The sequence below is a fragment of the Lolium perenne genome, chromosome 3 (assembly GCF_019359855.2).
Source record: "Lolium perenne isolate Kyuss_39 chromosome 3, Kyuss_2.0, whole genome shotgun sequence".
Classification (NCBI taxonomy): Eukaryota; Viridiplantae; Streptophyta; class Magnoliopsida; order Poales; family Poaceae; genus Lolium; species Lolium perenne.
Genome location: NC_067246.2, coordinates 318,002,382 through 318,073,945, shown reverse-complemented (window position 1 = coordinate 318,073,945; position 71,564 = coordinate 318,002,382). Strand labels below are relative to the sequence as shown.

General features: G+C 45.2%; 5 protein-coding genes, 1 long non-coding RNA gene and 1 pseudogene across 7 annotated transcripts; 2 read left to right on the top strand and 5 right to left on the bottom strand.

The window, feature by feature from the left end:
• Positions 1 to 24,141: 24,141 nt before the first annotated feature.
• LOC127340341 (uncharacterized) lies at positions 24,142 to 35,246 on the bottom strand (annotated as a pseudogene).
• An 811-nt stretch (positions 35,247 to 36,057) lies between these two features.
• LOC127345601 (uncharacterized) lies at positions 36,058 to 37,981 on the bottom strand. Its single transcript, XR_007878773.2, has 2 exons — positions 37,945 to 37,981; positions 36,058 to 36,338 (listed from the first exon to the last, which is right to left on the bottom strand). It is a non-coding gene; the product is annotated as an uncharacterized lncRNA (long non-coding RNA).
• Positions 37,982 to 37,986: 5 nt separating this feature from the next.
• LOC139838257 (uncharacterized) lies at positions 37,987 to 39,894 on the bottom strand. The gene has a single exon (XM_071827649.1). It carries the CDS (start codon positions 39,892 to 39,894, stop codon positions 38,686 to 38,688), a length of 1,209 nt encoding a protein of 402 aa, XP_071683750.1. The 3' UTR covers positions 37,987 to 38,685.
• An 8,680-nt stretch (positions 39,895 to 48,574) lies between these two features.
• Positions 48,575 to 50,399, bottom strand: LOC127340340 (uncharacterized). Of its 2 annotated transcripts, XM_071828664.1 has the most exons (3): positions 50,246 to 50,399; positions 49,281 to 50,107; positions 48,575 to 49,187 (listed from the first exon to the last, which is right to left on the bottom strand). In XM_071828664.1, exons 2-3 carry the CDS (start codon positions 50,043 to 50,045, stop codon positions 48,777 to 48,779), a joined length of 1,176 nt encoding a protein of 391 aa, XP_071684765.1. In that variant the 5' UTR covers positions 50,046 to 50,107; positions 50,246 to 50,399; the 3' UTR covers positions 48,575 to 48,776. The 2 variants fall into 2 exon arrangements, with proteins under 2 accessions (XP_071684765.1, XP_071684764.1); XM_071828663.1 differs by having other exon boundaries at positions 48,575 to 50,107.
• Positions 50,400 to 53,947: 3,548 nt separating this feature from the next.
• Positions 53,948 to 57,864, top strand: LOC127345600 (disease resistance protein RPM1-like). The gene is made up of 2 exons (XM_051372093.2): positions 53,948 to 54,174; positions 54,249 to 57,864. The coding sequence occupies exon 2, from the start codon at positions 55,079 to 55,081 to the stop codon at positions 57,851 to 57,853; it is 2,775 nt and encodes a 924-aa protein (XP_051228053.1). The 5' UTR covers positions 53,948 to 54,174; positions 54,249 to 55,078; the 3' UTR covers positions 57,854 to 57,864.
• A 4,400-nt stretch (positions 57,865 to 62,264) lies between these two features.
• On the top strand, positions 62,265 to 65,503 carry LOC127340339 (WAT1-related protein At5g64700). Its single transcript, XM_051366102.2, has 7 exons — positions 62,265 to 62,497; positions 63,159 to 63,221; positions 63,688 to 63,804; positions 63,903 to 64,149; positions 64,366 to 64,524; positions 64,615 to 64,766; positions 64,877 to 65,503. The coding sequence occupies exons 1-7, from the start codon at positions 62,265 to 62,267 to the stop codon at positions 65,055 to 65,057; spliced, it is 1,152 nt and encodes a 383-aa protein (XP_051222062.1). The 3' UTR covers positions 65,058 to 65,503.
• Positions 65,504 to 66,695: 1,192 nt separating this feature from the next.
• LOC127345598 (uncharacterized) lies at positions 66,696 to 68,391 on the bottom strand. Its single transcript, XM_051372092.1, has 2 exons — positions 68,263 to 68,391; positions 66,696 to 68,174 (listed from the first exon to the last, which is right to left on the bottom strand). The coding sequence occupies exon 2, from the start codon at positions 68,127 to 68,129 to the stop codon at positions 66,939 to 66,941; it is 1,191 nt and encodes a 396-aa protein (XP_051228052.1). The 5' UTR covers positions 68,130 to 68,174; positions 68,263 to 68,391; the 3' UTR covers positions 66,696 to 66,938.
• Between the last annotated feature and the right edge of the window lie 3,173 nt (positions 68,392 to 71,564).

The following is a 71,564-nucleotide window of genomic DNA, read 5'->3' as shown; positions in this document are numbered from 1 at the left end:
TACAGTTGGGCAATTGACAAATAAAGAGAGCATGACCATGCACATACATATTATGATGAGTATAGTGAGATTTAATTGGGCATTACGACAAAGTACATAGACCGTCATCCAACTGCATCTATGCCTAAAAAGTCCACCTTCAGGTTATCATCCGAACCCCTTCCAGTATTAAGTTGCAAACAACAGACAATTGCATTAAGTATGGTGCGTAATGTAACTAGTGACTACATCCTTGAACATAGCACTAATGTTTTATCCCTAGTGGCAACAGCACAACACAACCTTAGAACTTTCTGTCACTGTCCCTGGTGTCAATGCTGGCATGAACCCACTATCGAGCTTAAGTACTCCCTCTTGAAGTTAATCGCTAAATCTTGGCCAGAGTATCTACTAGTAACGGAGAGCATGCAAGATCATAAACAACACATAGATATAACTTTGATAATCAACATAACAAGTATTCTCTATTCATCGGATCCCAACAAACGCAACATATAGAATTACAGATAGATGATCTTGATCATGTTAGGCAGCTCACAAGATCCGACAATGATAGCACAATGGGGAGAAGACAACCATCTAGCTACTGCTATGGACCCATAGTCCAGGGGTAGACTACTCACACATCACACCGGAGGCGACCATGGCGGCGTAGAGTCCTCCGGGAGATGATTCCCCTCTCCGGCAGGGTGCCGGAGGCGATCTCCTGGATCCCCGAGATGGGATCGGCGGCGGCAGCGTCTCCGGAAGGTTTTCCGTATCGTGGCTCTCGGTGCTGGGGTTTCGTCACGGAGACTTTTTATAGGCGGAAGGGCAGGTCAAGAGGCGGCACGGGGCCCCACACCACGGGGCCGCGCGGCCAGGGGGGGCCGCGCCGCCTAGGGTGTGGCCCCTCCGTGGCCCCTCTTCGTCTCTCCTTCGGACTTATGGAAGCTTCGTGAGAAAATAGGCCCCTGGGCTTTGATTTCGTCCAATTCGAGAATATTTCCTTACTAGGATTTCTGAAACCAAAAAGCAGAAAACAGCAATCGGCACTTCGGCATCTTGTTAATAGGTTAGTTCCAGAAAATGCACGAATATGACATAAAGTGTGCATAAAACATGTAGATAACATCAATAATGTGGCATGGAACATAAGAAATTATCGATACGTCGGAGACGTATCAGCATCCCCAAGCTTAGTTCTGCTCGTCCCGAGCAGGTAAAACGATAACACAGATAATTTCTGGAGTGACATGCCATCATAATCTTGATCATACTATTTGTAAAGCATATGTAGTGAATGCAGCGATCAAAACAATGTATATGACATGAGTAAACAAGTGAATCATATAGCAAAGACTTTTCATGAATAGCACTTCAAGACAAGCATCAATAAGTCTTGCATAAGAGTTAACTCATAAAGCAATAATTCAAAGTAAAGGCATTGAAGCAACACAAAAGAAGATTAAGTTTCAGCGGTTGCTTTCAACTTGTAACATGTATATCTCATGGATATTGTCAACATAGAGTAATATAATAAGTGCAATAAGCAAGTATGTAGGAATCAATGCACAGTTCACACAAGTGTTTGCTTCTTGAGGTGGAGAGAAATAGGTGAACTGACTCAACATTGAAAGTAAAAGAATGGTCCTCCATAGAGGAAAAGCATCGATTGCTATATTTGTGCGAGAGCTTTGATTTTGAAAACATGAAATAATTTTGTCAACGGTAGTAATAAAGCATATGCATCATGTAAATTATATCTTATAAGTTGCAAGCCTCATGCATAGTGTACTAATAGTGCCCGCACCTTGTCCTAATTAGCTTGGACTACCGGATCATCACAATGCATTGTTTTTACCAAGTGTCACAAAGGGGTACCTCTATGCCTTTACAAAGGTCTAAGGAGAAAGCTCGCATTGGATTTCTCGCTATTGATTATTCTTCAACTTAGACATCCATACCGGGACAACATAGACAACAGATAATGGACTCCTCTTTTATGCATAAGCATATACCAACAATTAATAATTTTCTCATTTGAGATTTGAGGATTGTTGTCCAAAACTGAAACTTCCACCATGGAGCATGGCTTTAGTTAGCGGCCCAATGTTCTTCTCTAACATATGCATGCTTAACCATATGGTGGTAGATCTCTCTTACTTCAGACAAGACGGACATGCATAGCAACTCACATGAAATTCAACAATGAAAAGTTGATGGCGTCCCCAGTGAACATGGTTATCGCACAACAAGCAACTTAATAAGAGATAAAGTGCATAATTACATATTCAATACCACAATAGTTTTTAAGCTATTTGTCCCATGAGCTATATATTGCAAAAGTGAATGATGGAATTTTAAAGGTAGCACTCAAGCAATTTACTTTGGAATGGCGGAAAATACCATGTAGTAGGTAGGTATGGTGGACACAAATGGCATAGTGGTTGGCTCAAGTATTTTGGATGCATGAGAAGTATTCCCTCTCGATACAAGGTTTAGGCTAGCAAGGCTTATTTGAAACAAACACAAGGATGAACCGGTGCAGCAAAACTCACATAAAAGACATATTGAAAACATTATAAGACTCTACACCGTCTTCCTTGTTGTTCAAACTCAATACTAGAAATTATCTAGACCTTAGAGAAACCAAATATGCAAACCAAATTTTAGCATGCTCTATGTATTTCTTCATTAATGGGTGCAAAGCATATGATGCAAGAGCTTAAACATGAGCACAACAATTGCCAAGTGTCACATTACACAAGACATTTATAGCAATTACTACATGTATCATTTTCCAATTCCAACCATATAACAATTTAACGAAGGAGAAACTTCGCCATGAATACTATAAGTAGAAACCAAGGACATACTTGTCCATATGCTACAGCGGAGCGTGTTTCTCTCCCATAAAGTGAATGCTAGGATCCATTTTATTCAAACAAAACAAAAACAAAAACAAACCGACGCTCCAAGAAAAAGCACATAAGATGTGATGGAATAAAAATATAGTTTCAGGGGAGGAACCTGATAATGTTGTCGATGAAGAAGGGGATGCCTTGGGCATCCCCAAGCTTAGACGCTTGAGTCTTCTTGATATATGCAGGGGTGAACCACCGGGTGCATCCCCAAGCTTAGAGCTTTCACTCTCCTTGATCATGTTGCATCATACTCCTCTCTTGATCCTTGAAAACTTCCTCCACACCAAACTCGAAACAACTCATTAGAGGGTTAGTGCACAATATAAATTGACATATTCAGAGGTGACACAATCATTCTTAACACTTCTGGACATTGCATAATGCTACTGGACATTAATGGATCAAAGAAATTCATCCAACATAGCGAAAGAGGCAATGCGAAATAAAAGGCAGAATCTGTCAAAACAGAACAGTTCGTATTGACGAATTTTAAAATGGCACCAGACTTGCTCAAATGAAAATGCTCAAATTGAATGAAAGTTGCGTACATATCTGAGGATCATGCACGTAAATTGGCTTAATTTTCTGAGCTACCTACAGGGAGGTGGATTCAGATTCGTGACAGCAAAGAAATCTGGAACTGTGCAGTAATCCAAATCTAGTACTTACTTTTCTATCAACGGCTTAACTTGGCACAACAAAACACAAAACTAAGATAAGGAGAGGTTGCTACAGTAGTAAACAACTTCCAAGACACAAAATAAAAACAAAGTACTGTAGGTAAAAACATGGGTTGTCTCCCATAAGCGCTTTTCTTTAACGCCTTTCAGCTAGGCGCAGAAAGTGTGTATCAAGTATTATCAAGAGACGAAGTGTCAACATCATAATTTGTTCTCATAATGGAATCAAAAGGTACCTTCATTCTCTTTCTAGGGAAGTGTTCCATACCTTTCTTGAGAGGAAATTGATATTTTATATTACCTTCCTTCATATCAATAACAGCACCAACAGTTCGAAGAAAAGGTCTTCCCAATATAATGGGACAAGATGCATTGCATTCAATATCCAAGACAACAAAATCAACGGGAACAAGGTTATTGTTAACGGTAATGCGAACATCATCAACTTTCCCTAAAGGTTTCTTTGTAGAATGATCAGCAAGATTAACATCCAAATAACAATTTTTCAGCGGTGGCAAGTCAAGCATATTATAAATTTTCTTAGGCATAACAGAAATACTTGCACCAAGATCACATAAAGCATTACAATCAAAATCTTTAACCTTCATCTTAATGATGGGCTCCCAACCATCCTCTAGCTTTTTAGGAATAGAGGCTTCGCGCTCTAGTTTCTCTTCTCTAGCTTTTATAAGAGCATTTGTAATATGATGTGTAAAAGCCAAATTTATAGCACTAGCATTAGGACTTTTAGCAAGTTTTTGCAAGAACTTTATAACTTCAGAGATGTGGCAATCATAAAAATTCAAACCATTATAATCTAAAGCAATGGGATCATCATCCCCAATGTTGGAAAAAAATTCAGCAGCATTATCACAGGCAGTTTCAGCAGTTTTAGCAGTTTCAGGCAGTTTTTCGCGCTTTGCATTAGAAGTGGAAACATTGCTAACACCAATTCTTTTATTAGTATTAGTGGGAGGTGCAGCAACATGTGTAGCATTAGCATTACTAGTGGTGGTAATAGTCCAAACTTTAGCTATATTCTTTTCTTTAGCTAGTTTTTTATTTTCTTCTCTATCCCACCTAGCACGCAGTTCAGCCATTAATCTTATATTCTCAATAATTCTAACTTGAATGGCATTTGCTGTAGTAACAATTTTATTATGATGATTCTCATTAGGCAAAACTTTTGATTTCAAAAGATCAACATCAGCAGCAAGACTATCGACTTTAGAAGCAAGTATATCAATTTTCCCAAGCTTTTCTTCAACAGATTTGTTAAAAGCAGTTTGTGTACTAATAAATTCTTTAAGCATGGCTTCAAGTCCAGGGGGTGAATTCCTATTATTGTTGTGAGAATTCCCATAAGAATTACCATAGCCGTTGCCATTATTATAAGGATATGGTCTATAGTTGTTACTAGAATTGTTCCGGTAAGCATTGTTGTTGAAATTATTATTTTTAATGAAGTTTACATCAACATGTTTTTCTTGTGCAACCAATGAAGCTAACGGAACATTATTAGGATCAATATTAGTCCTATCATTCACAAGCATAGACATAATAGCATCAATCTTATCACTCAAGGAAGAGGTTTCTTCGACAGAATTTACCTTCTTACCTTGTGGAGCTCTTTCCGTGTGCCATTCAGAGTAGTTGATCATCATATTATCAAGAAGATTTGTTGCTTCACCAAGAGTGATGGACATAAAGGTACCTCCAGCAGCTGAATCCAATAAATTCCGTGAAGAAAAATTTAGTCCTGCATAGAAGGTTTGGATGATCATCCAAGTAGTCAGTCCATGGGTTGGGCAATTTTTAACCAAAGATTTCATTCTTTCCCAAGCTTGAGCAACATGTTCAGTATCTAATTGTTTAAAATTCATTATGCTACTCCTCAAAGATATAATTTTAGCAGGGGGATAATATCTACCAATAAAAGCATCCTTGCATTTAGTCCATGAATCAATACTATTCTTAGGCAGAGATAGCAACCAATCTTTAGCTCTTCCTCTTAATGAGAAAGGGAACAATTTTAGTTTAATAATATCACCATCTACATCTTTATATTTTTGCATTTCACATAATTCAACAAAATTATTAAGATGGGCAGCAGCATCATCAGAACTAACACCAGAAAATTGCTCTCGCATAACAAGATTCAGTAAAGCAGGTTTAATTTCAAAGAATTCTGCTGTAGTAGCAGGTGGAGCAATAGGTGTGCATAAGAAATCATTATTATTTGTGGTTGTGAAGTCACACAACTTAGTATTTTCAGGGTTGGCCATTTTAGCAACAGTAAATAAAACAAACTAGATAAAGTAAATGCAAGTAAACTAATTTTTTTGTGTTTTCGATATAGCAAACAAGATAGCAAATAAAGTAAAACTAGCAACTAATTTTTTTGTATTTTGATTTAGTGCAGCAAACAAAGTAGTAAATAAAACTAAGCAAGACAAAAACAAAGTAAAGAGATTGAGAAGTGGAGACTCCTTGCAGCGTGTCTTGATCTCCCCGGCAACGGCGCCAGAAATTTGCTTGATGCGTGTGGTTGGCACGTCCGTTGGGAACCCCAAGAGGAAGGTGTGATGCGCACAGCGGCAAGTTTCCCTCAGTAAGAAACCAAGGTTTAATCGGACCAGTAGGAGTCAAGAAGCACGTTGAAGGTTGATGGCGGCGAGATGTAGTGCGGCGCAACACCAGTGATTCCGGCGCCAACGTGGAACCTGCAAAACACAACCAAAGTACTTTGCCCCAACGAAACAGTGAGGTTGTCAATCTCACCGGCTTGCTGTAACAAAGAGTTAACCGTATTGTGTGGAAGATGATTGTTTGCAGAAAACAGTAGAACAAGTATTGCAGTAGATTGTATTTCAGTAAAGAGAATTGGACCGGGGTCCACAGTTCACTAGAGGTGTCTCTCCCATAAGACGAACAGCATGTTGGGTGAACAAATTACAGTTGGGCAATTGACAAATAAAGAGAGCATGACCATGCACATACATATCATGATAAGTATAGTGAGATTTAATTGGGCATTACGACAAAGTACATAGACCGTCATCCAACTGCATCTATGCCTAAAAAGTCCACCTTCAGGTTATCATCCGAACCCCTTCCAGTATTAAGTTGCAAACAACAGACAATTGCATTAAGTATGGTGCGTAATGTAACTAGTGACTACATCCTTGAACATAGCACTAATGTTTTATCCCTAGTGGCAACAGCACAACACAACCTTAGAACTTTTCATCCTTGTCCCGGTGTCAATGCGAGGCATGAACCCACTATCGAGCATAAGTACTCCCTCTTGGAGTTAATAGCAAAAACTTGGCCAGAGTATCTACTAGTAACGGAGAGCATGCAAGATCATAAACAACACATAGATATAACTTTGATAATCAACATAACAAGTATTCTCTATTCATCGGATCCCAACAAACGCAACATATAGAATTACAGATAGATGATCTTGATCATGTTAGGCAGCTCACAAGATCCGACAATGATAGCATAATGGGGAGAAGACAACCATCTAGCTACTGCTATGGACCCATAGTCCAGGGGTAGACTACTCACACATCACACCGGAGGCGACCATGGCGGCGTAGAGTCCTCCGGGAGATGATTCCCCTCTCCGGCAGGGTGCCGGAGGCGATCTCCTGGATCCCCCGAGATGGGATCGGCGGCGGCGGCGTCTCTGGAAGGTTTTCCGTATCGTGGCTCTCGGTACTGGGGGTTTCGTCACGGAGACTTTTTATAGGCGGAAGGGCAGGTCAAGAGGCGGCACGGGGGCCCCACACCACAGGGCCACGCGGCCAAGGGGGGGCCGCGCCGCCCTAGGGTGTGGCCCCTCCGTGGCCCCTCTTCGTCTCTCCTTCGGACTTCTGGAAGCTTCGTGAGAAAATAGGCCCCTGGGCTTTGATTTCGTCCAATTCCGAGAATATTTCCTTACTAGGATTTCTGAAACCAAAAACAGCAGAAAACAGCAACTGGCACTTCGGCATCTTGTTAATAGGTTAGTTCCAGAAAATGCACGAATATGACATAAAGTGTGCATAAAACATGTAGATAACATCAATAATGTGGCATGGAACATAAGAAATTATCGATACGTCGGAGACGTATCAGTAGCACTCAAGCAATTTACTTTGGAATGGCGGAAAATACCATGTAGTAGGTAGGTATGGTGGACACAAATGGCATAGTGGTTGGCTCAAGTGTTTTGGATGCATGAGAAGTATTCCCTCTCGATACAAGGTTTAGGCTAGCAAGGCTTATTTGAAACAAACACAAGGATGAACCGGTGCAGCAAAACTCACATAAAAGACATATTGTAAACATTATAAGACTCTACACCGTCTTCCTTGTTGTTCAAACTCAATACTAGAGATTATCTAGACCTTAGAGAAACCAAATATGCAAACCAAATTTTAGCATTCTCTATGTATTTCTTCATTAATGGGTGCAAAGCATATGATGCAAGAGCTTAAACATGAGCACAACAATTGCCAAGTATCACATTACCCAAGACATTTATAGCAATTACTACATGTATCATTTTCCAATTCCAACCATATAACAATTTAACGAAGAAGAAACTTCGCCATGAATACTATGAGTAGAAACTAAGGACATACTTGTCCATATGCTACAGCGGAGCGTGTCTCTCTCCCATAAAGTGAATGCTAGGATCCATTTTATTCAAACAAAACAAAAAACAAAAACAAACCGACGCTCCAAGCAAAGCACATAAGATGTGATGGAATAAAAATATAGTTTCAGGGGAGGAACCTGATAATGTTGTCGATGAAGAAGGGGATGCCTTGGGCATCCCCAAGCTTAGACGCTTGAGTCTTCTTGATATATGCAGGGGTGAACCACCGGGGCATCCCCAAGCTTAGAGCTTTCACTCTCCTTGATCATGTTGCATCATACTCCTCTCTTGATCCTTGAAAACTTCCTCCACACCAAACTTAGAACAACTCATTAGAGGGTTAGCGACAATAAAAATTAACATATTCAGAGGTGACACAATCATTCTTAACACTTCTGGACATTGCATAAAGCTACTGAATATTAGTGGATCAAAGAAATTCATCCAACATAGCAAAAGAGGCAATGCGAAATAAAAGGCAGAATCTGTCAAAACAGAACAGTTCGTATTGACAAATTTTATTAGGCCACCAGACTTGCTCAAATGAAAATGCTCAAATTGAATGAACGTTGCGTACATATCTGAGGATCATGCATGTAAATTGGCTTAATTTTCTGAGCTACCTACCGGGAGGTAGACCCAGATTCGTGACAGCAAAGAAATCTGTTTCTGCGCAGTAATCCAAATCTAGTACTTACTTTCTTATCAAAGACTTTACTTGGCACAATAAAACACTAAACTAAGATAAGGAGAGGTTGCTACAGTAGTAAACAACTTCCAAGACACAAAATAAAAACAAAGTACTGTAGGTAAAAACATGGGTTGTCTCCCACAAGCGCTTTTCTTTAACGCCTTTCAGCTAGGCGCAGAAAGTGTGTATCAAGTATTATCAAGAGGTGATGTGTCAACCTTACCTTGGGCTTTACCCTTACCTTTCTTATTGTTTTTCTTTCCCTTTGATTTAGAAAATATATGATTTCCCCCCGGTACAGAGGTGGATTTCAGAGTGCCTTCTCCCACATCAATGACTGCTCCCAATAGTTTCAGCAGGGATCTTCCGAGTGTGATTTTTCCTGTCCCTACACATTCAACAACAAGATAATCAATGGATATTGTTCTTCCAAGAATGGTTGTATGCACACCTGCAGCTATTCCCTTAGGAATTATAACAGAGTTATCAATGAAAGTTATTTCTTCTCCTCCTTCCTCGACTCCCCAAAGTTTCAAAGATTTATAAATGCTCTCAGGCATAAGGCAAAATTCAGACATAATATCACAGTTGGCATGAAGAGTTCGATCACCGATAACAATTTTAACAGTAGGATCCCACAATGAAAGTTTAGAGTTCACTAAAACTTGTTCAAGACGATTACGAACATGGCAATAGTTGTCATCCAAGCGAGATGTACTTATCTCGAGATTGTTTAATCTATTATAAATGCTAGTGAGGGCTGAATCAAAGTTATTAGCTGAATCATGTGATGCAACCAACTTCTTTATGGCATTAAAAGCTTGATCCCCATTGCAATGAAGGAAATCTCCTCCCACTAAAGTATCCAAAGCATATCTATAGCGAACCATAAGACCAAAATAAAAATTACTAAGGAGCAAACTTAGAGTCATTTGAGGTTCAGTTTTACGATAAGAAGTAAAAATTCTAGACCAAGCATCCTTAAAACTCTCCTCATCCCCTTGTTTAAAAGTAAAGACTAATTCTTCAGGCGAAGAAGTAACAGGTTCAGAGCTAGACATGGTAGCAAAAGTAACTAATTTTTTTGTATTCTTAATATAGAGTGCAAGACAGTAAATAAAACAAACTAGATAAAGTAAATGCAAGTAACTAATTTTTTTGTATTTTAATTTAGTGCAGCAAACAAAGTAGTAAATAAAACTAAGCAAGACAAAAACAAAGTAAAGAGATTGAGAAGTGGAGACTCCCCTTGCAGCATGTCTTGATCTCCCCGGCAACGGCGCCAGAAAAAGAGCTTGATGGCGTGTAACTCACACGTTCGTTGGGAACCCCAAGAGGAAGGTATGATGCGCACAGCAGCAAGTTTTCCCCCAGAAAGAAACCAAGGTTTATCGAACCAGGAGGAGCCAAGAAGCACGTTGAAGGTTGATGGCGGCGGGATGTAGTGCGGCGCAACACCAGAGATTCTGGCGCCAACGTGGAACCTGCACAACACAACCAAAGTACTTTGCCCCAACGAAACAGTGAGGTTGTCAATCTCACCGGCTTGCTGTAACAAAGGATTAACCGTATTGTGTGGAAGATGATTGTTTGCAGAAAATAGTAGAACAAGTATTGCAGTAGATTGTATTTCAGTAAAAGAATTGGACCGGGGTCCACAGTTCACTAGAGGTGTCTCTCCCATAAGATAAACAGCATGTTGGGTGAACAAATTACAGTTGGGCAATTGACAAATAAAGAGGGCATGACCATGCACATACATATCATGATGAGTATAGTGAGATTTAATTGGGCATTACGACAAAGTACATAGACCGCCATCCAACTGCATCTATGCCTAAAAAGTCCACCTTCAGGTTATCATCCGAACCCCCTCCAGTATTAAGTTGCTAACAACAGAAAATTGCATTAAGTATTGCGCGTAATGTAATCAGTGACTACATCCTTGAACATAGCACCAATGTTTTATCCCTAGTGGCAACAGCACATCCATAACCTTAGAGGTTCTTGTCACCCCTCCAGATTCACGAAGACATGAACCCACTATCGAGCATAAATACTCCCTCTTGGAGTTACTAGCATCACCTTGGCCAGAGCATCTACTAATAACGGAGAGCATGCAAGATCATAAACAACACATAGACATAACTTTGATAATCAACATAACAAGTATTCTCTATTCATCGGATCCCAACAAACGCAACATATAGAATTACAGATAGATGATCTTGATCATGTTAGGCAGCTCACAAGATCCGACAATGATAGCACAATGGGGAGAAGACAACCATCTAGCTACTGCTATGGACCCATAGTCCAGGGGTAGACTACTCACACATCACTCCGGAGGCGACCATGGCGGTGTAGAGTCCTCCGGGAGATGAATCCCCTCTCCGGCAGGGTGCCGGAGGCGATCTCCTGGATCCCCCGAGATGGGATCGGCGGCGGCGGCGTCTCAGTAAGGTTTTCCGTATCGTGGCTCTCGGTACTGGGGGTTTCGCAACGGAGGCTTTAAGTAGGCGGAAGGGTGAAAGATCGAGATGTCGCCTAGAGGGGGGGTGAATAGGCAATTACAAACTCTTGCGGATTTGTCTTGTAAGAATGCGGAATTAAACTATCATTTAGTTTACAAGCACAAACCCTAAATATGCTAAGCTCAACTAAGTGTAACAATAGAAACTAGAGCTAAGCAAGATAGGCACAAGATATATGTAGCACAAGTGATAGCAAGATATATGTACTTCAAGCACGATGGCTATCACAAAGAAAGAGAGCTCGGGTATAGAAATAACCGAGGCACGCGGAGACGAGGATGTATTCCCGTGTTCCCTTGCTTTGCAACAAGGTACGTCACGTTTGAAGGAGTGGAGGTCCCACGAAGGATTCCCCGCGCCACGAAGGCTCACCCTATTCTCCGAACCACACCCACGAAGGATAATGGCCCTTTCCTTATGGTTAGCTTTTCCTCCGCTCCGGAGATGGCAAGCTCCACAACCACTTCACAAGCTCCACGAAGGAGAAGCCCGGGCCCCTTCACAATCTTCCACGAAGAGATCACCGGGACACCAACCAAGCCAACTAGGAGGTCACCCTCCAAGAGTAACAAGCTCACGGTCTCTCACTCGAACAAATCGTGGTGGAGAGCTCAACACTATGCAATGATGCAAAGCAAGAACACTAGAGGTGTTCAAATCCTTCACTCTCAAATTCCACCCAAGCAACAAATGCTAAGATGAGATTGGAGAGGAAGAACAATGGGGAAAGTCAACAAAAGACTCCAAGATCTAGATCCCAAGAGTTCCCCTCACTTAGAGAAGAAATGGATTGGTGGAGGTTGTAGATCTAGATCTCCTCTCTTAGATCCCTCAAGAATGAGCAAGAATCATGGGAGGGAAGGGAGAGGAAGCAAGCTCAAGAGGTTCAACAATGGTGGTCAAAAACGTGCTCAAGAACCCTAGAAAACTGTTGGGGAAGAAGCCCTTTTTATAGCCAAACGAAATATGACCGTTTGGGGCAGATCTGGGAGTTTTTCGTGCAGCCTGGCGGAAAACCCGGTCAGACCGGGCCAGGGACCGGGCCGCCTGGCGGAAAACCCGGTCGACCGGGCCAGGGACCGGCGCCCCCTGAAAGCCCCTGGAAACCGTCCGGATGGCACCGGTCTGGGAGCCGGTCTGTGCCGGACGACCCGGTGAGACAGCCGGCGCGCCGGGCCAAACAGGAAAAACATGATTTACAAAAACCATGATAACTGTTGCGTCCGGACTCCGATTTCGATGATCTTGGGCTTGTTGGAATGAGAACAACAAGACCTACAACTTTATGCATAGAAACATCATTGTCCACCCACGGAGTAAAAACCATAAGATGAATGTTTGACCTATCTATAAAAGAGACACCGGTAAAACCTCCAAGATTGAAAACGCAATAGAAGATGCATATGGATTCCGTTTTAGATGAACTTGGGCTTGCTGTAAAGCTAGCAACAAGCTCAAGAACCTCACACAGAGAAACACCAAGAAGCAATAAGATTTATGGAATGCAAATCATGCAAAGGGTTGAGCTCCCTAAGACGATGTGATCAAGTTACCCAACCGAAAGCCCCTCGTGATAGTGCGGCTATGTATCCTATAACCCGGTCTCCCAACAACCACCTTGAGACCGGTAAAAGGAAATCCTAGCAAGGCCATACCTTTGCCTTGCGCATCCCGCTTGATCTTGATGATATCTCTTCAAGCTCCACTCAAGCCGGAATGCCTCACTTGATCATCGTTACTTCGTGAAGACTCACAAATGCTCCCCCATACACTATGATGGGAAAGCTCCATTGATATACATCTTCACATGTCCATTATCATCAAATGGATGTCAAGCTTCAAGCATATGATCCTCTCGAGATGCTCAACTTGAACTTGCCCAACTCAACCTTGATGACGATCACCACTTGACGTCATCCTCTCATGGGCTATATGAGATCTCACTTTTGATGCATGCCCATGGAAAGATACCTAACCCACATAGACAACACAAGGGAACATATATGATGGGTTAGTTCATAAAGCATAATTGAGACGGCTTACCATACCACATGACTTCTCGTGGCACATTCTTCATGCTTCATGTGTTGAACTTGAATCTATTCTTCACTCTTTGTATTGGTCAACCTAGTATCTTCTCATGCTCTATCATACTATCTTGAGGTGTATATAGAATTATTCACTTGGAATCAAGCACTCAAGATCTTGATCATTCATTGCTTATCACATAAGCTAGAGCATGGCTAATATTGAGTTCCACATAAGAACTCCATCTTCATTTCTTCTTCTTGATCATATCACATATATATCTTCAAATCGATGATCTTGATGCCAATGCACAAGGTATATATTTATCTTCATGGCATCAATACTTGAATCCAACTCATGGAATACAAGTAGAACCTATGGAATATTCCTTCATATAAACTCAATGAAAACATTAGTCCATAGGGGTTGTCATTAATTACCAAAACCACACATAGGGGCAATATACCCTTACAATCTCCCCCATTTTGGTAATTGATGACAAACACAATAAGAGGGTTTATATAATGAATATTAGAAACAAGTACGCAACTTATCCGAGAATAAGTTGTATACAAGAGGTTGTATTTGATATGGTCAAGTAACACAAAGCTACTAGCCCATATCAAAACCGTCTCTACTCACACAACTACAACAAATGCAAGGGATGTGAGTAGAACCAATATATATAGAGAAAACTCCCCCACAAGGTATGCACGTGTGATGAACATGAATTCATTGCATACATTGTCAAGATTAACCTTTGGGACAATTTCCACTATATATATACACCCATGCAAGACATACAAATATGGAATGCATGAGAGGCAAAACACTTAAGCACAAACCAAACTTAAGTATAAAACCATTCCCTTAAACCCTCTAAACTTCTCCCCCATTGGCATCGATTGTCAAAATGGGTGAAAAATTTAGAAGGCCAATATAATGTGAGTTCCTCCCCAAAGTGTGCACTTCTCATAATTTGAGTGGAATCAAGTGCACATATCCAATGATGAATACTTGAAGGAAGTCAAACTATATTGAGGATCAAAGATTGCATAAAGATAACATGGCGAAGTGAGCTTCAACAAATAAAGCAAGCAATCAAAGATCCAATTGGACAAACAAAGATATCATGATAAGAGAGATATAGTGCTTCTAAAAATAAGAAAGCTCCCCAAGGTTCGTGCACAATTTATAATGTTTGCATTTGAATACAATATGCACAAACATGGAATCCTCACTCCCTATATATCATTTAGAACACAACTAAGATAAAGAGAGTATGCTTATCAAGAACAACTTTAGTACAACAATTACGAGATATGAGTGCATGAAGAAAATAAATAAACCAAGCACTCAATTTTTTTTTACCAACCCACTAAAAACAACAGGGGTAAAAGATGGTCGGCAAAGAACAAGGATATCAAGATGATGGATTAACGCTCTTATGTATATGAGTTTCTAAAGTGGACAAAGTGATCCATAAAGAAACATGCACACACAAGAGGTTAACAAAATAGATAAGACGAGATATCCAAGATGAAGTCATAAAATATACCAAAAGATGTTTGCTTAAGAAGCATATATAGCCTATGGCTTCAATTTTCACTTATGGTATATGAATGAACTTCAACCAAGTTAAACCTCAAAAACAACACAACTAACAATAAGGGAAGTAGAGCTAGTTGGAGTGTTTTGAGAAAGGCAACAAGTATCACAAATACGGATTTATTTCACAAACTCATCAATATTGCACACAAGAGCTCTTTGAGGAATTGATATGCAATAAATTGCTAGAGGGCATATTTGTGATAGGTGAATCATAAAATATGATATATATATATAACCTATCATATGCATCTTCTCAAATTACTCAAATGTTCAATAAGAAGTTTTACTTTAAAAGGGTTTTTCAAGAACCGCAATATTTTCGAAATAAATAATTTCATGCCAAGATACAACCTACAAGAGGTTGGATGCTATATGAGAGTGCATGAATAAGATACTTGTTACCGAGATAGCAATGACTTGATGTAGTAGATAAGAGTTCATTGATCATCCTAGCTTGACTCCAATTCTCATATGGTGATAACACCTTCCTTATAGATGAGACAAGCCTCCATTGCATCTCCAATGTACCTAAAACATTATTCAAGTACATCTTGGTCCCCAAACTTATTGGGTCCAACATGGTTAGACTAACCACAATATATAGGACACACTCCATATAAACATGTGCATATTTAGATGAAGTTTGAATTTCATGCACATCTTAGCCATTTAGGATTTGATGGAGTATATCCTACATAATGGATCGAAAGAAAGCAAGCATGCTACAAGTATAAACAAATTACATATAAGCATGCACCAAAACTTTTAAAGATCCAAGAAAGATATACTTTGGACAAAACACCAAAGAAATTAAATAAGGCATAGAGGTGTCACAAAACAAATTTGTTGTCCAAATTATATCTAAGAAGCAAATCACAAAAGATTTGTTCAACAAAGTTCAACAAATGAACTAAGAAGAGACCATTGAGCATAAATGATGAAATAAAGCAAACACGCTCAAAGATCTTATCTCATTCAACATATAAAGCATAGAAGAAGGAATGAGATAGCAAAACTCCCAAAGGAGCAAGGTTCGAACAAATAAACCAAACCCACTACACTTTTCACAATGGCACAATGTACCGTAAGGAAAAGGTATGTATTCCAAAACAAACACTTGATATGAATCAAGGGGATTTATCAAAAGATTTTTCAAAGGGACAAGGAAGACATATGGGAGTTATAAAGATTTCTTGGAATAAAATAAGGAAGTAAGAAACAATCCAAGGTGAAGGTGATCCATAAATTCAACCACATATAAGGTTATCAATTGTCAAAGACAATGAGTATATTGGAAATAATTTCCGGTGGTGAATTGACAACGATAGTAAGGATCAACTTCACAATAAAAGACATAGGATAAGTATATAGAATTAAGCACTATGCACGGATGAAGATTCTTGATAGCTTCAACTAGTCAAACAATCACGCACGGCAATGATTAGAATAACTTGAAGCAAACGGTGTCCCAAATAAGATATAGAGATATGTATTTGAGGAAGAACCGTACCAAGAATTTCTTACTCAAACAAGAACCAAAAGATGAGCAAATAAAAGCTTTTTACTATAAGTGGAGCTTGTTTGAGCAAACATGCCACCTAGGATCAAGATAATTACGTGTATCAAAACTAAGTGGCATAACCTCATATGTTCACATTTTCTAGGCTTGTGATATGTACAAAACATATTACTCCCCCATAATGTGATAAAACATTTCTTCTAAACAAGAGGCAACTAAAATTCAACTAGAGATGATTAATGGACATTTAGAATCTGAATTTCTCATGAGTATGGCATACCACATAGTGACTAGATAATCTTGCAATATCAATACTAAGTGGTGATACCCATGTACACACATTTTTAGAGAAAGAGAGATGCATAATGCATATCACTCCCCCAAAATGGGATGTTCCATTAATCACTCAAAGAGAGCCAAATAAGATATCATCAAGATGCATTGGGCTCAAAACAATACACAAGTATATGATGAGTCAAACAAACATACTTGAATACACAAGATAGGCAAGTAAGACTCAACACATACAAACACATATTTGATACAAAACCAAACATGCAAAGGGGCAAGTAACTTACAATGAATATGAAGAGTTGAAGTATAAGTTACCGCAAGGAGGGACATTGGATATAAGATATAGATGATGATCCATACGACTTGGCTTGGTCAAAATATAATATATGAAGATCCCTTAATTCTTCATGAAGTAGCCAAGTCTCCAATGCCCTCCACTTGTACCTATTGATCAAGTTTGAGATTGTTGGTCCCCAACCAAGTTGGGTCCTAAGAGGTTAGTCACAATAGGCTTGGCAACCCAAATGGTTCTTTTCTTGAAACCACTTTGAGTTCCAACAAACTTGGCAAACACATTGCCATCCTTATCCTTCCCTAGAGAATAATCATTATCAACAATTATAGGGTTAGATAAGGTACCACCTAAGCAAGAAGAAGCAAAGTGCCCCTTCTCACGACATAAGAAGCAAGTGTTCCCCTTTCTCTTCTTTATTGATTTCTTCTCTTGGGGAACAATATCTTGATTCTTCTTGGGAAGTGTCATATCTTCAACTTGAGGTCGAGCATGAGCTTGACCTTGACCTTGTGGTCGTTTCCCTTGTTGTTTCTCACTCAAGTGCTTCTTCTTCTTCAATGGGCATGATCTAACATGATGCCCTTCAACCTTACACTTGAAGCAAACCAACTTGGCCGGATCCTTGACTTTGTCTTGGCCCTTCTTCTTGTTGCTCTTGCTCTTGGACTTGTTCTTGTTATTGGAGTTGAATCCAAGTCCACTCTTGTCATTGGGGGATTGTTGCACACTTAGCATCTTGTCAAGTGCGGATTTCCCTTCATGACGCTTTTCCAAGTCTTTCTTCAAAGAAAGGACTTGGGCCTTGAGCTCTTCGATTTCCTCTACATGGTTAGTAGAAATACAAGTACTAGAGGAAGTAGAAGCTTCATTGTTAGAGCAACAAGACAAAGTGAGTAATCCAACACAAGGTGTATCACTAGTTTGACAAGATGGATTACAAGGACTAGCACATGGCAATATAGCATTTGTAGTAGAGATTGTGCTAATGTACACATGAGGCTCACAAGATGTTACCTTAGTGATACTAGCCTCATGAGCTAACTTAATCCCATCATAGGAAATTAGAAGGTCATCATGAGAGCCCGAGAGCTTTTTATGACTTTCTTCCAATTCCCTATAATTGCTAGTTAGCAACTCAAGTTGAGCCCTTAACTCAACATTCTCCTTTAAGATAGATGCTTCACAAGAAGTAGAATTAGTAGCACAAGCATCAACAATAGTTTTCTCATTTTCATGCATATAGGATTCAATTTTTTGTGTAAGCATAAAATTAGTATGCTTCTCATCTTTTAGCTCATGCTTGAGGAGAGTGAATCTCATTTCCCCATTTTCAACATGGGACTCCAACTCTACTATGGTTTCCCTATATTTATACAAGGTATCCATAGAGTGTTCGAGATTAGCACGAGCTTCTTTATTACCACGAAGAGAAGCATAAACCATTGACATATCATGCACCAAGGTATTATATTCTTCATCATTATCATCATCATCATTCTCATCATTAGAGGACGTGTTAGGAGTCAAAGTAGGAGATACCTTTGATCCATTTTCCATAAGGCACATGTGCATACCGGAGGATGAAGATGAAGATATTCTTGAATCCTCATTTGAAGTCATGTCTTGATCCATAGAGTGTTCGGTTTCCTCTACATTGTTAGTCAACAAGCAACTAGAGGAAATAGAAGCATTTTGATTATGGGAGCAAGACAAGGCAAGCATATCATCATGAGATCTATGTAAACAATTTACACATGATATGCAAGGACTATCAACACAAGCATGTAGATTATTTTCAATGCTCGATGTGTTTAGGTCCAAAGAGGAAACATTGCAATGAGATAGAGATGAAGAGTCATCACTATTGAGCACAATATCAACATTGCAATTTCCCTCACCACTCACCATATCATTACCTTGTGTCTTGCAACACGTTGGTGAAGTGGAAGTAGATGATATATCATCACGGCCGGAGGTGGAAGCAACTTGGAGCTCTTCATGATGTGAAGAGGAAGAGAGCTCCTCAGAGTCACCACCAACCAATTGAGAAGTGGATCCACCAAACATTTCCTTAAGCTTGATCCACATCTCATGAGACGATTTTCGCTTTATATATATCAAGAACCTACGAAAATCGGGTCTCAAGGAGAATAAAAGCTCATTAGATACTAGAGCTTCAAGATGTAAGTTTTTCTCATCCTCTAAAGATAGATTTTGAGGATCCATCGGAGGAGAAAAACCTACATCTAGAAATTGCTCAATGTTTGGACACAAGGTCCGAAGATTGCAAAGCAAGCAATTTCGCCACAAAAGATAATTTGTGCCAACAAAAATAATTGTGTCATTGTGCACTATACTAGCCGACATCTTTACTCTCAAGGCGGTGAAGCCTTAATCAAGGAGAGACCTTGCTCTGATACCAATTGAAAGATCGAGATGTCGCCTAGAGGGGGGGTGAATAGGCAATTACAAACTCTTGCGGATTTGTCTTGTAAGAATGCGGAATTAAACTATCATTTAGTTTACAAGCACAAACCCTAAATATGCTAAGCTCAACTAAGTGTAACAATAGAAACTAGAGCTAAGCAAGATAGGCACAAGATATATGTAGCACAAGTGATAGCAAGATATATGTACTTCAAGCACGATGGCTATCACAAAGAAAGAGAGCTCGGGTATAGAAATAACCGAGGCACGCGGAGACGAGGATGTATTCCCGTGTTCCCTTGCTTTGCAACAAGGTACGTCACGTTTGAAGGAGTGGAGGTCCCACGAAGGATTCCCCGCGCCACGAAGGCTCACCCTATTCTCCGAACCACACCCACGAAGGATAATGGCCCTTTCCTTATGGTTAGCTTTTCCTCCGCTCCGGAGATGGCAAGCTCCACAACCACTTCACAAGCTCCACGAAGGAGAAGCCCGGGCCCCTTCACAATCTTCCACGAAGAGATCACCGGGACACCAACCAAGCCAACTAGGAGGTCACCCTCCAAGAGTAACAAGCTCACGGTCTCTCACTCGAACAAATCGTGGTGGAGAGCTCAACACTATGCAATGATGCAAAGCAAGAACACTAGAGGTGTTCAAATCCTTCACTCTCAAATTCCACCCAAGCAACAAATGCTAAGATGAGATTGGAGAGGAAGAACAATGGGGAAAGTCAACAAAAGACTCCAAGATCTAGATCCCAAGAGTTCCCCTCACTTAGAGAAGAAATGGATTGGTGGAGGTTGTAGATCTAGATCTCCTCTCTTAGATCCCTCAAGAATGAGCAAGAATCATGGGAGGGAAGGGAGAGGAAGCAAGCTCAAGAGGTTCAACAATGGTGGTCAAAAACGTGCTCAAGAACCCTAGAAAACTGTTGGGGAAGAAGCCCCTTTTATAGCCAAACGAAATATGACCGTTTGGGGCAGATCTGGGAGTTTTTCGTGCAGCCTGGCGGAAAACCCGGTCAGACCGGGCCAGGGACCGGGCCGCCTGGCGGAAAACCCGGTCGACCGGGCCAGGGACCGGGCGCCCCTGAAAGCCCCCTGGAAACCGTCCGGATGGCACCGGTCTGGGAGCCGGTCTGTGCCGGACGACCCGGTGAGACAGCCGGCGCGCCGGGCCAAACATGAAAAACATGATTTACAAAAACCATGATAACTTTTGCGTCCGGACTCCGATTTCGATGATCTTGGGCTTGTTGGAATGAGAACAACAAGACCTACAACTTTATGCATAGAAACATCATTGTCCACCCACGGAGTAAAAACCATAAGATGAATGTTTGACCTATCTATAAAAGAGACACCGGTAAAACCTCCAAGATTGAAAACGCAATAGAAGATGCATATGGATTCCGTTTTAGATGAACTTGGGCTTGCTGTAAAGCTAGCAACAAGCTCAAGAACCTCACACAGAGAAACACCAAGAAGCAATAAGATTTATGGAATGCAAATCATGCAAAGGGTTGAGCTCCCTAAGACGATGTGATCAAGTTACCCAACCGAAAGCCCCTCTTGATAGTGCGGCTATGTATCCTATAACCCGGTCTCCCAACAACCACCTTGAGACCGGTAAAAGGAAATCCTAGCAAGGCCATACCTTTGCCTTGCGCATCCCGCTTGATCTTGATGATATCTCTTCAAGCTCCACTCAAGCCGGAATGCCTCACTTGATCATCGTTACTTCGTGAAGACTCACAAATGCTCCCCCATACACTATGATGGGAAAGCTCCATTGATATACATCTTCACATGTCCATTATCATCAAATGGATGTCAAGCTTCAAGCATATGATCCTCTCGAGATGCTCAACTTGAACTTGCCCAACTCAACCTTGATGACGATCACCACTTGACGTCATCCTCTCATGGGCTATATGAGATCTCACTTTTGATGCATGCCCATGGAAAGATACCTAACCCACATAGACAACACAAGGGAACATATATGATGGGTTAGTTCATAAAGCATAATTGAGACGGCTTACCATACCACATGACTTCTCGTGGCACATTCTTCATGCTTCATGTGTTGAACTTGAATCTATTCTTCACTCTTTGTATTGGTCAACCTAGTATCTTCTCATGCTCTATCATACTATCTTGAGGTGTATATAGAATTCTTCACTTGGAATCAAGCACTCAAGATCTTGATCATTCATTGCTTATCACATAAGCTAGAGCATGGCTAATATTGAGTTCCACATAAGAACTCCATCTTCATTTCTTCTTCTTGATCATATCACATATATATCTTCAAATCGATGATCTTGATGCCAATGCACAAGGTATATATTTATCTTCATGGCATCAATACTTGAATCCAACTCATGGAATACAAGTAGAACCTATGGAATATTCCTTCATATAAACTCAATGAAAACATTAGTCCATAGGGGTTGTCATTAATTACCAAAACCACACATAGGGGCAATATACCCTTACAAAGGGCAGGTCAGGAGGCGGCACGAGGGCCCCACACCACAGGGTCGCGCGGCCAAGGGGGGGGCCGCGCCGCCCTAGGGTGTGGCCCCCTCGTGGCCCCTCTTCGTCTCCTCTTCGGACTTCTGGAAGCTTCGTGGCAAAATAGGACCCTGGGCGTTGATTTCGTCCAATTCCGAGAATATTTCGTTACTAGGATTTCTGAAACCAAAAACAGCAGAAAACAAGAATCGGCACTTCGGCATCTTGTTAATAGGTTAGTTCCAGAAAATGCACGAATATGACATAAAGTGTGCATAAAACATGTAGATAACATCAATAATGTGGCATGGAACATAAGAAATTATCGATACGTCAGAGACGTATCAGTGGTGGCCGACCGTAGACCACCTCGAATGGCGTAGCACGCAGGGCGGAGTGGTAGGAGGTGTTGTAGCAGTACTCCGCCCATGCAAGCCAATCCACCCAAGCGCGAGGACGATCACCTGTAACACAGCGCAAATACATGGCGATCACCTTATTGACGACCTCGGACTGGCCGTCCATCTGAGGATGGAATGTCGTGCTGAACCGGAGTTGGACCCCAGCCATGCGGAAGAGGTCCCGCCACACGTGCCCCGTGAACACCTGATCTCGATCACAGACGATGGACGAGGGAAACCCGTGTAGGCGGACGATACCGTCGAAGAAGGCGCGGGCCACAGACGCCGCCGTGTAGGGATGGCCAAGCGCGATGAAGTGGGCGTACTTGGAGAAGCGGTCAACCACCGTGAGGATGACAGACTTGCCACCCACCCTCGGAAGGCCCTCGATGAAGTCCATGGAGATGTCGGCCCACACCTGCGAAGGAACGTCAAGCGGCTGCAAGACACCAGCTGGGCGCAAAGTCTCCGTCTTGTTGCGCTGGCACGTCTCACACGAACGCACCCAATCCTGGACCATGGCCCGATCGCCAGGGATGTAGAAGTCCGCGCGAAGACGGTGGAGGGTCTTCTGGACACCCTCATGACCGGCGGAGTGCGCCAAGAGCAGCACCTGATGGCGGAGGTCATCATGGTCGGGGACGAACACGCGGCGCCCATGGAGGAGAAGGCCGTCGGTGACGCGCCAAGGGTCATCCAGCTCACCCGCGTCGAGCTGCTGCCGCAGAAGCTGGGCATCCGGCGCGGACACCGTCGCCTGGCGGATGCGGTCGAAGAGGACGAAGGAGGGCCCCGAGCGGATGCAGAGCAGGCGTCCGTCCGAGTCTCCCTCAGTGGCGTCGGGATCGGCGTCGCGGCGGGACAAGGCGTCGGCCACCGTGTTGAGGCGCCCCGGACGATACTCCACCGTGAAGTCGAAGCCAAACAGCTTGCTGATCCACTGGTGCTGGGGCACCGTCGATAGCCGCTGGTCCAAGAGGAACTTAAGGCTGTAGTAGTCCGTACGTACGTGGAACGAGCGCCCCCATAGGTAGGGACGCCAGTGGCGGACGGCCTGGACCAAGCCAATGAGTTCCTGCTCGTACGCCGCAAGCTTGAGGTGGCGTGCAGCAAATGGCCGGCTGAAGTAGGCGAGCGGCCCGTCACCCTGGTGAAGGACGGCAACGAACCCCGCCCCGGAGGTGTCGCAGTCGACGATGAACGGCTTGTCGAAGTCCGGCATTTGGAGAACGGGGCCTGTCGTGAGGGCCCCCTTGAGGGCCTCGAAGGCAGCGGTAGCCTCGTCGTCCCAAGCGAAGGCCTCGTGCCGCAGCAGGCGCGTGAGCGGCGAGGCGATGAGGCCAAAATCGCGGATGAACTTCCGGTAGTAGCCGGCGAGGCCCAGGAACCCGCGGAGGGCGCGTGGTGAACGCGGCGTCGGCCAGGCGGCGACCGTCGCCACCTTGTCCGCATCCATTGCCACCCCGTCGGCGGAGATGACGTGACCGAGATAGGCCACCGAGGTCGTCGCAAACGAGCACTTCGAGCGCTTGAGGTGAAGTCGATGCGCTCGAAGCTCGTTGAAGACGATGGCGACATGCTACAGGTGCTCCGCCCATGATGCGCTGTAGATCAAGATATCATCGAAAAAAAGCAGCACAAAACGACGTAAGTATGGGCGAAGAACATCATTCATCAGGGCCTGGAAGGTCGCGGGCGCGTTGGTGAGGCCGAAAGGCATCACCACGAACTCGAAGTGGCCATGGTGTGTCCGGAACACCGTCTTGGCGATGTCCTCCGGGTGCATGCGCACCTGATGATAGCCTGAGTGGAGGTCGAGCTTGGTGAAGAACCTCGCGCCGTGGAGCTCGTCAAACAGCTCGTCAACCACCGGGATTGGGAACTTGTCCTTGAGCGTGAGGGCGTTGAGGGCGCGGTAGTCGATGCAGAAGCGCCACGTGCCATCCGACTTGCGCACCAAGAGCACCGGCGCAGAGAACGGGGACGTGGAGATCCTGATGATGCCCGCCGCCAACATGAGCGCGCACTGGCGCTCCAGCTCGTCCTTCTGCAGCTGGGGGTAGCGGTATGGGCGCACCGCCACTGGCGCCGACCCCGGGAGCAAGTGTATGCGATGGTCACATGCTCGTGGGGGCGGCAGGCCCTGCGGCTCCTCGAAGATGTCGCCGTGCTGCTGCAGGAGGTGCGTCAGGAGGGGGTGGTCGGCGTCGTCGGCCCCAGAGACTAGCTGGAGCTGCGGCGCGGGAGATGTGCCCCCGAGACCCTCCCAGCGAATGTGGCGTCCCTTGCTGAAGGAGATATGCCCTAGAGGCAATAATAAAGTGGTTATTATTTATATCTTTATGTTTATGATAAATGTTTATATATCATGCTATAATTGTATTAACCGAAACATTAGTACATGTGTGATATGTAGACAACAAAGAAGTCCCTAGTATGCCTCTTAACTAGCTTGTTGATTAATAGATGATTAGTTTCATAATCATGAACATTGGATGTTATTAATAACAAGGTTATATCATTATATGAATGATGTAATGGACACACCCAATTAAGCATAGCATAAGATCTCGTCATTAAGTTATTTGCTATAAGCTTTCGATACATAGTTACCTAGTCCTTATGACCATGAGATCATGTAAATCACTTATACCGGAAAGGTACTTTGATTACACCAAACGCCACTGCGTAAATGGGTGGTTATAAAGGTGGGATTAAGTATCCGGAAAGTATGAGTTGAGGCATATGGATCAACAGTGGGATTTGTCCATCCCAATGACGGATAGATATACTCTGGGCCCTCTCGGTGGAATGTCGTCTAATGTCTTGCAAGCATATGAATAAGTTCATAAGAGACCACATACCACGGTACGAGTAAAGAGTACTTGTCAGGAGACGAGGTTGAACAAGGTATAGAGTGATACCGAAGATCAAACCTCGGACAAGTAAAATATCGCGAGACAAAGGGAATTGGTATCGTATGTGAATGGTTCATTCGATCACTAAAGTCATCGTTGAATATGTGGGAGCCATTATGGATCTCCAGATCCCGCTATTGGTTATTGGTCAGAGTGAGTACTCAACCATGTCCGCATAGTTCTCGAACCGTAGGGTGACACACTTAACGTTGGATGTTGAAATGGTAGCACTTGAAATATGGAATGGAGTTCGAATATTTGTTCGGAGTCCCGGATGAGATCCGGACATCACGAGGAGTTCCGGAATGGTCCTGGAGAATAAGATTCATATATAGGATGTCATTTTATGTGAAATAAAATGTCGCGGAAGGTTCTATGGAAGGTTCTAGAAGGTTCTAGAAAAGTCCGGAAGAAACCACCAAGGAAGGTGGAGTCCACAAGGGACTCCACCTCCATGGCCGGCCAGCCCTAGATGGGGTGGAGTCCCAAGTGGACTCCACCATAGGGGGCCGGCCACCCCCCACATGGGAGGTGGGAATCCCACCTTTGGGTGGGAGTCCTAGTTGGGCTAGGTTTCCCCCCTCCTATGGAAGGTTTTGGTTTCGGGTCTTATTCGAAGACTTGGACACCAACACTTGGGATCCACCTATATAATGAGGGGCCAAGGGAGGGGGCCGGCCACCCGAAGACCACAAGCTGGCCGCCCCCCATAGAGTGGCCGGCCACCCCTCCCAAACCCTAGCCAAGCTCCTCCACTCCATATTGCCCGCGTAGCTTAGCGAAGCTCCGCCGGACTTCTACACCGCCACCGACACCACGCCATCGTGCTGTCGGATTCAAGAGGAGCTACTACTTCCGCTGCCCGCTGGAACGGGGAGGTGGACGTCGTCTTCATCAACAACCGAACGTGTGACCGAGTACGGAGGTGCTGCCCGTTCGTGGCGCCGGAACCGATCGTGATCAAGATCTTCTACGCGCTTTTGCAAGCGGCAAGTGATCGTCTACCGCAGCAACAAGAGCCTCATCTTGTAGGCTTTGGAATCTCTTCAAGGGTGAGACTCGATACCCCCTCGTTGCTACCGTCTTCTAGATTGCATCTTGGCTTGGATTGCGTGTTCGCCGTAGGAAATTTTTTGTTTTCTATGCAACGTTATCCTACAGTGGTATCAGAGCCGTGTCTATGCATAGATGGTTGCACGAGTAGAACACAATGGTTTTGTGGGCGTTGATGCTCTTGTTGTCTTTAGTTTGAGTACTTTGCATCTTTGTGGCATAGTGGGATGAAGCGGCTCGGACTAACTTTACATGACCGCGTTCATGAGACTTGTTCCTCGTTCGACATGCAACTTGTATTGCATAAGAGGCTTTGCGGGTGTCTGTCTCTCCTACTATAGTGAAGATTCAACTTACTCTTCTATTGACAACACTAGTATCACCGTTGTGGTTCATGTTCGTAGGTAGATTAGATCTTACACGAAAACCCTAAACCACGTAAAATATGCAAACCAAATTAGAGACGTCTAACTTGTTTTTGCAGGGTTTGGTGATGTGATATGGCCATGATATGATGATGAATATGTATGAGATGATCATTATTGTATTGTGGCAACCGGCAGGAGCCTTATGGTTGTCTTTAATTTTCATGTTGAGTAGTATTTCAAAGTAGTTGTAATAGTTGCTACATGAGGTGAACAACCATGAAGACGGCGCCATGAACCTTGACGCTACGCCGACAATGATGGAGATCATGCCCGTTGATGATGGAGATCATGTCCGTGCTTTGGAGATGAAGATCAAAGGCGCAAAGACAAAAGGGCCATATCATATCACATATGAACTGCATGTGATGTTAATCCTTTTATGCATCTTATTTTGCTTAGATCGCGACGGTAGCATTATAAGATGATCCCTCACATTAATATCAAGATAATAAAGTGTTCTTCCCTCGTATGCACCGTTGCATTGTTCGACGTTTTGAAGCATCTCGTGATGATCGGGTGTGATAAACTCGACATACAACGGGTGTAAGCCATGTTGCACACGCGGAATACTTGGGTTTGCTTGACGAGCCTAGCATGTACAGACATGGCCTCGGGACAACGGAAACCGAAAGGTTGAACACGAGTCATATGGATGATATGATCAACATGTTGATGTTCACCATTGAAGCTACATCATCTCACGTGATGATCGGTTTTGGTGTAGTGGATGTGGATCGTGTACCACTTAACAACTATGAGGGATGTTGTATTAAGTGGGAGTTCATTAGTAATTAGATTAAAACATGAACTATTTATCATAAACATAGTCTGAGTAGTATTTTGAATTAATTTTGTAGTATTGGCATCTGTTTTTCTACCATGCGTTAGTCTTGTAATTGAGATAGAAATACTGTTAAAATCTGATAAGAAACTTTACGGATTGGAACCGTATTGTTAAAGAATCAAGAATTGATTAAGTCCTATTGCAAACTTTTAGTAAACCTCACATTGTTGATTCAAAGAGCTATGGTTTCAATTAGTACCTAAAGTTATCTTGTCTCCGTGAAACTTGAAATTCAAATCTGTTTGAAAAGTAAGGAGCTGAAAATTTAGTTTTCAGAAATAATCAAGGTATGATATATATGTGATATCTAAGACCTTATTACAAGATAATAGAATATAATTTGGTGAGACTACATAAACTCATAAGTTTTATGGGAATGTATGAAGGTTGAAGACGCCAGGCGTCACAATCCTCCAACTATTGGGGCACTAACAATATTCGCATATCCATGAAGTGACCATCCTTAATATGCACCGTTATTAAGACTCGTCGTTTCGAAGCATCACGTGATGATCGGGTGTGATAGATTCTACGAGTGCATACAACGGGTGCAAGCTAGATTTGCACATGCAAATACCAAGGTTAAAACTTTACGAGCCTAGCATGTACAGACATGGTCTCGGAAAGTCGTCATGATATGATGGATAAAATTATGAGTGAAATTGTTCATCATATTACAAAGTTACTAATAGTGAAATCTGGAACACTTGTCATATGATGATCAACTTCAAAGTAAAGAACCTCAAGGTTATTGGTATTTGACCAACAAACCGAGAAGTTATTGAAGTTTATATGTTTCTCTGAATAATGAGAAAAGCTAAAAGAGAAACTGCAAAAGATATTTTGGCAGAGAGAAAGAAAAGACTAGAAAGTCTAGCTCAGGTGTATATAAATGATATACATGTTATGGTTGTATTCCTAGTTAGGTCACAATATGAAATTCTTGGGTATTAGTACTATATTGGTTGGTATGAAGTGTCATACAAAACAACGCAATACAAGAATACAATGGCCTAAGTGATCGACAAGGAATATGATAGGAATGCACGACTGGAACAAAATAAAGTGTAATTATGTTCGTCGTTAGCATTCTATCTAGCCTTTAGAATTTATAATAAAGAACTTAATAATTGTTATTTTGCTCTGGTCAAATGAAAACAATGAGTTGTTCAAATTATGACATTACTCCATATACGATGGATAAGTTATTATAAATCTTAATGGTGAAACACACATACATAACATCGACGCTAAAATGCCATAAGGCAAATGATTTGAATTCCACTTATTTGTGGAACCGCCATTTAGGTCATGTTAGAAAGGAACACATGAAGGAACTCCATGCAAATGGATTTTTGGAGTCATTTGATTTTTGAATCATTTGGCGCTTGTAAATCTTTTCTAAAGAGAATGATTAAAATACCGTTCATAGGCCAAAAGTTGAACGGGCAACTAACTTAGTGGAAAAATACATGATGATGTATGTGGTTCGCTAGGCATAGTTGTGTGCGGGAGATTCTTCTACTTCATGAAAACTTTCAAACAATGAATTGAGTATATATGTGGATATATTCAATAAGGAAAAGTTTGAAATATTTGAATGGATTCAAATAAATTTCAGCATGAAGTGGAAATCATCGTAATAGAAAAGTCAAATATCTATGATTGGATCATGGTGGAAATATTTGAATTACGAGTTTTAGCGAACATCTAAGAGAGTTATGAAATTGTTCTACAACTCACGTTTCTTGGAGTATCATAGTGATGATGAAGTATCCGAGAGATGTATCCAAACCTTGTTGGATTAATGATGAGATAAAATATTATGACGCCATTATATTTTTGTGGATTATGCTTTAGTGACTACCGCTTTTACACTTAATAGAGCATCATCATGATCCGTTGAAATGACACCATACGAGTTATGGTATGGGTATGAATCCTAATAGTCTTTTCTTAAAATTTTGGTATGCATAGCATAAGTAAATAAGTTTACAACCAAAATCGGATGAATGTCTTTGTTGGTTATCCCAGAGATTTAATTGGGAATTCTTCCCACGAGACAAAGACAAAAGTGTTTGTCAATGTTTCTTATTTCCGAGAAATTGTTTCTAGTGAAGTATTTGAGTGGGAGGACAATATAATTTGATAAGGTTTATGAACCTGAGCATAATGATCAAAGTAGCGCAGCATCGGAATTTGTTTGAGCGGCCACGACGATCATGGCTCCCATGACTACAAAGTGTTTTAGCCATGGAGATCGAAGTACATATTGAACCTTGTAGGTATGGTTTACTTTGTGATCAAATAAATGATTTGTGAACAAAGGATTGATTTTGAACAATGATAAACCAACTACAAACAAAGAAGTTATGATGGGCCCACGACTCGTTAAAATGGCTATACGCCATGAAATCCAAGATAGATGAATACTTTATGAAAGTAAATAGATCTATGAAATTGATAGACTTGGAAGAAATATCCTTGAAGAAAGCTTGACTTGTCGAAAAATTGTTTACGACAAAATTCAAAGTGTTGAATACGATAAGATTAGATCTTCCGTAGCAATGCTTATAGTCTATGTGGATTATTCTAGTAATCACTACATATTTCTTTTATGAGATATGCTAGTAGGATGGCAAAATACACTACTTAACAGAAGTATGTATACAAGATACAACCAAGAGTTTTGCTGGTCCGTGGAATACTAGATAGCTATACAAGCTTCAATTGGATGAAGTAAGTATCACGGAGTTGGAATCTTCACCAGATGAAATAGTCAAAGAGTTTTTGATTTCATCAGAGACGATGAAGAGGCTTGCATTTGCAAGAAATTAAGTGGGAGCGCTAAGACACATTTATAATACTTTATGTAGGTGACATATAGTTGGTTATAAATGATGTAATTATATACTTGATTAAAAGGTTTCATTGAGAATTAACTTCAATGAAAGGATATGGACTGAAACAAATTTAGTGTCAAGATCTATGAAGATAGATTGAAACACATAAATAAGTTTAAGTCAAAGTACATATGATGGATATTGAAGTAGTTCAATATAGAAATATTAAGAAGATGTTCTTGTCATGTGAAGTTTTAACAAGACTTGAGTGTATCTGACACTCAATGAGTAAAAACACATGAGTGATTATAGATCACGAATAATATGTACACAATCAGATATCCTATGCTCTAAGAGTGTTATGAGCATGATTCATGTGATGATCACTGAAAAACAGTAAGAATATTCTTGAGTACTTAAGAAGAACCAAGTATATATATATATAGTTTTATATGGAGAAATGACAAAACAAATCGCTGTAAGGTGTTGCACCGATACTAATTTTGTCACATATGAAAATAAAATTTCAAATCTCAAATTAGACTAAGTGTTGTTTAAAAGGTAGCACAATGAGCTAGAAGTTGTCTATGCTAGATTTAGAAGAGTTCTAAATATTGTGACGGATTCTACAAAAGAAGGCAGAGTATGTCATTGTTTTGACAATGACAAAGGATGTTAAGTCAAGAAGTTCTTTGAGAACTTGGTGTAGTTCCGATAGTGTCAGAACTTTGAAGCTATATTGTGTGTGACAATATTAGTGACATATTTCAGACCGCGGAATTAAGGTTCCACCAGAAGACCAAACATATTTAATGCCGACTCATTTGGAAATGAGTGATGCGTTGAGACGGAAATGAATTACAAAATACATACGTTTCTGAACGTGTCAGATCCGTTGACTAAAACCTCTCCCGTAAGCAAAATATGATAAAGCACCGGAAGGCCAAGGTGTTATATCTTTACAAATGTAAACTAGATTATTGACTCTAGTGCAAGTGGGAGACTGAAGGAGATATGCCCTAGAGGCAATAATAAAGTGGTTATTATTTATATCTTTATGTTTATGATAAATGTTTATATATCATGCTATAATTGTATTAACCGAAACATTAGTACATGTGTGATATGTAGACAACAAAGAAGTCCCTAGTATGCCTCTTAACTAGCTTGTTGATTAATAGATGATTAGTTTCATAATCATGAACATTGGATGTTATTAATAACAAGGTTATATCATTATATGAATGATGTAATGGACACACCCAATTAAGCATAGCATAAGATCTCGTCATTAAGTTATTTGCTATAAGCTTTCGATACATAGTTACCTAGTCCTTATGACCATGAGATCATGTAAATCACTTATACCGGAAAGGTACTTTGATTACACCAAACGCCACTGCGTAAATGGGTGGTTATAAAGGTGGGATTAAGTATCCGGAAAGTATGAGTTGAGGCATATGGATCAACAGTGGGATTTGTCCATCCCAATGACGGATAGATATACTCTGGGCCCTCTCGGTGGAATGTCGTCTAATGTCTTGCAAGCATATGAATAAGTTCATAAGAGACCACATACCACGGTACGAGTAAAGAGTACTTGTCAGGAGACGAGGTTGAACAAGGTATAGAGTGATACCGAAGATCAAACCTCGGACAAGTAAAATATCGCGAGACAAAGGGAATTGGTATCGTATGTGAATGGTTCATTCGATCACTAAAGTCATCGTTGAATATGTGGGAGCCATTATGGATCTCCAGATCCCGCTATTGGTTATTGGTCAGAGTGAGTACTCAACCATGTCCGCATAGTTCTCGAACCGTAGGGTGACACACTTAAAGTTGGATGTTGAAATGGTAGCACTTGAAATATGGAATGGAGTTCGAATATTTGTTCGGAGTCCCGGATGAGATCCCGGACATCACGAGGAGTTCCGGAATGGTCCGGAGAATAAGATTCATATATAGGATGTCATTTTATGTGAAATAAAATGTCGCGGAAGGTTCTATGGAAGGTTCTAGAAGGTTCTAGAAAAGTCCGGAAGAAACCACCAAGGAAGGTGGAGTCCACAAGGGACTCCACCTCCATGGCCGGCCAGCCCTAGATGGGGTGGAGTCCCAAGTGGACTCCACCATAGGGGGCCGGCCACCCCCCACATGGGAGGTGGGAATCCCACCTTTGGGTGGGAGTCCTAGTTGGGCTAGGTTTCCCCCTCCTATGGAAGGTTTTGGTTTCGGGTCTTATTCGAAGACTTGGACACCAACACTTGGGATCCACCTATATAATGAGGGGCCAAGGGAGGGGGCCGGCCACCCGAAGACCACAAGCTGGCCGCCCCCCATAGAGTGGCCGGCCACCCCTCCCAAACCCTAGCCAAGCTCCTCCACTCCATATTGCCCGCGTAGCTTAGCGAAGCTCCGCCGGACTTCTACACCGCCACCGACACCACGCCATCGTGCTGTCGGATTCAAGAGGAGCTACTACTTCCGCTGCCCGCTGGAACGGGGAGGTGGACGTCGTCTTCATCAACAACCGAACGTGTGACCGAGTACGGAGGTGCTGCCCGTTCGTGGCGCCGGAACCGATCGTGATCAAGATCTTCTACGCGCTTTTGCAAGCGGCAAGTGATCGTCTACCGCAGCAACAAGAGCCTCATCTTGTAGGCTTTGGAATCTCTTCAAGGGTGAGACTCGATACCCCCTCGTTGCTACCGTCTTCTAGATTGCATCTTGGCTTGGATTGCGTGTTCGCCGTAGGAAATTTTTTGTTTTCTATGCAACGTTATCCTACACTGGCGCCAGAAGGTCATCGTCAGGGCGTCGAAGTCCCAGAGGATGGGTCCGAGCGTCCGCAGAAAGTCGACGCCAAGGATGAAGTCGAAGCAGCCCAAGTCGATGCCGGCGCAGGTGATGACGAAGTGCTCGTCGCCGATGGTAAGGGGGACGTGCTGGACCACCCCATGGCAGTGGAGGCGGTCACCGTTGGCCACGGTCACGCGGAGGGTATCCCCACCTGTCGGCTGTAGCGCGAGGCGGCGCATAGTGGCGGCGGGGAGGAAATTATGCGTAGACCCCGTGTCCAGTAGCGCCACCAGAGGCTCGCCCTGGATAGTGACCGGAAGCAGCATCGTCCGCTCGTGGCGGATGCCGGCGAGCGCGTGAAGGGACACGACGAAGGCCGTGGCAGCTGCGTCGGTCGGCCCGGCCATCTCGGATGCCGCGGCAACCGGCCCGGTCATCGGGTCGCCCTATTCTACGTCGACGGTCTCCAGGTAGAAGAGGCGAGGGTACACGTGACCGGGCGTGTATGGGTCGTCGCAGTTGAAGCAGAGTCCCAGGCGGCGGCGCTCGAGCTGCTCCGCCGGGGTGAGGCGGCGGAACGTGCGTGTCGCTGCGGGGGCAGGGCCAGTCGGTCCAGGTGGGGCGGGGCGGGTGGCGGCCGCAGCCGGAGGAGGAGGTCGGGCGGCGCCGGTGCCGCGGGCTAGGGGCGTCTGCTGAACCGCCTGGGCGCGACGCTCATAAGCGCGCGTGTAGTGCATCGCCGTCTGGAGGTCCCGCGGGGCCTGTAGCTCGACATCCACGCGGATATGGTCCGGGAGGCCGCCAATGAAGAGCTCGGCGCGCTGTTGGCCCGTCACACCGGGCGCATGGCATGCGAGGGCCTGGAAGCGGTCGGCGAAGTCCTGCACCGTGGTGATGAACGCCAAACGCCCAAGTTCCGCCAAGCGGCTGCCGCGGACTGGAGGGCCGAAGCGGAGGAGGCAGAGCTCACGGAACCGGTCCCATGGAGGCATGCCACCCTCGTCCTGCTCCAGGGAGTAGTACCACGTCTGGGCGGCGCCGCGGAGGTGGTACGAGGCGAGCCACGTCCGGTCCGAAGCCAGGGTACGCTGTCCCCGGAAGAACTGCTCGCACTGGTTGAGCCAGTTGAGGGGGTCCTCGACGCCGTCGTATGTGGCGAATTCCAGCTTGGCGTAGCGTGGGGGAGCGAGGCCGGTGGCGCCCTGGGCGGGGTACTCCGTGCGACCAGCGGACGGCTCGGCGAAGCGGGCGGGCGGCGGGTCTGGGAAGGACGGGCGCGGGGGGTCCTCGGCGGTGGTGTAGACGGGGGGTGGCGCCAGTGCGGCCGAGTGGATCGGCGGGGGCTCCGTCGCGGTCACCCACGCCGGGAGTCGGGAGGGCGATGGCGGGAACTGGACCCGCTGGATGGGCACCCCCGGGGCAGCGAGGCGGGGCCCGGCTGGGGGTCGGCGGCCGTGGACGCCCACGGTGGCGGCGGCGGTGAGGCCGGGGGCGGAGCGGGCGCTCCCGGCCGGGAAGGGCTGTCGGCGCGGCCGGGTATGCGGCGAGGGTGGCGACAGACCGGCGTAGTCATCCCTCGCGCATCGATGAGGTACAGGTGCGGATGCCACGGACGGCGGTGGCGAGGTCGCGGATGGCCGTCGGCGTCTTGCCGCGAGAGGGGGCGGCGCCGGCGACATCTCTGCCAGCGCCGCGGCGCCCGTGGAGGGCGGCGCGATTGCGCGCGGCGACGGAGAGGAGGCCGGCAGCGTCCCGGAGGCGGCGGCGGTGGTGGCGGTGGGCTGGCTCGAAGACATGATCGTAGAGGTCGCTGATACCAAATTGGTAGAAACTAGGGTTCTACCGGGGCGAGGGCGTAGATTGTAGGGGTGGAAGTGCTGAGAGCGAGAGGGAGGAAGGCGGCGCCGGCGGCAGGGCGCCGTCGCGAGCACGCGGAAGGCGGCGGCTAGGGTTTGGGCGGCCCGGACGGGAGAAGGCCGACTCCTCTGGGAGTCGGCAATAAAGATATCTGATTATTGCTTGATTGATTTAGTCTATTACAACTTGTATATATAAGAGAACTTGCGAAACCCTAATCTGCTAACTGGGCTAAGCCCCTAACTAAGCTTGGCCGGTTGGGCCAATGGGCCCCCTCCGGCGGTAGACCAGGCCGGTCATAACAGTTTCATACTAGGACTCAATAAACACATTGATTCTCTGAACAGGATAAAATCTATGCAGAGGTACAACACCTGCCCACCAAAAATATGTAAAGAATATTTATGCAGAGAATATGTCAAGTTCATTGCAGGAATGATGACCTGCGAAGCTCATCCTCAATTCTTTACAGAAATCGTGCTAAACTTTTGTTCATCAGTAATGCCCAGAAATGCAACTAGTAAAAGGAATTGAAGCTTAACAAAAATATATTAGAGCTTGTTTGGCTCCCAGGTATTCATTTCATTTGGTACAAATGAAATGATTTCAGGAATTCATTTCATTTGTATTGAGATTCCAAAAACGCATACATGTTTGGCTGTCACACGGATTTGCAAATGATTTGGGAATTCAATGTGGAATTTCTACATTATCACATACATGTGAGCATTAGATGAACTAAAACACATATTTTCGCAACTTTTTGAACTATGAACACACATTTAACATAGTAAAACATAGATTATCATCCAAAGTATGATCCAAAATATTAAGCAATGTCCAAAACATAGGTTGCTACTTCATCATACAGTACATCACAAAGGAAGACCAGAATCATGTCCTCATCTTCTTCTGCATTCTCCTCTGCCATTTCAGCTCCGCTTTCAGCACGAGTCCTTGCGCACCTGCTCCAGTAGCAAGATCCCTTGAGTAGAGTGATAATCATATCTCAGTATTGGATAACCTTGTACCTATATAAAGCAGCATCTTTGTTGGCATGCAAGTTATCAATAATACAAACAGCAGATCATATACTGAACAGAAAAAGATGCCAATTCATGGATTACTGCACGGTCTGGGGTTACAGCAGTGTAGAAATATTCAGAAGACAATCAACTAAAACTACAGTATATGATTCTGTAATTGAGAATGAAAAGTGCACCACCAACATATGCAAAGTAGAAAGTAGTACTAAGCACATGGACAGAAAGGGAGACGTACTATTGGCAGCTGGAGTACAATTAAAAAAAACAGAAACAAAAGAGAGGTCAGTATGCAATTAAGATGCCGAATTAGTATGCAATTGATCATTCATATAACTGGAATATTGTGGTTCAGATACTGATGGCCCAGAAACATGCACTAGTACTCTATGGCCTGACGTAACATCAGTTGATAAGAAGCTAGTATATTAGAACAAAGGAACAATGTATTTATACTGCATGTCTGCCTTGGTCCAACGATCTACTTTTACTGCTACCGAGCAAAATCCAAGCTAATTAACAACATCATAAGTTTATATAGGCATCACACAAACTGGAAATATAGAGTTGCATGAAGTTGCATGGATACAAACAAACCAAGAATAAACCATGAATTGGATAGAAATAAACCATGAATTTAGACTGTCGTGACACAATTTATTGAAGTAGAACACTCGTTTTCTTTAGAAAATCGAATAAACCAAGAATTAAGACAATGTCAAAACGAGCAACAACAAACCCCGCGTTTCGACTAAAACAACAGATTATCCAGTAACCAGTCTTGCTAGTGACCTATGGAACACTTCTTATTCACTACTACAGGCCCAAGTTTCATGGTTGTGTGGTTGGAACAGAGGACAACTGGATACTACTCATGTCCTGAACAACTCAGAACATCAAGTTAACTGCAAGGTAAACTATAGATCAAGATAGCAAATTAAAATGATGTTTCATCCAGGTTGTAATGAAGAATGGCGTTTACTAGTTTATTAAAAATCTTATAGTAGTGATGTAGCATGAACAATTTGTGCAACAAGGGAACATGAGTAGTATCATCAAGACACAATAATCAATCAAAAATATAACAGTGTTAGGAAACTCTGTATAAGTGTCAAGAAACTCAGTGTGACAACGATATAACAGTACCATCAAGGCAAACCATGGCAACTCAGGCATGTCAATGTGCATAGGAATTGAGCTCATCAAGACACAATACTGTCAAGAAACCATGGCAGGTACACAACAGTGTCAAGAAACTCACAACAACCTCTCAGTACACCACCTAAACAATAATCACTCAACAATATAACAGAGAGAAAGAATGGGATGGGAGAGATGTGGATATGACCATACCATGGATGCTAAGGGGTATAGATCTTGAGTTCAGGGACGAGGTGGAAGGTCAAATCGTGTTCAGTTTTTTGCGAGGGGTCTGGATCTTGAGGTTGATGTGTTGTGGAACCAAACTGGAACGGCTAGGATTAGGGTTCACTCTAACTTGGAAACGACATGCGAGAGAGAGGGAAAAAAGGGAGAGGCGGAGGGGAACTTGCATGTGGTGGAGAAGAGGTGGTTGAGGTCGCTGGCCGCTTACCAGAGGCGGTTCATCATTGGGCGGATAGAAATCCGTGACTCGGGGAAGAAAGGAACGAGTCGAGGAAGAACATCTTGCTTCACCGGTGGCGGTGGGCAGCGTCATTGGCGGCGGCGGGCACAAGGGGATGAGGTGTGTGTCTGCCTGTCTGGAGGGTTTGAGGACGCTCGCAGGTTCGTTTCCAGACAAATGACGGGTCGGGGACGAGAATTGTGATTAGGCACCGCGTCATGCAGTCAGAATTTCCAAATGAAATGACACCACAATTCCAAATGAAATGACACCACAGACTGCCAGTAATTAAGCAAATTCAAAAACTATTTCAGTATTTCTTGCCCAGTGCGTGACTTGCAAAATGATAAACTTAAGCTTAAGGAGAACAACGTGACATGGAAATATTTTCAATGATCCAAATGCAGCAGCTAAATTAAGAAGTTGGCAAAAACTGGTCCAACATTTACTACTGCCAGAAATTGACCACCAGATTGGCTTACTATGAAGTAGGACAAGACTAGAATAGAAGAGCACGTGGACAGACATACATCAAAAAGCATCAACTACCATGTCCTAATTAAGTCAGCAAACAGCCATTCCACCTAGAATCAACATATTTCTTGCCTGTAACACATAAGGAACATGAATGAAAAAAAAACTAAGCAAAAGTCTAGAGAGAAAACTGGAACTGTTACGAACATCACTGTCGTTTATCTAGATCAAGTTGGAACGAGATTCTTTTGCGCCTTATGACATCTGTTGTAAAGCAAGCTGAGAATCCGGGATGTTGATGGTGTAGCTGCAGAGAAGATGGATGATCGTGAAAGGACGGTCAGTGACGAGGACAAACTGCTGGTCCTGCTTCACGAATTCGGGGGCTTCAGAGATCCTCTCTACTTTCTTTTCCTTGATGTTGTACTTGCAGATGTGAGCCGACGAACCCAGATGTTCAGTGTAGTACACGCAGTTTGTCTCAATGCCTGGGAACTTAGTAGCATCAACGCGCAGGCACCTGTGGTGACCGATGAAGATGGCAAAATTGCTGATGCTCTGCAGAGGCTCGAGTTTACCTAATTCGATGTCCATCTTAAACACAAAAAGGGTTCCTTGTGTTTTAATGACGACCACTATATGTGTAGCCGAACCCACTAGAAAAATCCGGACGTCATTTGCATCTTGAGGAAGATCAGTGGAGAAAACCTTGACAACATCGCCATGAAGATACCTCAGCAAATTGAATAACTTGGAAAACGCATGGAGAAACTCCTGCCCGGCGGTGTGTGGGTAGGCACCACCGACGACTGCCTTCCGGAAAATATTATAACCGTATTGACAGTCATTAGAGACTAAACCTTCACTGCCCGGACAGGCCGTGTAAATCTTGCAACACAGGTCGCCAAGCAAAACGAGGCCAAACGGAGATGCCTTCCTCCAGGAACCGACGAAGGCGATCCTCACGTCGGGGGGCATAGGCACTGTGAAACGGACCGTATGGCCAGTAAGAGGGTTAAACACACGAGCGGCGTGAGGAGGGCTCCTGTCCGCCAGGACGAAGAAGCCGTTGGTTGTGGCGGCGACGTAATAGTCCAGCAGCAGCGGGATCTTCTTGCGGAGGAAACGGCCGGTGTCAGTGTTCAATAGGATGCGCCTATCGTCGCTTTGGAAGACCTCGTCGAGGACGATCCATGTTCGCGGACAGAAGCGAGGATCGGAGGCGTTGGCCTTGGGGTCGTCGGTGGCGGCGCGCCAGCTGCGGCAGACAGCGCGGAGGTCGACGTAGCAATCGACGTCGTTGGTGGTGAGGAAGGAGTCAGCGATGCCGCGGACGAGGTCGTCCGGGAGCGAGGACCAGCTTGCAGTCGCCATGGTCGGAAACACCATCGGGGTTTCCAGACAACTCGTATCCTGCTTCGTCCTTTTCCCTGGCGGAAGAACTTCAGCGGGCGCGGCCGCCATTGCTCCACGCTCGAGTTGGTTCTGGATCTCAATTCTCAAGGACGGATTCGATTACACACAAATCCAGTCCTTGAAGGGAGGGGTACCTGTACGGGAGGATTTTATCCCTCATTTTATTATTTATCTAACTGACAAGTTGTCCTAGAAAAAAGTTGGTTCCACTTGGTAGGATCACATCGCAGCTTCAGCGCGCATTTGTTTGGGCATAACAAACTACCATGTCAAATTTCATTGAGTTTTGCTGAACTACTCTCCTACTATGCAATTGTGTGGACGCACTTCTCATGCTCCACATCGTGTATGACCCCAACAAGAAGGTTCCATTTATTTGTTTATCATCTTGACATATGGGCTCGATTTATCAGGTTAGGAAATAACTATTTGGGTGAAAATCATTACATAAAGCCATAAAGGTCACAATCAAGAAGTAAAATGCAGGCAAAACGTGAAAGCAGATAAAAGATGTACAATGAAAAAATGTTGTTCTCACGATTAATTATTGCTGAGTTGTTTTTGGTCCCTAAGATCTTATAGTACTTTCATATGATATTCGTTCCTAAGATATTTCCTGTCATCTTGGTAGTTTTGAGCGGTTCTGAAGAGAGATTTCACCGTCAAGAAAGGCATGTTTGTCAAACTTATGTAGTAAATTTCATGAACCAATTTTGAACTAGGAAAATAACAAGAAGGGAATTTTAAAAAAGATATTGCATATGCAAATGGTTTTTTAAAAGGGAAATTAAGCATGAGAGATTTAAATGAAGGGAAAATGGAAACACAACATAGGTAAAAGGCCCAATTTCATTTTTTTGATAGTATTGTATTATATTCTTTTCGTCACTTTTGGAGTTTGTCTTTTTTTTTATCCATTTTCCTTATAAATCCCCTTGTCATTAGCTTTTCCCGTGAATATTTATGATATTTCTAGAAGAAAGTTGATCATGTAGTGGTGATGTTGCTTACACTTGGGTCCATGTCAGTCAAGTCCACTTTCTAATAGATCAAAAGTACTTCATGCGACCTAAAGTTGAAGGGGATTTAGTTTAAGAGTCAAAAGCCAAATTATCTATATGCTCTAGTTGAATAGTATACTTTTTTCTTCCTTTGACCATATTTCTAATACTTTTTTTAAGTTTGTTTTCTTGAGTCACATTTTCAGTTGTAAATCAAATACCAAGCATAGGTGGACATGGCACCATGAACATGTCTATAATATGGGTTTATTTCAATCGAACAATTTGTTTAAACAGTTTGCCTGAGAGTTGTATCCCGAAACTTAAATCGATGTCGAGACCCGTGTAGGATTTAATTGATATCTTTATGAAGAAATTAATACCTCAAAGACCTTATCTTATACACATGATATAAAACATTTTTAGTTGACTAGGACAATACTAATTTTTTTTGCACTAGATGCACAAATTCAACATTATCTTGATGAAAAAAATTGTAACTCCATGGATTAAGACATATACACACCAATTTAGTCGATTCAGTATCAAGATCCGTGCTAGATTTCAAAAATATATAAACTCTAAGAACAAATACTTATATTTCTCGATTTGATGAACACATTATTACAGCATGATAGGTATTTTTGTAGACCTTATTAACAAATTTATAAGAAACGAGGCAATACTTCATATTTTGTGACACTAGATTATCAAATTATTGCCGCGTGGTGAATACATTCTAATTTATGAACAAATTTAGTTGACGAGGCATACACAAATCCTTTTAAAAATAACACCTATAGTAAAACACTACAATAATATCTAGAAGGGTTGCTTCTATGCACTTGGCTTTTTTGGTAGAAGCGTTACGGCAGTCGGCAGACACTGCCTGCATCGGCGCGGGGGACCTGGCGCTCGGCATGGAGATGCACCGGCCGTCGCGCATCGTGGACAAGAAGGTGATGTTCGACGTCATAGCGTTGATCCGGGAGATTGCAAACTTCTAAGAGCATCTCCACCGGCGGCCCTGATAGTGATTTGGAGGTTGGCGTCGTTTTTGGGCTCGTACCGGCGCGCCCCAAACGGCGTCGGCCATTTTTCGAGTTCAATAGAATCGCCGGCGCTCGCGGAACGACGGTTTTCGCGGGGTGGGGGCGCCTTGTCAGCGAGAGGACGCGACGGTTCGCATCGGCCGCGACGCGGGAAGGTTGGTCGTCGGCGTTTAATGGTCTCCCGCGCGGCAACCGGGGCGGCCACGATGGCAGCGACTGGCCACCAGCGTCCAGTCGCCTACGCCACCGTAAATGTGGGTAGTTGCCACCGCTATATAGTACGTACGCCGTCCACTAACACCGCTCCATTCTCTCCTCTCATCTCCACCACCGCCGCCACTCCATTCTCTCCTCTCCACATCAAAATGCCGCGCCGTCTGAAGACCACCTACTCGATGCTTAGCCTTAACGGCCGCGCACTGCCTCCACCACCACCGCAGCCGCAGCCGGAGCCGGAGCCGCAGGCCGACGCAGAGTACAGCTCCGACGAGGACGAGGACCCACGGTTCGCGGCGTGGCACGAGGTCTACGTCGCAGACGCGGAAGCAGAGGCGGCGGAGGAGGCAACGCAGTCGGGAAAGCCGTCGTAGGCCCCCGCCCACCCGGAGCAGGTGGCGATCCTCGCGTCGCTGAACGCGCAACACTACCAGCGGTTGAAGGAGGAGGAGCGCGAGTTCATCAACGACGCGAACCTCTAGCACGTCCTCGAGATCTCGCGCCAGCGAGCGGCCACGAAGGAGGCGAGACGCCGCCTCATGGAGGCGGAGCGACAGAAGCTCGCAGAGCTCAATGCTCATCGCCCCACTACGAGGCGTTCGCCCGCGAGTAGGCGAGGCGCGCCGAGATCGAAAATTCTCGGGAAAGGCCGGAAGCGCGGGGACAGCGCCGCCGGCAAGCTCCTGCGACGCCGGCCACCATGCTCCACCGCCAGATGCGCGAAGCAAGGGACGAGAAGCGGGCATGGCCGCATGCGGCAATGGCGAAGAACGATGACGAGGCAGGGCCGTCGAGCGCCCCAAACGACGGCCAGCAGATCAGGATTAAGTTTAAGTTTTAGTTATGTTTAAATTTGAGTTACTTTTGTATAAATTTGGTATGAATTTCATATGAATTTCGGTTTTTAAATATTATTTTAAATTTCAAAATCTATCGGGGCTGACGTATGGGGGGCGCCGGTGTGGGAGCAGCATCCCCAAATAGAGAATGCTATGGCGGCGCCACCCATACGGCCCACTGCAGGTTGCAGTGGTGGCGGCGGCTGCACCCGTCTCTTGCCGTCATTCCGTCATGCTCTTGGCGGGGCGCTGTGTGTTGTTGCGGACATCGAAGGTTATTCCACCGGATTTGGCGGCAGGGGCTTGCTATGATTTGGTCTGGACTGGGGCGGCAAACACAGGCCAAGGCTCGATCTAGAGGCGGTGGCTCTCTCGATCCTTGTGGTTGGTGTCGGTGATGAGCTTGACACATGTGTCTCAGGGTTTGGCCACCTCGTCTCCTTGGGCCGCAACCCTCGTTGATGTGTTGTCGGCGGGCTGGCGTTGTTTCCTTCTCTGCGATCTCATGGCGGTGGCTGGCTTCTGAGAGAGGATGGGACGCCGGCGAAAGCCGTGCAAGGCATTGCCCATTGCTGGTGACGATGTCGTCCTCGACGCCATTTTCCTTCTTGGAGGCGACACCAAAATGTCCCTCCTTTCTCGTAGCTGGATCCTACCACCGTGCACGTCTTGCGCGCTTCTCCGATGGGGGCTAGGCTGTCTCCTTTGTCTTTAGGCACACTCATTCACCTTCCTTGAGCTCATCGCCGGCGTCTTCGCCTCATCTGCATATACACGGTGGATTGCCCGGTTCGGTCGGCTACCTAGAAACCCAGGGGTGGTTGTCTTAGGTGGTGTCATGCTACGGGTGATGCCGGTGGTTTCTCTTAATGCTCTGGATGCGATGTATCGTTGGATGAGTGTCAAGGTAGTGTTTTTAGGGGTGGTGGCTGGGCTAGGGCGACAGCTCGGCAAGGCTTCGGCCGTTGCGGGTGACGACGACACCCTCGGGCGCCGTTCTCCTCCTTGGAGGCGTCTCCTTTTAGCCCTCCTCCTTCGGTTTCTCGAGGCAGGAAGACTACTTCGTCTCTTCGGTCATAGGCGTGCTCTGATGCTGCAAGGGAGATTTGTTGGTTTTGGTCTGTTCCAACTCCACACCCTCCCAACAGATGTCTGGGCCTTCTCGACAAGTTCAAGCCTTCTAGCTAGTGTTTAGTCCTAGTTAGTGGAGCTTGTCTCTTTCTCATCTGTTGTTTTGTTGTGCTGTTGTTGTAAGCTGGTATCCCAGCAGGTGTTGTAAGTGTCAGTGTAACGGTCGCCGTTCGGAGCTTTATTGATTTAAAGTTGGGCTATCTGAGCCTTCTCTTTAAAAGTAATACATGTACCTTGATGCTAAAGGATGCAGAGCCTGAGTGGGAACTAGTCCTGGCAAAGAAGAGAGAGATCAAGGAATCCGGGGTAGAATGAACAAATTCCATGTATGAATCCAGGGTGAATTTTCTTGCTCACCATTGTGGAATAAATGAAACCAAATTGCTACTACTACATTGGAAGCTCAACAAGTAGCTATAACCCTCAAAGATGACAAGAACTAGAGCCGATTTGTTTCCTCAAAAACAATGAAAAGCTCCGGCAATTTACAAAGCATGTCCCAACAAGCAATCGATGTCTCCCAGACGACACAAAGCAAGCTCGCGAGCACCCAGAGGCTCTCCATACGGTATTTGATACAGTAAGTTATACTGGGCAACAGCTGACCAAGCATAACATATTAGATACTTCCACTCTGGTGGTTCAACAGTTCAAAATTATTTCCCAAAAAGGAGCAAACACCTGAACCTTCATGATAGTGCCTTCCATTCAAATAGCTTCAAAACCTAAAGGTGAACATGATAGTGCGCCTTGCATGTGTTCAGAGAACTCAGGCGAGGAAATCTTATGTATGTAGTCAATGAAAACGTGAGCTATTCAGCGATGTGGACCGGTCAATTCTCATAGCAAGTTTCAAGGTAATCAGTTACCAAAAGACAATCGCAGAAAGACTGTTGGGTGTAACTAGCAAATTGGATTGGTTCATTGGTAAAACTCAGCACGGGAATTTCTTATTTTGTGGATTTGTGGCTCTGTTTCTATACATCTTAACTGTTGGGTGTAACTAGGCAAGACTGGCTCCCGTCGCCCCCCCCCCCCCCCCCCCCCTTTCCCTTCCTCCGCCCCGCCCCGCCCCTTCCTCCTCCCCGCCGCCGCCGCCGGCCGGAGCCGCCGGGCAAAGCCCGGGCGGTGCCGGCGGCGGCGGTCTCTCCCTTCCCTGCGCGCATGGAGGGCCCGACGGGCAGGTCCCGTCCTTGGCGGGGGGAGGCTCGCCGGCTCGTCCTTCGTGATGGCGCAGCTCCGGCCATGGGGGCCGTGCGGGCGGCGGCTGCGGCGTGGCGAGGGCACCGCGCGTGCTCGCCGCCTCGACCGCCGACGACCGCGTTGTTGGGCCACCTCGGGCTCGGCCGGTTCCGGGCCTGGCGCGGCTACCGGCGTGGTCGCGGCGAGGTGGGTTGTCCTGTCGAGGTCGCCTGGGTGGCGACTGACCGCCGGTGCGGCGTGGACTGGGGATGGCGGCGGCGGCCAGATCTGGGCTCGCGGGCCTAGATCTGGGCCGGGTGGGCCCGGCCAGATCCGCTCTCCCTGTTTGGGTCCTGTCCGCTCCGGGCGGTCCACCGTCTGCGGGACCCGGCTGTGGGCAGTGTGCGGCAATTCCGCCACCTCGCCCTGTCCGCCAGCGGCCATGCTCATTCTGGGTTGGCTGCTCGGTGCCGGTGACTTGCCCGCTCTCGCTGGCTTTCAGGGTTTGGGTCCCTGGGTCAGTGCATGCTCGCCGGGGTGGCGACGTGCTCAGCTCTGCATCCGCTCTTTTGGGTGCAGTCTGTTCTCCCTCCGATCAGTCTGATCGCGCTAGTGCAGGGCCTTCGCGCTGGGAATGGTGTGGTCGCCGTGGTGCCACCGAACTAGCATGATGGCTAGTTCCGGGTCTGGCCGGGTCTTGCCAGCTCTTGCGTTCCCTGTGGATGTTTCTAGTTGGGGCTAGACCATAGTGCTGTTTTTGGTCGGTGGTGCGGTAGTGATTTCTGCTATGTCCGCTCTGCGTCCTCGCGATGGCGACCGGATTTTGGATCAGTTTTGGACCTCGGCGAAAGCCGCGCACGGCGTTGGCTTGTGCCGGTGACGGTGTCACCTGAGGGTGTCGTTCCCTTGTTGAAGGCGTCCTGATGTTGGCCCTACTGTTCTAGATGATGGACTCCGTCCCTCCGCCTCAACCTGCTCCCCTTGGGGGTCTCGATTCGTGCTAACCTCTCTGGTAGCGTCTTGTGGATCACCCTGCGACCTCTCGATGGTGTCGCAGCCCTCTCGCAACACCGGCCTGGCTACTTCTACACGGCTCAGTTGCGGTAGTTGACGCCCTCGCTAGCGCCTTGGGGGGCTTTGCTAGGTTGGCGTCTGGTCGTAGCTCGTGTCGGTGTGCCTATCCCAACGCCAGGGGAAGATGTTGCGTTTTTGGTCTGGACCTAGCCCGAGCTCCGGGGGTGGTGGTTCTCGGGTCTGGGTGAAAACTTTGCAGGACCTGTGTCTCTGCCGACGACGATGACGCGTTCTTGCGCCATTCACCTTCTTGGAGGCGTCGCCGCAAGACCCCCCCCCCCCCCCCCCCTCCTTTGGTTCCTCAAGCCCTGCTAGGTGGTCGGCCCGTCGTTGAGTTCTCCTTGGGTTGCAGTCTTGATGCGGTGGAGGTTTGTTGGTGTGGACACGGTCGTGATTGCTCCGGTTCAACAGAAGACAAGGCTCCCTCGACATGGATCAAGCTTGCGCTCCGGCTTGGCTTTTTATGTGTTGTCTTTTGTTGTGGGTTCCGTGTGCGCTTGGCGCTTGTGCGTGTGTTGTAACTCTTGATGTAACTCCTGGCCGGTTGATGGCTTTATTAATTCAAAGTCGGGCTCATTTCGAGCCTTGCGTTTTACTAGGCAAAACTGCATACATCGATCTCTTAGAGGTAGTAAGACCAGTGAATATTTATTCGAGAAATTTGTTCAGAGTTCTGTCTAAAACAAACGACAGTTTCAGAGGTACAAAGCTAAACAACGCTGGTCTATCTTTTAACTATCATTATCTGCTTACAGCAGCATTACAAGGACAATTTGAGATCTACAGATTGAGTACAATTCTCAAAAACTTTGTTCATAGTATGATCTAATCAACACACTATTATAAGAATACAGCCACGCCCAACACCTACCTGGCAAAACTACGTAGACATCTGAATCTACCAAACCCATCTAGAAACAACTACAGATTGTGCCCCCATATTTTATATGCAAAACATAACTTAAGGACTTGATAGCAGTCGTGCTACAAAATGTGTTCATCCGGTGGCGCTCAGAAATTTATGAAGGGATAAATTACAAGAGAAGTTACTACAAAGGGTAAAGCATAGAAGCCAGGGAGCATTAGAAAAATAGATGAAACATTCATACCCTGTTCCAAGCCCAGCGACAACATATAACAGATCCACAGACATACACTAAGCTCGCGAGCACCAATAAGCTCTCTACAGAGTACCTGATGAAGTTACTACTGGGCAACGTCTGACCGCGCGCTCTAATATAGTCCTAAGGCTCATCAGAAGAAACATTAGGTGGATCCACACTTTGCTGGTATGTAAATTCAAGGTGAAATACTTGAAAGGTAACATGGGAGTCATTCGACCGATCAATGCGGCCGCCCATGAGAAGCATTCCAATATATAAGTTAAAAAATAAAGATGAACATGATAGTGCATTTGCATTCAGATAACTCAGGCAATGAAAGCTTATGCAACCAATGTGAGTTTGGTTGACTACCTTCAATTCTCACAAGTTTTAAGATTATCATTTACCAAAGTACAATCAGCGGAAAGACCTAGCAAAGTGGATTGCTTCATAATCATTGGTCAAACTCAGCATGAGCATCTCGTAGTTGTTAAAAAGCGTAGACTGAACCAACTAGTTTCATAGTTTCAGACGTATCTCTCTAAAACAAAAGATAGTTTCAGAGGTACAAAATCTAAACCAACTAGTTTCTCTGAACAGGATACAAAATCTATTTAAACATGGAACACCTGCTGACAAAAACATGTACAGAAACTGTCCAAAAAAAACATGTACAGAATCAAACATATAACTCCTTGGAAACAGGAAACTTTGTCACACATATTTAAATGCAGAGTTCATAACAGACATAATGCTACAAATTTTGTTCCTTCAGTAAAGCCCAGAAATACAACTATACAAGGAACAAATTAAAAGTGCAGCTAATACAACGGGTAGAAACACAGATGCCAAGGAGAGCATTAGAAAAAATAGATGAAGCACCACTTTCATACACTTCAAAGCCCTGACACCAGTAAGCAAATCTAATTCTAGTTCCTTGCCAAGTACATGACATTGCAAAATTAACAAAGCTTACAGTATCAACATGGCAGTGTAGTATGCTCAATGATCAATGTGCAGGAGCTAAACTCAGAAGTTGCCGAAAATTGGGGCAACATTTACTACTGCCAGAAATTAAGCACCCGATGACATTACTAAGAAGTATACAAGACTACAATAGAAGACCAAGATAAGGTAGCATTAGGCACGACAGATTAAAATTAGATTGATACCATGTTCTAATTAAGACAACAAAGAGTAGTTCTACAACAGGTGATCTAACCTAGAATCAACATGTTTCTTGCCCGAAACATGTCAATGCATATCCAACATAACAAAACGAAAGACTAAGAGAGAAAACAAAAACAGTTACTTAGCAAAAGCATAGCATTCTCAGTCATCGAGATCACTATCCCCAGAGTTGGAACGAGATGCTTCGACGCCTTCTGACATCTGTTGCAAGGCCAGCTGAGAATCCGGGGTGTTGATGGTGTAGCTGCAGAGAAGCTGGATGATCGTGAAAGGACGGTGGGCGACGAGGACAAACTGCTTGTCCTGCTTCACGAATTCGCGGGCTTCGGAGATCCTCTCTACTTTCTTGTCCTTGATGTTGTACTTGCAGATGTGAGCCGACAAACCCAAATGTTTGGTGTAGTACACGCAGTTTGCCTCTATGCCTGGGAACTTAGTAGCATCGACAGGCAGGCACCTCCGGTGACCGATGAAGATGGCAAAATTGCTGATGCTCTGCAGAGGCTCGACCTTGCCTAATTCGGTGTTCATCTTGAACACAAAGAGGGTTCCCTGTATTTTAATGACGAGCACCATATGTAAAGCCAAACCCACTAGAAAAAGCCGGATGTCGTTTGCATCTTCAGGAAGATCATTGAAGAAAACCTTGACAAAATCGGCATGAAGAGACCTCAGCAAATCCAATAACTCAGCAAATGCAGGGGCAAACCCCAGCCCAGCGATGTGTGGGTAGGCACCACCGACGATCGCCTTCTGGAAAAAATTATAAACTTCTTGCTGACAGTCATAAGACACTACGGCTTCACTGTCCGGAACGGTCGTGTAAAGCTTGCAAGACAAGTCGCCAAGCAAAACAAGGCAAAGCGGAGATGATGCCTTCCCCCTGCCCCAGGAACCGACGAAGGCGACCCTCACGTCGGGGGCCATAGGCACCGTGAAACGGAGCGTATAGCCAGTAAGAGGGTTGAACACACGAGCGGCGTGAGGAGGGCTCCTGTCCGCCAGGACGAAGAAGCCGCTACTGGTGGCCACGACGTAGTAGTCCAGCAGCAGCGGGATCTTCTTGCGGAGGAAGCGGCCGGTGTCAGTGTTCAAAAGGATCCGCATATCGTCGCTTTGCGAGACCTCGTCGAGGACGATCCATGTTCGCGGACAGAAGCGAGGATCGGATGTGTTAGTCTTGGGGTCGTCGGTGGCGGCGCGCCAGCTGGGGCAGACGGCGCGTAAGTCCATGTAGCAGTCGACGTCGTTGGTGGCGAGGAAGGAGTCGGCGATACGGCGGACGAGGTCATCCGGGAGCGAGGACCAGCCAGCAGTCGCCGTGGCCGGAAACACCGGCGAGATTTCCAGACAAGTTGGGTCCTTCTTCTTCCTCTTGGCCGGTGGAATATCAGGGATGGTCAACGGCATTGGAACTTCAGCAGGCACGGCCGCTATTGCCTCACGCTCGACGGCTCGAGTTGATTCCGGATCTAAAAAACAGAGTGTCGATTAAAAATCCAATCCAGACCCTAATCCTCCCTGCCACGGCGTTGCGATTGAGAAAAGACAGGACGGAACATTGCAACAATCGCTCAAGAAAGAAGAAGAAGAATAGAGAAATCGGTTACCAGATCAGCAGGCCAACACGACCAGAGCGGGAGCGGAAGCACGGATCAAGATAGAGGAACCAACAGAGTGACGGACCAAAGGCATGGGGAATGGAGTAGCTTTTCCCCTTTAGAGCGGCAGTCTCACAAAATGTCACCCAAACAGCACCGGATCGAGTGTTTGGGGACGTTGGGGGACGTATTTCGTTCGTGCTGCGTTTAGCGTTCGTGCTGCGTTTAGAGAAGTCACTCCCCAGCCGCGTCCCCTAAACGCGTTCCCAAACATTAAAATAATGTATTTTTATTTTAATAGATTGAAGAAAAACTCTATACTTATATTTAAATCGGTGCAACATAAACAAATTACATATAAAAACTTCGAAAAAACATGATCAAATTACATATAAAAATTTAAAACTACTTCTTCTTTGATGGCCCCGCCTTGTCGTTCTCACGATGGCGCTTCCTGCTTTGCTTGTCACCTCTTCCGAAGAGGCGGTGTCGGTCGACGCGTCGGAGGAACTTGTGTCCTCCTCCTCGTCGACGATGCTCACCGTTTGCGCCTTCACCTTGGCCTTCGCTTTCGCGTCCGCCTCCGCCTTCGCCCGGCCCGCCGCAGCCATCGCCTCCTCAGACCCTTCCTCCTCCGCCTCCTCCTCCACGGCCTCCCATTCCTCCGCGTTGTCCAGTGGCGGTGGGGAATCATCGCCGCTGCTGGGCGTCGCGACTCTGTCCCACCAATGGCGCCATCCTGGAGACTTGCCCTCGCTGTCGGTGTCTGATGGAAGCTGAGAGAGGTCGCTCATCGTGAGAAGTTTGGATGAATGGCGGCCGGTTGAAGATCCGAAAGCCCTACGTACGGGTCTTATTGAGCGCGGATGAACGGCGACGCAGAAGTCGAAGAGAGCGGCGGTTACTCTTTCGAGGAGTTCGCGCTCCATTCTGGCGGTTCGCGTGTCGGTCGACGCGGTTGCCAATGCGACGGTTCCCCTTCCCGACAACTGCACCGTCGCTATGTAGGCGGCGGTTGAGCCGAGCGCTGACGCGTCGGGCCCGCGCCTCCTCGCCTCTCATTTCGTTGTGTCCGGCGTGCCCGGAGCGTCCCCTGTAGGGCGGGAACGGGCTCGGGTCGTCGGACACAGTATCGGGCCGCCCAGGACAAAAAGAAGTTTTGTGACACGCGGCTGGAAACGTTTTTCGTCCGACGCGCCCCAAATTCCTTTGGGGATGCTTTGGAGGACGCGGCTTGAGATGCTCTTACGACCCAAAAAAAAAAATGGAGTAGCTAAGCTACAGTAGCACTGAAATGGGTGTGATGACAATTTGATCTAGAAACCCCTTTTGTTTTAGTTTCTTCTGTGTGAAATTTGTGCATACTACCCCTTTGAATTCGTATAGGTATTTGTTTGGGACGTAAATGAAGTATTATGTCAATTGCTCTCGAATTTCAACAAATTCTATTAAATTTTACAAAAAAAAACTATTAAAATTGTGCCGAAGAATGCACTTCTCCTGCACCACGTCGGATACGCACACCATGGCTACGGATACGATAGCCTTCCAATCGGCTATCATGCCATCCTGGCATATTGGCATGATCTATTAATTCACTCAAATGATATAATTAGGTAAACGACTACGTACAAAACGGTCACATCTAAACGGTAAAATTAGTTGATACTTCCTCACAACTCCCTCCGGTTCAAATTAGTTTACATACATCCAAATTATAAATCCAAGACATCTATTTATGGAATGGGGACGTAGTACTTCCTCCATTCGAAAATAAGTGACTTGGATTTATCTAGATTCTCGTGTATTTCCGGACAAAGAGAATATTATAAAACAAACAAATCTACTTTAACCCCTCCGCCGTTGCCCGTCGGGGCGATGTGCCCTTTGCTCAGAGTTGGAAGTCACCGCCCATATTTTCTTCCTTTGCCCTTTGGCGAGAATCATGTGGAGTGCAGTTTGGGAATTGCTTGGGTGCTCTTGGAACCCTACCTGTTTTGCGGAGCTTTATAGGATCCTTGATGATCTTTCGGGCCAAACCAAGAGGGTCTTGTGGATTTGTTGCGCGGCCCTCTGCTGGGTCTCTGGAACATTAGAAACAAGTTTACCATTGATGGGATTTTTCCTTCGTAACCTGCTGACGCCTTATATAAAATATTGATGTACTTATAGGTGTGGAAGCCAGTGACTAGGTGGCAGGACCGCGAGGCGTTGGAGTTGGCGATTGGGAGACTTCGCTCGCTCCACGCCAACATCCGGAACCGCACGGCGTGAGGAGCTCCGTTGGCGGACCGTGTCGAGCTATCTTATCTTATGCTTTTATCCTATGCTGAACTAGTTCGCAGTGCACGCTCGGGAGGTCTCGTTGGGGTGTCACCTTTCGATTATGTGTTGTTGTGGTACTGCTCGTGTCGGAGCATGTGCTCGAGTGTTGTAATCCTACTATGTCTGTATTGTTGTGATCATGTCGTGTACTCTGCCAGTTGAGGTTTCATTAATTTAAAGCTGGGCTCATCTTGAGCCTTCCGTCTAAATATGTAGATATGTTCTTCAATTAGAAATGCAGTGTTTTGTGTGCATGTTTGCCATGCACCATGTACATGCTTGTCACGTCACTAAGTTTCTATCATCAATTCCATGAATTGATTTTGAAGCAGGAATTACAAAAGAAAGGAGAAAAAATTGCATAGCCAAATGAACTTCAAAATCCTGTAAAAAGAATGAAATCTAAAAACAAATATTTATTTCTTGGTAAATGAAATCTAACCTCAGATATGAACTTTTCTCGGTACATATGGTTTTACCGATGCTCACTCTCGCGTGAGTATTTCTCTCTTCCTCTGGTTCTTGTGCTCCTTCAGGTTTAAAATAATTGGCAGAAAATGGATGTGTATGGTCTTATCTTTTGTCTATGCTATTTGTTTTTCCTTCTCAGCTGCTGTCAACTTGAACACATTGATTTAGTTCGTTCCCGCCCTTCGCTTGAAGTTTATTTTGAACCTAGGAGAGTATTAAAAATCGGTTATATACTGAATGGTTGACACTGTAAACATGTGAAATTAATTATGAACTATGAATAATCAACATATTGCATTTTGCATTTTTCTAATGTAAATGCTAAAGTGGGAAAAAGATTCAGAGACGTCATCCTAGAATACTCAACATATTGCATTTTTCTTACTTTTTGCAACAGTACATGCCCATACCTAAAATTCTTGTTCGTTCACCATTCCTCCTGACTCACGCTTTAGCCGTCTACATCGCTCATGTCGCTGGCCCTAGGGTGGCAAGCAGGGTGGGATGGGGGACGGAACTTTGTTCTAGTTCTTCTTAAATTCTTCTAACATCCAGTACCACCTTTTGCCTATAATTCTTGTTTTGCGGGACTTATGCGGGCACCGCTTCCAACCCTAGCTGGCCCCTCTGCATCATGTATGGCAGCTCTGGCCTCACTTGCATCGACCACACGCTCGATGATAGCCGATTTCCACCATGTGTGAATGTCTCCATCATCAGCACCATTTTCATGCATGATTTCTCTGAATTTAAGGTTTTGGGAAAAGATAACCGAACAGTAAACTTCGGTTCTCTCTACGAGCAGGGATTTCAGGCTCAGTTGCTTTTCTTTATACTGTAGGTTGCATACTTGCATGCGTGGCTCCATGTCAGCATGTTTCATCAACGTGGCGTCCACGTCACCTTTATGCATCCCTCGTTCAGCTCTGAATTTCATCGGGGGCAACCAGGTCTTGGGCGATCCGGCCGATGGAGACGGCAGCGAGACAGGGAGAATCCTGAATGTGGTGTTAGAATGTTCGTGTCCCCGGCGGAGATTACTTCACCGTGCGGTGCCTCCGTGCTGATCGCCGGTCGTTAACGACGGCGCGCCATGGTCTGAGTATGCGTCTGCCCAGAGAAAAGCTTGAGCTCAGCCGCCCGTAAGTAACAGCAGATCAGAGCGTATTCCCTTCACTTGCTCACTAACTGATTCTGAATTCGTAGTTTGCTCTAGTTTCGAATTTTAGGTTCTCGATGCATCAGATCAAGCACATGATAAGCAGGTCAAGGGCTGTGATGGAATGGCGCACAGACTACGTTCGACAGAATGCCCAAACAGAAACATGGGCATGTAATATAGTGGTCTACCGTAATTTGCAATGGCACGAAATTGCCCTGCTGCCCTCTCTTTGTTCAGCGAAGCTTGCTGGTGGTCCATCCCTCCGCGGTCTCTGTAATGTACTGGTAATACACTAGTGTTTCCTTCAATATCTTTTCCTCTTCATCGTTTTCATCACTTTCTTTGTTTCATTTGTTTGTGAACTTAGTATAAACAAGAACGACGTACTAAATTGGTACAATCCCCATCATCAACCATAGCCTGTATCTTTTACTAGTTCTTTTTAAGTGGTATATTCCTGGATACTCGAGGCCACATAAGCTGGAAAGCGATGGTGCGGTTGTAAATAGCAACCACCGACAATAACAAGAGAAGCTAGAAGTAAACTGCTGACTGCTTTGGGGGGTATCTTCTTGGAAAAATAAAAGATTCCATTTCAGAACAGGCCAAGGGTGGTACTTAGTGGGTGTGCTACTGTTAAATAATTACATCAAGCTTCCTGTATGGTTGGATGATTAGTTTGGAAGCATGCTTACTGAGCAATGCAGGACTTTTGTGGAATCGTCGTTACCCACTCAAAATCCCCACAGCTCATTTTCCATTTTTAATTCAAGGAGCTGTCCACTAACCAAAGATATACTCAGTTTTGTGATCCTGATAGCATACTCATTACCTACCAACTCCATCTTTCAAGAAAAGTTTCGTATAGCTCCATCTACACAACCATGTTAGAGGGTGTCATCTGGTTGCTAATCCTGAAGCTTAGGGACGCCCTCACAAATGAAACTGTTCAGATAGGGAAGTCGTTTATTGCCTATGAAGCATCTGCTCTGCAAGACCTATTTGGTGAAATAAGGAAAATGAAGGAGGAATTGGAGAGCATGCAAGCCTTCTTCCGAACTGCTGAGCGGTTCAAGGATGCGGATGAGACAACTGTTGCATTTGTGAAGCAAATCAGGGGTCTCGCTTTTAACATCGAGGATGTTATTGACGAGTTCACCTACAAGTTGGGGGAAGACCGTGAGGCGATGTTTCTGTTGAAAGCAATTAGGAGGGTCAGGCAAATCAAGACATGGTATCGCCTAGCCAACAGTTTGCGTGATATCAAAGCCAACCTCAAGCGTGCTGCAGAGAGAAGGCACAGATATGACCTGAAGGGTGTTGAAAGGGATGCAAAACTAACAAGAGTAGGCAGCTTAAATAGAAGATCTGCAGAATCTGTACATTTTAAAAGGGAAGATGATCTTGTGGGGATTGCAGAGACTAGAAACTTGCTGATGAAATGGATGAAAGATGAGGAGCAGCAACACATGATAATCACTGTTTGGGGCATGGGAGGTGTTGGTAAGACAACACTTGCTGCTCATGTCTACAACGCCATCAAGACTGATTTTGACACTTGTGCTTGGATCACTGTGTCTCATAGCTATGAAGCTGATGATTTGCTCAAACAAATTGTTGAAGAGTTCCGAAAGAATGACAGGAAGAAGGAATTTCCAAAGGATGTTGATGTCACAGATTACAGAAGTCTAGTGGAGACAATCCGACGTTACCTAGAGAACAAAAGGTATGTTCTTGTTTTAGATGATGTTTGGAGTGTGAATGTTTGGTTTGACAGCAAAGATGCATTTTCTGCTTGCAAACTTGGTCGGATAATTTTCACATCAAGGATATACGAGGTTGCACTGCTTGCTTCCGAAGCCCAAATGATTAACTTGCAACCCTTGCAAAATCACTATGCATGGGATCTGTTTTGCAAAGAGGCATTTTGGAAGAATGAAAATAGTGATTGTCCACCAGAATTGCATGATTGGGCGCACAAGTTTGTAGAAAAATGCAATGGTTTGCCAATTGCTATTGTATGCATTGGGCGCCTCCTGTCATTCAAGAGCGCAACATTTTTGGAGTGGGAGAATGTGTACAAAACTCTTGAGATGCAATTTACAAACAATTTCATACTGGATATGAACATAATATTGAAGGTTAGTTTGGAAGACTTGCCACACAACATGAAAAACTGCTTTCTTTACTGCTGCATGTTCCCTGAGAATCATGTGATGCAAAGGAAATGGCTAGTACGGCTCTGGGTTGCAGAAGGATTTATTGAAGAGAGTGAGCATAAGACACTGGAGGAGGTTGCAGAAGATTACTTGACCGAGCTCATCAATCGATGTCTGTTAGTGGAGGTTAAGAGGAATGAAACAGGGTATGTTGATGATTTCCAAATGCATGATATCCTTCGTGTATTAGCCCTTTCTAAGGCACGCGAAGAGAACTTTTGCATTGTCCTTGATTACTCAAGGACTCATCTTATTGGGCAAGCTCGCCGCTTATCAATACAAAGAGGGGATATTGCACACCTTGCAGAATCTGTGCCACATCTCCGCTCCTTGCTTGTTTTCCAAAACTCACTTAGTTTTGGTTCACTTCGTTCATTCTCAAGGTCTGTTAAGTTAATGTCTGTCTTGAATCTGCAAGATAGTTCAATCGAGTGTCTGCCAAATGAGGTGTTTGATTTGTTCAATCTGCGCTATCTGGGCCTTAGACGAACTAAAATTGCAACTATCTCAAGGTTGATTGGAAGGCTACAGAATCTGCTTGTATTTGACGCTTGGAAAAGCAAAATTACCAACCTACCAGCAGAAATCACAAGGCTGTGTAAGTTGACACATCTTATTGTAACTGTGAAACCATTGATACCATGTTTGCAATATGTTCCTTCTATTGGTGTACCAGCACCTGTTGGTGGTATGTGTTCTCTGGCAAGTCTCCAGACATTATTGCTCGTGGAATCTAGTTCTGAAATGGTCAATTACCTTGGTGCTCTAGTTCTATTGAGATCATTCCGGATCAGTAAAGTTCAAGGTCGCCATTGTGATAAGTTGTTTGTAGCTATTACCAATATGGTTCGTCTAACCCGGCTTGGGATCCAAGCAAATGATGACGAGGAAGTTCTGCAACTTGATGCACTCAATCCACCTCCACTACTTCAGAAAATTTTCTTGCTGGGGACATTAGCTAAAGAATCATTACCTCGATTTTTCTTATCGATTAGTAAACTGAAATGCCTCTCCATTCTACGGCTGGTCTGGTCAAAACTTCAGGAGGATATGTTTTGTTATCTTGAGGAATTACAGCAGTTGGTGAAGCTTCAGCTTTATGATGCATTTGATGGCAATAATATGTACTTCCGGGCAACGTCATTTCGGAAACTTCGAGTACTGAAAATCTGGGGAGCTCCACATCTCAGCCAGATGACGATAGAAAGAGGGGCCATGCCCAGCTTGGTTGATTTGAAGCTCCTGCTCTGTCCGGAGTTGAAGTTGTTGCCAGGTGGCATCGAACATGTGAGCACTCTTGAAGAGCTGACTTTGAATTCTACCGCTGAAGAGCTTGTGAACAGGGTTCGACAGAAGAAAGAGGAGAACATATCACATGTTCAGAGAGTTTACGTGGGTTTCGTCAGGAACGGCGAGCTGGCTGCAGAGAGGATTCAGTAAATACATCTCCATCCAGACTGTCATTGTTTCTTCTCTTCTATAATTTCTTCAGTCATGTGATGTAACATGGAACCTTCTATTTTTACCCACACCAGGGCCTTATTTTCTGCACTTTAAAGTCTCAATGTATCCATGTTTCTGTTTGCCTTTGCTATATTTTCAATGATTCAGGTCAGCTTCGTTTTCCTTCTAAATTTAGGGACCGAAAGGGTTTGATGTACGTGTAATTACTTGTTTTGCTCTATGCTTCATCTGTGAAGGTTTTAACCTTTTCCATTGTAGTGGTGGTGCTTCAAAATAGCTTGGTTCTAACCCAGCCAGAACGAGCAGTGCAGAGCCGGCTCATTTTCTTTCAGTGCTGGTTATGGGAGTGGCACTAGTTCGCAGAAACTTTTTTTTTTGGCACCCATAATTCATAGTAGGCCTATTTTTAGTTCAGATTTGTATTTTCTGCTCAGGCATTCAAGCATTGGATGGCGTACACGAACTCTGCACTTTTACAAACTTCCAGTTCTCTGTTTGCTCCATTAATAGCAGTGTTGTCACACATTTGATTGAACCAAACTTACAGTTTTTTCAGCCGTTGGATTCCTTCTCTTACAGTCTATTTGCTTTTGGATGTTACTCTTAACAAGGTAATAATCATATGTACAACTTATTTTCGTACCAAAGTTTATGTCCATCGCAAACCTCGTAGACCGCAGCGTGATGTACTAGCATTTAGTCAAAAGTCAACGTTTTCTAAGTTTGTCCAAGTTTTATATAAAAATATAAATAATTACAATACTAAATCAGTACCAATAGATTTAACATAAAGTATATTTTCTTAATGTATCCATTCAATACCGTATATATATTTTTTCCTAAATATTTAGTCAAAATTAGTAAGATTTTAACTTTTAACTAATTCTTAAACATTTTACATTTTTGAAACAGAGGATTAGAAAGCTGCATGTCCTCCCAAAATCAGATGTCCTCGGAAGTGAAGGCTAGTGGTGGTGGGGTGGGCACCGCTTGACCAAGAGGGGTGGACGCTTGTCTTTCTTGAGCTGCTGACAACAGATTTGTTTTGGCCTTCTATTGTGCTTATGTGACAGATCTGGACCGTCCATCATAAGCACCAGGACCATCTTCAGGAGAGCCCCTACTCCAGCCCACAGATTTTATTTTTCAGGGTTTCCACCGAAAAGGAGCCCCCTTCAATTTTTTTTGGCCCCTCAAATTTTGCATTGGGGTGCAGTACTTCGTTGTTGCGGGGCAAGGGAAGCGTAGTCATCTACGGAACGAGGTGCACAAGATAAGGGTTTTACCTAGGTCCAACCTCTCTGAAGGAGTAAAAGGCCTACATCCTGCTAGATTTGTATTGCTTGAGATTGATCACAATGGGGGTGCTCATCCAGTCGGCGTGGCGACCGGGAGCAGGGGTTTTGGAGAATGGGGGATCGGACCATCTCTAGGGTTTAGCCCGGGGGTTTATATATGCACCCCGGTCAAGGGTTTACAGCGGATAAGACCACCCGTATCTGGTAGCTAAAAGGCCGGAGGGCCTTACTTCACCACCAAGACTTCATCCGCCAACTTCACAGGCCAGTCGCCAGGGTTTTTGGCCCAGTCGTTGGCACTTGGGCCTAGTCGCCGGAGGTATCGGCCCAGTCGTCCGACAACTGGACCCCCTCTTGGACCTTCTTCTGCCGGCGAGTAGGACATGTGATTAGCCCCCTAGGGCATATTCCCATTAGTAATCCCCAAGCGCATCATGGACACATCGTCGAAGGCTTCGAGCGAGTCGAATGGAGGAACTTGGACGGAGGCGTAGGGCGAGTCGGTGATGAGCTCCTGAAGCATGGACTCCTTACTATAACCCATATTTGACCCGACCTCGCTATCTTCGTTTCAGCTTGTGCCTCTTACTGTGCTACAATCATCCACCCCCACCCATCCATGCATCTCCCACATCGTCGTCCGTCATCTCCCACCCCTCCGCACAAACCATAGGTCGACGCCGCTCGTATGACCTCTTCCGTGACGTATTGTCGCCCCTTCTGGTCACCTACGAGCTTGGCGGCCGGAGCAGTGTAGTCCGGCCACGCATGTGCCCTCTCACGCCACACTGATAGTTCCATGTACACCTCTCAACTCCGCCACCAGCTGGTGAAGTGCGGAGGCCATGGGCTCCCCTTGAGCACCCATGCCCTATAGGGGAGAGAGAGAGAGAGAGAGAGAGAGAGAGAGAGAGACCAAAGGGGGAAAACTTATGGTGGACCCACGTGTTAGAGAGCAAAAAAATGAGAATTGAAGAGTATGAGGGGCCTTAAATAGTCTTTCAAGAAGACAATTTGAGAGGTATTGTTAGAAATGCTCGAAGTCTAGAAAAATGGACATGCATTATGCTCCATAGCAAAATAAAATATCCAACGTTGCACAAAATTACTCCAACGTTGCACAAAATTACAATTCATGGTGAATTAAATACTAGGAAATAAAATAACGCAGTGGTGGTCGCCTCCTATCTCCCACACCCACCTCTAACCTCCGCAACCAGCATGCAAAGTGCGGAGGCAGAGGCTTGTCCCGAGCATCCGCCGAGGAGGAAAAAGGAAAGAAAATCTGAGGACGAGGAATGTGAGAGTGTATTTGTGAAAAGACAAAGGCTATGGATGTGGTAGAAGGCAAAATGTGAGATCTGGAAAACGGGAAAGTCCGCAAATTGTATTTTAAGAGAATAGTTTGAGAATTACCGTTAGAAATGATCTAGACCAAGAAACTTTCTGAAGCCCGAACAACAAAGAAGGAAGTGCCTAAAACACGATATTTGTGAGACAACTACGAAACTGCACTCAACTTACAGGGTTGTGCCGGCTACCAAGGCAAGAGGGATGCTAAGTCATCCCACGGTTTATAAAAATTGATAAACATTATGGGTACAGAGCAAATAAAACGAAAGATACTACCAGTAGTAGTTGGGGCTAGATCATTGTGTAACTTGGGTTGGAGGTGCGGTAGCGAGTTCTGTTTTGTCCGCTTTGCGTCCTCGTGATGGCGTCCAAGTTTTTGACCCGGTGGGATCTAGGCAAAAAAACTACGCATGGCCTTGACATTGCTGGTGACGGCGTCACCTTTCGGGCGTCGTTATCTTGTTGAAGGCATCCCGAAGAGATCCCTTCCGTCCCTCCACCTCATTCTGCTCCCCTTGGTGGCCTTGCTTCGGGCAAGCTTCTGTGGCTGATGTTCGAGCCCTCTCACCTCGTCGGCCTGGCTACTTTTACACGGCCTGCTTCAGTAGCTGATGGCCCGCCTAGTGCCTTGGGAGGCTCTGCTAGGTCGACGTTTGGTCGTAGTTTCGCCGGTGTACCTATCCCAATGTCAGTGGAAGATGTTGTGTTTCTGGTCTAGACCTAGCCCGAGCTCGGGGGGTGATGATTCGGGGTCTAGGTGAAATCTTTGCAGGACCTCGGTCTCTGCCGACGATGATGACGCATTCGCGCGCCATGCACCTTCTTGGAGGCGTCGTCGCAAGACCCCCCTTCCTTTGGATCATCAACCTTTGCCAGGTAGTTGGCCCGTCGTCGAGTCCCTCTTGGGCTAATGTTTTGGTGCGTAAGAGATTTGTTGGCGTGGACTACGACGTGCTCTCTCCAGTGCCACAGAAGACAAGACTCCCTCAACCTGGCGCTTGTTGATGTTTCTGTGTTATCTTTTGTTGTTGGTTTTTCGGTTTGCAAGGTTATACTTGTGTGTTGTAAATCTTGGTGTAACTTCTAGCCGGTTGATGGCTTCGCTAATTCAAAGCCAGGCTCATTTCAAGCATTCCGTCTAAAAAAGTATTAAGTAAAAAAATGCTAGGAAACATAATTAATATTCAGAACTGCAATTAACAAAAAAATCCAGTAGTGAACAATAATAATATAGTACTGCATAATAGATTATATCCTTTTTTATGGACTGTTAACTATAGAAAGGTATAATTCTGCAGAGCGGTAAAAAAAAAGATATTCGAGTATAGTGCACAAATCATACTACCGGTAGTTGGTAAAATGCTACGGAGTAGGAAACAAAATTAATGTTTCAAGATGCAACACACAAGGAGTACTGCTAGTGTATATATATTGTAATTAAAATGCAAGGAAACAAAATACGTTCTAAAATGAGGGCACCAGATAGATAGTAATATAGTATGACCTGGATTCGGCCCATGTGGCACACTGTTCGTAGATGGGCTGACGTGGAGGGCATCCAAACAAACACGAACAACATTTCGAGGAGAGCGATGCATAACACATTCATGTGTTCCCACTTCCCACCCCCAGCTCACCCGTAATAAATACTCCACGGCTTGGCCTGTGGTCGTCACTCTCGTTCCGCCGGACATAGGGGAGAGAGGGATCGGAGAGGACCCGCCGGGGACGAAGACATGGACGATGAGGGAGGCGCGAAGGTCAGTGCCGGTGGCGGCTGCAAGGCCGTTTTCCCGGCGGAGAGCGTGATGCTGCCGGCAAGCATGGTGCTGGTGCAGCTCTTCTCCATAGTGCTGGTGCTCCTCTCGAAGCTGGCTCTCAACACCGGCATGCAGCCCTTCGTCCTGCTCGCCTACCGGAACCTCATCGGCGCCGCCGCCGTCGCGCCGCTCGCCTTCTTCTTCGAGAGGTTTGTGCATATACATAAGTACATTTGTGCACGCGATCAGTTCTTGGAGGTAAGTGGCACCCTCAAATCTGATACATAAGCCATCAACATGTTTTCTCCTCTTCTTCTTCGATCGAGCAGTCTGGTTTTGAACTCAATAATTTCAGATGTCCAGTGCATGAAAAATTAAGACACGATAGTAGCAGGACGGAGAGATTCAATCGAGGGTAGATTACTTCTTTTTCTGATATCCACACAATTAGCTTTGCGACCGTGGGACTGCGGCCCATGTTTTGGGAAGAAAAAGGAGAAGTAACAAAATAAGAAAGTTTCAAGTTAATACTACTTTGGTTAGTTCAAGTAGATTTTGGATTGCAAATACTTCCTAGCTTGCATGCATCATGCATCGGCAAAAAAAAAAAGACCAGATTACAGTTGAATGTAGATGTGCTGGTTAGCAAATGCTTGACGCTTTCGTACTTTCAATATGGCAATTTTCAATAAATATCTCTGGTGCTTGCTTGTCGACAGTGGTGTTACCAAAATAGATCATGTACAACTACTCTGCATTGGCATGGCAAACCTTGCACATTAATTTCTCCCCATCCAAATTTGAAAGGGTTAATTACATACCTTATCTGACGTTGCTAATTTATCATTGCATCACCTTTATCTCACGCAGGAAAGCAAAGAAAGTCCCCAACCTCATCGAGTGTGGCTGGATTACCATAAACGCCACTTTCGGGTTAGCACTTATCTTCCATCTACCCACTCCGCTACTCTGTGTAAGATCAATGCAATTTTGAGCAGACATTTGCAAATGGCAATGCTATCCATGCTACATATGATTTGCCACGCTGCTGATGATGAACACAGATGACGACAGCCACTCGCAAAGCATAGGACAAAACACACTTAGCATGATAATTTTTGGATTCGAGTCTTGTTTTGTCAATGAATTCAAGTCGACTCTTGACTTTTGTTTTCCAATTATCTTCCATTCAGTCACACCTCTAATCTTTGTAAGATAAATGTAAATTTGGGCAGATAAATTTGGCCAATGGCAATTCTATCCATGCCATATTTGCTTCGGCAGGCATTAGGCTGATGACGAGTCACAGATAAGCAAGAGACAAACAAATGTAGCTCTAAAGTTTTGTCATGTCTTGAAGTGGATTCTTGACTTTTGTTTTCCTGACATATGTGTATAGGGTTATCCTGGCGATGGGGCTTTACTACTATGGCCTGCGCGGCACCAACGCCACCTACTCCGTCATCTTTCTCAACCTCATCCCCATCGTCACCTCCCTCGTCGCCATCGCACTCAGGTACTTGCTTGCGCAATCTGACATGAAAAAAATCATGGCACTATGTTTAACATTGTTAACAACCTCCCCATGACATGCATCTCTGGTTCTGAATTCAGGGCAGAGAAGCTGGCATTCACAAGCTGGCCTGGCAAGATGAAGCTCCTGGGCATCTTGGCGTGCGTCGGGGGAACAATGGTGGTCACCCTCTACAAAGGCAAGATGCTGCGCCATCCTTGGCCTACCCACCTGCTGAGGCCCCATACTCATGCAGCAGCAACTCCGGCAGTTCACCACAATATGGTCGCAGGCACACTATTCCTGTGCGGCAGCTGCCTCGGATACGCCTTCTGGTTCATCATACAGGTGCCATACTGATACTGGCCCTGGAATCTGGAAATAAATCTTGACTTCCACATTTATGGGTACTTCAGAATGAGTGTTACAATGTCCCAACTGAAGAAAAAGATTCATTGCCTTCTTGATTGTTATGGCTTTTATGTTATAATGCTACTGCATGTATTTGTAATATCCTTCCTGACTCATTCTAGTATGTAACTATTTCTGCAATTGAATCTACAGGTTAGGCTAGCTAAGGTTTTCCCATCTAGGTACTGGGCGACGACGCTAACGTGTCTGTCCGGGAGCCTGCAAGCTTTCGTTATCGGCATCTTGATCGACCATGACACGTCAGCATGGAGGCTTAAGTGGGACCTACAGCTCCTCACTGTAGTCTACTCGGTAAGACTGACGGTGGATTCAGGTCTGTCATTTCACAGTAACGAAACATGGAACTTTATTAATGCTTTGCTTTTCATTTCACTTCCTAAGGGGATATTCAACACCGGTGTTGCGTTCATCCTGATGTCTTGGGCGGTGAAGCGTCGTGGGCCAATTTACCCCTCCATGTTCAACTCTCTAGCCATGGTAGCAACTGTGATCATGGACTCGGCACTGCTCGGCACCAGCATCTTCTTAGGAAGGTGCGTTTCTCGAGCAACAGACTAAACATGATCAATTCCTTCAGATATCCGCACTTGTGCACTGTAGCAATCCGGCAAATCTCAATTGCACATACCATGGTTATCTGCAGCATTTTGGGAACACTGCTAGTCATCTTGGGGCTATACGCATTTCTGTGGGGGAAGGGAAAGGAGCTTCAGGAAGCTATGGCAGCAGCGAAGAACGCCAGTGGGAAGGAGGAAGCTGGAGACTGCGGCGAGCATGGTTCACAAGAACTGGAGCAGCGCCGTGGCAGCAATGAGTTAGCATAACGAGTGCAGGTGTGTTCACGAAGACTAACAGTCGCGACAAAGGTGTAAAGGTGCAGTGGCCTTCTATACATAGTTTTCCCGGTGGACGATGATGGAGATACTACTTAGAGTACTCTGAATTTAAGACTCATGCATTATATGAACCAAGAGTTGGGCATCTTCAGAATTTAGCATCTCGTATTATATTCAGTGGGCACTTAATCATTTATCATGTCTCCATTCCAGAAAATTCCGTGCAGTTTTTCAGCCTTATTTTCCCTGGCTGGCATTCAGTGCAGTACTGTGAGTTTCTGTTTCATTTCTGCCTGTGAAATGCATACACGAGGTACAAAGTTAAACTCTTATTATTACATTGAGTCACTGCAATGACAATACCCTATACCAGGAAGCTATACATTACTGCATACAATGATCTCCAGGAGAACATAAGGCCATGGTTTTCAATTGTTGATACAGCAGCAAGGGACACACCTAAGAATCAAATATGTTGACCCAAGTGGGTTCTTCAGTAGAATACTTTTTTTTTACATGTTATTCAGGCTCTGGAAATGTGACCCAGCCACGCTTTGCTTCTTGCGTTGAATACGGCAGGATGCTATTGAACGGACGGCAAGCCATCTGCAATTTTGGAGGAGGCAGTAGCAGCAGAGTAAGTAGAAAGTGAACAACAAGCATTCGTTCAGAGTTTGAGACGTGTCCTCCAAAAGAAATAAGGGTTTCAGAGTAGATAATTAAAACATCCATTTTGTGTTGAAAATTATAAACTTGTCCACTGAAAGTGCTGACCATATAACAAGTGAAATAATTCACTGTTTTCAGCTATCAACTGAATGAAAAACAGGGAGTCAAAGTGACTTTTGTTAGTTGTTTACTGGCAAACATCCACCCATTATTTCCATGAGTTAGCTGACATTAAACTTATTAGAACCCAAAGAAGCCACCAGACACGGGAACGGCAGGTTGGACCGGACCCCGCCCTCCAGTGGCCCATCCTGCAGGGGCTCCCCAGCCCAGCCGTTAAGGCCCATGATGATCCGATCCAGCAAGCTAAAAACTGCTACTGTGTGCTGTAATCAGAGATTTGATGTACCTGAGATGAAGAATTTATAGGGGTACAACGAGCAAAAGCTAGGAGTTGTGCATGTACCCGCTGTCACATGGCTCACCCACTGGTCTATGTTCCAAGGTTTCAAACTAATTTTCTCTTTCTGCTGCTGCATTACAGAGAGAAGTTTGGCTTCTTGATTTGTTGAGTCTAGTCTCCAGTTTAGTGATCAGTTCATGCTCTTCTGATCAATTACTACATTTTTTTAATGCTTGTTTCAATCAAGACCTGGTAACTTGATAGGAGGACATGGTATATATGTGAAAGTAAAACGCCTCCCCTCTCAGGCAGCAATGGACAGCAATTCCACAGACCAACAGTAAGCAAATCTAGTAAAACATGTTTCTTCCCTAGCATACAGATTGCGGAATTAGTAAAGCCCACGGAGAACAACGATGACATATGTTCAAAGATTCAATTGCATGAGGTAAATTCAGAAGTAGGCAAAATTCTATCCAACTTCTATTGCTGCCAGAAATTAACCACTAGATACTAGATAGATAGCATTGCTAAGAAGTAATGCAAGAGAAGAATAAGTGGTCACACAGACAAATGATAGTATCAAGCAGAATAGATCTAGCATTAGGTTCATAGCATGCCGTAATTAAGAGAGCTTACAGTGGTTCCACCACAGGCCATCTAACCTAGACTACTTAGCCATCCTGTTTCTTGGCCGGAACAAGTGAAAACGAAACAAAAGCATAGCATTGTCGGTCACCGAAATCACAATCCACGAAGACAGAAGAAGATTTGGCGACGCCTTATGCCGTCCCTTGTCAGGCCAGTTCAGAACCCCTGAGGTTGATGGTGTAGTTGCAGAGAACCTGGATGATCGTGAAAGGACGGGCAGTATCAAGGACAAACTCCTTGTTCTGCTCGACGAATTCGAGGGAATCAGAGACCCTCTTGTCTGTCCCGTCACTGATGTTGTGCTTCACTATGCCAGCAAATCGACCAATCTGTAGAGTGTAGTAGACACAGTTTGCCTCAATGGACGGGAACTTGCCAGTATCAACAACCAGGCACCTGTGATGGCCGATGAAGATGGCATACTTGCCGATGGTCTTCATGGGTACGAGCTTTTGCTTCTCCGGTTCGATCCCAAGAACCCCAACGCGTCCCGGCGCCTTGGTGATGAACATGGCTTGTCCACCAAACTCCACCAAGAAACACCGGATGTCGCTGGTGTGTCTAAATGGATCGCCCGAGAAGAACTTGACAAACTCAACCTGAAGCATCTCCGTCAATTCACACAGATTGTCTAACATGGTACTACACGCCACCGACCCCCACCCACCGCCATTGGCGTAGACACCGCCCACCACTGCCTTCCTCATGTAGTTGTAAATGAATTCGTCCAGTCTTTGGGCGTCGAAACGTTTGCTGTCAGGAACAGCCGTGTAGTACTTGCGAGATGAGTCACAGAGCAGTGTGAGGTTGTGCGGAATGCCGCCGGAGAAGAAGAAAACAGCAACCCCCGTGTCCCGGGGCACAGGTGCCGCGTAACGGACCAGTTCGCCGGTGAAAGGATTGAGGACGCGAGCGGCGTGAGGCGGGCTCCTGTCGGCGAGGACGAAGAAGCCACCGAAAGTAATGGCGACGACGTAGTAGCGGCGGAGCCGCGGCAGCTTCTTGCGGAGGAAGCGGCCGGTGCCGATGTTCACAAAGACTCGCATGTCATCGCTCTGGGAGACCACATCGCCGTCGAGGACGATCCACTCACGCGGGTGGAAGCGGCCGTCGATGGGATTCTTCTTGGGGTCGTCGGTGGCTGAGCGCCAGCTGTGGCAGACGGCACGGAGATCCATGTACCAGTCGACGTCGTTGGTGTCGAGGAAGCAGTCAGCGATGCGGCGGACGAGGTCCGACGGGAGCGAGGACCAGTCTGCTGCGGTCGCCTTGGCCGGAGATACTGGAGCTTGGCCGGCCGCAGCGGCCATTGCCGTAGGCTCCAATTCTTGCGCCATTAACGCGCCTCTCCTAGCTGCAAAACCCCAATGTTCTAATCCTCACTGTGAAAAAAGATTTAACTTTTCAGCAAGCGAGTCGCGTGAATGGAATCTGAGAAATACACAACCGACATAGAAGAGGATTCAGTACCAGATCTACAGATGAACACAGCCAGATGGGCAGCAGATGGGGTAAAGCGGATGGCGGCGGCGGCGGCCTAGGGATTTCGGAAGAAAGGGGGGAAACGGATCGAGGACAAGAAGTGGACCGCTAGCGTCAATTTGTTACCGAGTCGCGTCCCCGTGGACATAACGCATACTCCATCCGTCCGCTAGCTTCTGCATCAACCAAACATTTTTAATTTGATCAATATTTTACAAAAAATGACATCAAAATAGTATTATTAATAAACCATATGTATCTAGACGTGTTTTAGTATATAGATAAATACGTATGTAATTAAACATGAGTTGATTAATTTGGAATAGAGCCCTCGAGCTCACCGCCCCGCGCGCCCTCGAGCTCACTGGCCCCTCATGCCCTCGTTCCCATCACCCTCCTCCCCGCCCCCGAGCCCTCGAGCTCCAACGCGCGGTGATGCCCCACCGCAATGGTAGTGTGGCGTTGCGGCCTAGGTCGGGCGGCAGAGAAGGGATTCCTAGCCGAGCTAGCTCGGGTGGTGGAGGCCTTCCGTGGGGCGCAACGTCGAGGCAGCGTTTTTTCCCGTGGTGGGGCGGTGACGCCTGTTTCAGTTGCTCACCGGATCTGACATGATGCCCCTTCTACCAGTCGTGCCTCGGCCTCGTCCACGAGAGCCACCGGGAGAAGATGATGGCTCGGCTGTCACCACTTTCCTTAAGTTTGGTATTCATGTCCGTTAGACAGAGATAATTTTCTTTCAATTTGATGAGAATGCATATCTTAGTAATTCAGTGTGGCTATTTTTGGTCTGATCTGGATTTTATTCTCTTATTAGGTGTCAAATCTACTACATCCAATTCCATATTGTAGTTTTCATTTTTTGATAATTTTTTTTGCAATGGCCCAAATTGAGAGATCCTTGTCAAAATCCAACTAAAAATTCTTAGATTGAGAAAATTTATTAGTCGTTGTAAATCCATCCGAACTGCATTTTTTTTTCATTTGCTCTAAGATTTGGAACGAGGTTGGTTTTTCTATTTCTGTAAAATTGTGAAGCACTTGTGGTGCAATTTGTAAAACGTGAGATCAGGTAGGAGAGAAGCCCTACTCGGATGATTTCCGAGATAGGGGTTATGTTCTATTTATATGAGGACACAAGGTCGGTTTACAGAGTTTGTTACAGGAACGACTCGACAACGTATGAAATACAAACTACATTGTCTAACACCCTCCCTTAATCACAACTTACTCAAGTTGAGATTATGTCTAAACTCTGTAAAGCTCTTCACAGGAAGTGGTTTTGTAAACCCATCTGCAATCTGATCCTTTGAAGGTATAAACCGAACTTCCAGTTTCTTACTTAACACCCTTTCTCGAACAAAATGAAAATCTATCTCAATGTGCTTTGCTCTTGCATGAAATACTGGATTTGTTGATAGATAAGTGGCTCCTAGATTATCACACCATAAACATGGTGTTTGCATCTCTTTTACTCCAAGTTCTGCAAGTACAGACTGTACCCAGATTACTTCTGTTGTTGCATTAGCCACAGATTTATACTTTGCCTCTGTACTAGATCGGGATACTGTTTCTTGTTTCTTTGCACTCCATGAAATCAGATTGAGTCCATAAAACACAGCAAAGCCTCCAGTTGAGCATCGATCATCAGCACAACCAGCCCAATCAGCATCAGAGAAGGCACTAACAAGTGTGGACCTTGACTTCATGAATGTAAGACCAAAACTCAGAGTATGACTCACATATCTCAAAATACGTTTAGCAGCAGTCCAATGTACTGTAGTAGGAGCATGAAGATACTGACAAATCTTGTTAACAGCAAACGAAATATCTGGTCTTGTGAGGGTGAGATACTGTAGTGCACCTACCGTACTTCTGTAATTTGTACTATCCTCAGGACCCAACATATCTCCATCTTGTGCAGTTATCTTCTCAGACGACGACAAAGGTGTAGGGACGCCAGAGCATCCTGTCATATTAACCCGAGCAAGAACATCCTGAGCATATTTTGCTTGATTCAGTACTATGCCATCACTTACTTTATGTACCTCAATTCCCAAGAAGTAGTGAAGATCGCCAAGGTCTTTCAATGCAAACTGTTTACTCAAATCTCGTAGAAGAGCATCAGTTGCACTTTGAGATGAACTGGCGACTATGATATCATCAACATAGATAAGCATAAAGATGGTGACATGTGACTTGCGATAGATGAACAAGGAAGTATCAGACTTAGAAGCAAAGAAGCCAAGAGCAATTAACTGAGCACTTAACCGAGAGTACCATGCTCGAGGGGCCTGTTTTAGTCCATAAAGTGCCTTGTCAAGTTTGCACACATAATTCATTCTCCCCATGTCTTCATATCCAGGTGGTTGTCTCATATAGACTTCCTCTTCGAGAACACCATGAAGAAACGCGTTCTTGACATCCAACTGTCGCAAACTCCATCCCCTAGATACTGAAATAGCCAAGACAAGTCGAACAGTTGCTATTTTAACAACGGGACTGAAGGTGTCTTCATAATCAATACCATAGCGTTGCTTGAACCCCTTGGCAACGAGACGAGCTTCATATATCCATCGACAATCAATAACATTGGTGGCTTTATGTGGAGGAACAAGCCGCCATGTCTTATTTTTCATGAGAGCACTAGACTATTCATTCATGGCATTGGACCAATTTGGATCACTTAAGGCTAATTGGAGAGTAGCTGGCTCCTCTGTAACAGCAGACAGACCCCATCGAACCGTGCCATCAGTATACTGCTTGGGTTTTTTTATTCCCTTCGACGCACGGGTAACAGGGCGAGTTCCAGCAGCAGAGGGCTCACGCTGAGGCGGAGCAGAAGATCCCGGTGCACCAGGATCGGAGCGAGGCTGCTCAGGTGCATGTGCAGGGCTGGTCCCTGTCTCCTCTGTCCGGGCAGAAGACGCAGCAGGGGATCCGGTGTGCGCGCTTGCAGACGAGGACAGCGGCTGTGAGCTGGAATGCGCCGCAGAAGATCCAGGGGCTCGGGGGCCAGAGCGGGCAAGCGGGGAGGTCGCACCACGTGCCGCCGCACCGGTCGGAGAACGCGCTGCCTCCCACCAGGCGCATGATCCGAGGAGGATCCAGCTGATCCCGATGCAGATTGCGTCAGAGAATCTGTCTCGTGTTCTGAGCTGATGTCCTGTAGTGCAGAAGAGTCAGAAGAGCCTGTAGTATGTTCTGGAGCACCGTTTTGACCCAAATTTTCACCACGAGCTCGGGGTGTGACCTGCACAATATTAGGAACACTAGAATCAGGGTCATTAGTC

Bases quoted from the DNA above. Each gene is read 5' to 3' on its own strand.
- LOC139838257 (XM_071827649.1), bottom strand. From the start codon at position 39,894: ATGGCGGCCGCGCCCGCTGAAGTTCTTCCGCCAGGGAAAAGGACGAAG.
- LOC127340340 (XM_071828663.1), bottom strand. From the start codon at position 50,045: ATGCCGTTGACCATCCCTGATATTCCACCGGCCAAGAGGAAGAAGAAG.
- LOC127345600 (XM_051372093.2), top strand. From the start codon at position 55,079: ATGTTAGAGGGTGTCATCTGGTTGCTAATCCTGAAGCTTAGGGACGCC.
- LOC127340339 (XM_051366102.2), top strand. From the start codon at position 62,265: ATGGACGATGAGGGAGGCGCGAAGGTCAGTGCCGGTGGCGGCTGCAAG. The intron at 63,222-63,687 runs GTTAGCACTTAT...ATATGTGTATAG, and splicing joins ACCATAAACGCCACTTTCGG to GGTTATCCTGGCGATGGGGC. The intron at 64,767-64,876 runs GTGCGTTTCTCG...GGTTATCTGCAG, and splicing joins ACCAGCATCTTCTTAGGAAG to CATTTTGGGAACACTGCTAG.
- LOC127345598 (XM_051372092.1), bottom strand. From the start codon at position 68,129: ATGGCGCAAGAATTGGAGCCTACGGCAATGGCCGCTGCGGCCGGCCAA.